The 72089-nt window shown below is 41.7% G+C and overlaps 1 protein-coding gene across 1 annotated transcript; it reads right to left on the reverse strand.

The window, feature by feature from the left end:
• Window positions 1-12594: 12594 nt before the first annotated feature.
• LOC144373672 (catenin delta-2-like) lies at window positions 12595-43622 on the reverse strand. The gene is made up of 2 exons (XM_078036702.1): window positions 43268-43622; window positions 12595-14253 (listed from the first exon to the last, which is right to left on the reverse strand). The coding sequence occupies exons 1-2, from the start codon at window positions 43427-43429 to the stop codon at window positions 14008-14010; spliced, it is 408 nt and encodes a 135-aa protein (XP_077892828.1). The 5' UTR covers window positions 43430-43622; the 3' UTR covers window positions 12595-14007.
• Between the last annotated feature and the right edge of the window lie 28467 nt (window positions 43623-72089).

Below are 72089 nucleotides of genomic sequence, written 5' to 3' on the forward strand. Positions count from 1 at the left end.
CAGCACCTAGCATCATGTCTTGAATATAGTAATCACTCAGTTAATGCTCAAGACTGAATAAACTTAGATTACTACCCAAGAAATGCTGAAAAATGAGATGCAGAATAAATTTAAATGAATCTGGGAAATTTTTCTCCCTGCATTTCCTGTGTAATGGAACTTGACACTACTCATCTAACTTATTTAAAAACAATGATGTAGTTGCTGCTCTAAATTGCTTATGTATTTTAAATCCACAGGCTCATTGCACAGTCTTGATGACACTTGATTTGAGCTTTATTTTTTTAAGGATCTAAAAACCTTTTCAAGTGAAAATTTAGAGCTAAGAAAGTAGTGCCAATGGCAGTACCCCATAAGAGGAGGGGCCTGGAGAGGGCTAACACTTTACAAGGCAGGAACCTGGTCCCCAGCTCAGACCATATACCAGAGTTATCTGGGAGACTTCTACAGACAGATGCTCGGGGCCCTTGCCAGATAGATAGATTCAGGAGGCCTGAGTCAGGTCAGGGCAGGTGTTTTTCTATATATTTCTGAAGCTGATTCCTGGTGGAGTAGTTTTCACTGAATCCCAGTGTGTGGAACCTGCTGGAGCCATACCTCTGGGACATCTGTTTGTCTATAACTATGGCTGCCCTTGGTCTGCACTATGGAAAACCACGTCCATTTGCCAACACTCCTCCTCCAGCACACATTTCTAAGAATATGATGACTGCCCTAAGACTGACATTCTGGGCTCTTAAAACAGCCTCATGGGCATAGTAACTAGGAAACGAGGAAACAGGAAGTTTGAAGGGGGGTCTATTGGTATATTAATTTGTTGAATGGTATAGGCATAGATAGATCATCAATACCACAGAACTGGTTCTCATCTCTGAGTGAACAAACAGAAAAGATGTTGGGAATTTGAAGACAGAGCAACAATGGTTTTCCATTCTGAAGGAATCACATATATCTCTAAAAATATCTTGGGACAAAAATCATGTTGCTTGAAAAACTCTTGTGGCACAAAAAGATATATGGATATTAGGGGAAGAAAATCACTCACCCATAGCCAAATAAAATCCAATAATGGGGGTAAAAGTGTCCAATTTAAAGGACAAATATTACTGAACTCACCCACTCCTATCTCATAGTAATCTATTGAGCCTTAAATAGGGTTGAAAAAAAGAGGAAATAAAATACTCCCCCCCCCCCGGAAAGTAAGGTGAACTTGGCTATAAAGTGTCTCCAATGGTCCTCTATCAATTAGATTTATGTGTCCTAGAAGCATTTGCCTCACCACTGGCTGTTCTCACTTCTAAATGTTTGACAGAGTCTCCTGACAAGACCTGCACACAGCTGAAAATTGGGAGATGAATTCAAAATCCGAGCATTTGTATGGCAGGTGTGGAATGGAGGCTACTGCTCTGCTGCATGTATGAAGTGTATGAGCAAAGAAGCAGTTCTATCTATTTCCATGTTAATAAATTCCACAGATAAATAACTCAGCACTTCATATACGGGTCCCTATAATAATTTCTGCCACACAGAAAACTGAACAGAGCCGAATGACTAGGTATGCTGTCCTGTTCACAGGGATCCATCAAGTCCCTGCAGCAATAGATTGACGGATGACTACACACACACAAATATTACTTGCCAGATGGGAATTTCAGTAGTAACATGTGACTACCAAAATAATAACACTAAGAAAATAAAACAAATAATACCCAAGGAAGTCTAGACCAGGATATGAAAATGCAGACTTCTCATCAGTTTTAAATGACTGACCCTCTCCAACCTGGCCATACTTTTTTCTGGGTATGGCTAACAGCCATGACAGTTTAGTTATTCTGCAGGCACAGGTTTAAGTGCCATACTTAGGCAAGTAGGAAGACCATCAAAACACTTCACAATACAACCTGTGGGTCATGTAAAATTACGAGAACATATGTGGTCTCAGATTATCCAGAAAGAAACAACGTTATCTTTTGTTTTCTTTATTCACAAGTAAAAATGAAGAAGAAAATTATGTAAGAAACCTGTCTTTGGTTAATGAGCCACAAAAGGCTTGTATATCAGCAGCTAGGCTTTTTTATTTAAAGATGATTAGGCTTCCTTATATCTGTTTGTGTACTCAGAAAATGAACATAATTGGACTATGACTTTAACTATCTTTTTCCCCTTTAATTTCACTGATAACCCACAGAAGGGTATCTCAGTCTTGAGCTCCAAACTAATATTTCCTGATTCCTATTTGGCCTCTGCTTTTTCCTAACACACTTTCTACACCTTCATTCCCCAATCAAACTCTAGTTCCTACCAGTCCCTCCCTGCCTCTGTTCTCTTTTTATTTATAGCAGTTTATTCCCAATCCATCCGCAAATCCAGCTGGTTCCACATTTGAAATTCTTTTCCCGATACCCCAACTGCAGCCCTGGTCCAGGATGGTACACTCTCCTTCCAGACTTCTGGAATCCACCCCTCTTAGGTCTCCCACCTTCCCTGAAGTCTAGTGTGCAAAGGACTAGCAGACAGGACTGTAATGTAAATCCAATCATGCTCTTTCCAGCTAAAACCCTTGAAGGAAAATCCAAATCCGTCCCCTACCCTCAGGCTTACAGGCACCCCTCACCCATCCTCAGCATCTTCAGCCTTCCCACTCACTTACTGGCTGTAATAACATTGACTCTGTCCCTGTTTTCACCACACACCGAGCTCTCTGTTACACCCGGTTTTCACTCTTGCTGCTCCTTGTACCCAGAAAGTTATCTTTGATGCCTTTCCGAAAGCTCCTGTCCATCACTCATGACATACCTCCTTAGAGGATTCTTTCCTGACTGCTACATTCAAAATTTCCCTCATCTTGTTACTCTGTAATCCCCTATCATATTTTATTCATATCTAAAGCAGAAAGTAAATATTGTTTGCTTGCTCGGTGTCTGTTTTCACCATCAGACCACAGTCTCCATAAAGCAGAAGAAACTTTGATGCTGATGCTCTATTGTGTTTGGAACACAGTAGGCACTCAATAAATACTGAATGAATGAGTAAATTGAATGAATAAATGAGGATGCAAATTAATTACACAGGTTGGAAGTCGATAGAAAAGGAGAAAATGATGGTAAACCCTTGAAATACCCAATTATTTTAATACAGAATCTCAGTAACTAAATTAAATAATCACTTTAAACTTTCATGGTATAAGAACTGAATTGTGGCACTTGTAGTCTGAAAGCAGGACTTCTTTATATTTAATTGATCCCTAGGAAGTTTTAAATACTGCACTTATTGTCCCAATAATGATCCTCTATATGTAGATAATAAATTATTATCTAGCATAAAATTCATCCTGTAGTCTTAATTAGCTTCAAATGTGACCCTTAAATCTCACCTGGTGCTTCCCACCATGCAGATGGCTGCAGTTCTTTGTGGTAAGCTCCCTCTGGAGATCTGCAGCTCAGCACTGGCATATGCAGAAACAGCTTGTGAAAACCAAAGCTCATTCAGGCGAGAAGCACATTTTTGCAGCATTAACTTTTGATTCTGTGCAGAAAAATCCTCAAGGTCATGGCTATAGTGCTGTCAAGGTCAGGCTATCCTGAGGTACTGGTCTCCAGAAGGAGCCTGTGTGCCCTGGAGCTTGACAAGGGAATGTTTGGTGTGGGGGTTCAGAGAAGCCTCTCTAGATCCTTGACTTCCCTGCACACTGTTACAACAAGACAAACCTGCTTGAGAACATGAGGCCTGCCCTCTCACAATGTACCTTTTCCCATTTCACAGAGCCGGGTCAGATCCCTCCCTGCTCTGAAAGGGCACATGTTCTGTGAGACAAAACCCAGGTACTGCACGTGGCTGTGACTTAGTCACAAGGAAAAGAAAATGGCTCTGATGATGGACGATCCATCACTTTTCCCAGAAGGTGAGTTTCTAATTCATTACCTTCAACAAGTTTGAAAGGGGGCGAAATCAGGTTGTCCATTAATAGAGAATTAAAAATCACTTCTGATGATGGACCCCAATGAGATTTTTGAAATCACACATATACGAAGTTCAAAGAATCAAATGGCATTGCTATAAGGAAAGGCCTTTGCTTAGGTTTGTTAATAAGTTTCTCAGTATTCAAGTCTGTAAAACCAAAGCAAAACAAAAATAAGAACAGAATGATACTGAACCCTGTTTTTTTTTTCAAACACTAAGTAATGTTCCTTTGGATACATAAATTGAGGGGTGAAGCTCTTTGATCTAAAAAATGTATTTCCAGTGAAATTCTACTCTTAAAAATTTTAATAATATTTGTGATACATATGATTTTTGGTCAATTTAATTCTGCTAACACCTACAGTAATAACTTAATTCATAAAAGTTTTAATTGAAAATCTGTTACCATTAGAAGTATTAAAAATTAAAATTTAACTTGCATATATTTTGCTTCAAGAGACAATGATAAATCAGAGACCTTAAAGCATAAGAGACATTAATCAGGGTAAAATTTGGAGGAATGTGGGAGAATACTATGTTCAAGGAGCAAAATAAACAATGTTGAATTTCTAACATTAATGAAGCATTTACTCACATATTATTAAAGAGGATGCCAGTGGATATAAAACCACTGTAATATTCAGATTTCTTAGACATATTTTAAAAGGATATATGTCAGTTTTATTTTAGAATACATCACAGGAATTATATTTGTGGTACACTTAAACATTTTTAAATGTGATGTAGTAAAGGAGTAGCAAATAGCTATACAACAGTCTTAGAAAGTTAGCAAGCAAAATATAAACTGTGGCTTCCAGCCTTTAATCATTCTGTCAATGATTTATAATTGTTCATGCTGTCAATAAACAGACACAGACCGCTTGCAGCCTAGATGGTCAGGCTACCCTTGGCCATCATTGGGGATCCTGGACAAGACCACAAAACCTTTCAAGGAGAATATCAGGAACAGGCACCAGAGCCAGGAGAGGCCAGTGACAGAAAGAAAAAATGACTTTAGAACTTCAGGCCACTTGGTGGGGCAGGGCTTGGGATGAACAGATATGTGTCCTCCCCAAGACATTTATAGAAGGGTCTGTTCTTTTCCATCCCATTCCCCTTCCTTTCTCTAAGTTAAGATCCCATCTCCTTTCAGCCCTATTATGGGGCTATTCTTAGGTACTTAGTTGATCCCACTTTTTACTGTGTTTAAAACAAGGAATCTCATGTGCCTTTGAATTTATAAAGAAACAAGCAGAGAGGAGAATCTAGTCACTGGATATCTGAGCAGAGACAAGGTAAAATATGTAGATAGGAAAGCCCTGGACCTGGGGGCTCCAGAACAAAACAGAGACTGGTTCTTAGCAGCTGCGGGTGGGAAGTGAGTCTGAGAGGCAGGTGGAGGGGGAAGAAGAGGCAGAGGTCACCAGAGATGTGCCTCCCTCCAGGCAGTTACACCCACATCCCATCCCCTTCCTTACCCCAGCCTTCTTCCTCTTGGATTCCCTAAGTCAGTTCTGGAAGTGGTCCTCTCTTCTCCTTGCTGACACAGCCAGAGCTGACCTATGGTTGTCTGATCCCTTCCCCAAGCCTAGGTCTCCCCAGCTCTGTCAGCTCCATAATCTAAAAACCACCCCACTCTGTCTTACCAAAGCCAAACAGAAATGCAGCATTCATTCTAGAAAATTGAGCATAATTCTTAAAGGAAAGTAATGAACCTAGGAAATGGCAAAATCTGGACGAGTTTCAATCACACTCTTCCTACTTAGATGGATGTGGTCTAAGGAGTGATTTGTGTTTTCTGTGTTCCTTTTTGGCAGGTCCCTGAGTTGGCTGCTTGGTTTCCCAGAGTAGCTAAGGGTCTGTCAAATTTATTTATTTTTTTCAAAGAATCAACTTTTTTGTTTTGTCAATTTTAAAAATTGTTTCTTCTGTTTCAATTTCATTGATTTCAGCTCTAATTTTAATTATTTCTTGTCTTCTTTTGTTTTTGCTGTTGATTTGTTTTTCGTTTTCTAGGGCTTTGAGTTTTGTAATGTGAACTCATTTATTTGTTGAATTTTTTTTTCTTTTAAGGAATGAACTGCATGCAATGAACTTTCCTCTTAGTACTGCCTTCATAGTGTCCCAGAGATTTCCATATGTTGTGTCTATGTTCTCATTTACCTTTAAGAATTTTTTAATCTCCTCCTTGATGTCTTCTGCAACCCATTGTTCATTCAGTAGTATATTGTCTCCAGGTGTTGGAGTAATTTTTATTTTTATTCTGTCATTGAATTCCAATTTCATTAAATTATGATCTGATAAAATGTAGGGTAGTATCTCTACTTTTTGGTATTTTGCTAAGAGTTGCTTTATGTCATATTATATGGTTTATTTTACAGAAGGATCCATGTGCTGCTGAGAAGAAAGTGTATCCACTTGATACAGGTTGAAATATTCTACATATGTCAGTTAAGTCTAAGTTATTGATTGTATTATTGAGTTTTATAGTTTCTTTATTCAACTTTTGTTTGGAAGATCTGCACTGCAATTGTGGCTATTACTGACTCTTGTCTGCCAAATGTCTCTCCAACTCTAACACCTCCAAATCCTCCACTGTGTCCTATTCCTGCCTGGATGCCATACTGGGGGTGATGGGGTGGTCTTTGATGCCAGCTTGGAAACTGAGAAGCTCTGCACTGCCTTAAACCAAAGTGGGAAGAAGACTAAGCCCGACTCACTCTGTCTCTTCCAATTTGTGCTTAATTACTATGGAGGAAATCATGTTTAATAAGTGACACATGAGGTCACTTATCTGTTTAAGATGGGCTTTGCTGCAAATTTTACTTAATTACTGAATATTCAGTATCCATTATTACTCAGAGATTGTTACTATCCAATCCATAGTAACACTGTTACATGCTTGAAGTTTGAAATGTGGATCCCAGAGAAGCTCCTAATCTGTGATTCAAATGTTTTTAACTAATTCTAGTCCCTTACCTAATGGAAAGTAGCTGAGTAATTTCTCAATTTTCCCTCTGAAGAGTCTTTAGAAATGATACTTCTTCATTCCACAAACATCCTTGCCAATCCTCATCAGCAAATTTCTCTTTCATCTTCTACTTCTTCTCCTCTAGCCTAGGCCAATAGCAGGAATCAATAGGAAGGAACCTGATTTCAGCATTATTTTTTTTGGGGGGGGGGGTAAGTGAGCTGTCCCAGAAGGTGACACATAATGATGGGTAATATCAGGCTCACTGCACAGTGGGATCACTTCTTGGGTGTCTTCATTGTTATTTCTTAGTTCAGTAGAAAAAAGCAAGTCCAAATATTTGACCTTCAAGGACACCAATTATCTTCTCTCCTATATTACATCTGAGGCAACCTCTTCACCAAAGCCCAGAGGTATCTGCATGCCACACCTGTGTTAGGAGATGGGAAGGGAACTAGATACTAGATGGAGATGCTTCTAAAACATCCTGTCTTAAAGACTCAAAAGCAACTCAAAACACATACTGCCTTGCCTCCATAAACCAAGAGCACAGTTCAAACTCATCCAGGCATAAGGCACAAGGTAGAAGAAAAAAGAAGAGAGGGAGAGGGGGAGGGGGGAGGAGGAGGAACAGGAGGAAAGGAGGGAGAGGAGGGGGAGGAGGGGGAGGAGGAGGAGAATAGTCGGCCACATTTTCAGGTTCCAAATCTATGAATTCAGTAACTAATTTAAAAAATGTCTTTAAAAATTGCATCTGTACTGAATATGCAAGGCTTTCTTTTTCTTGTCATTACTTGCAGTGCAATAGAGTAGAACAACTATTTACATAGCATATTAGGTATTAGAAGTAATCTAAGGAGGGTCTGAAGTGTAGAAGAGGATGTGCATGGGTCATATGAAAATACTATGCTGCTTTATACAAAGGACTTGAGCATCCATGGTTTTTGGTTTTGAGCAGAGAGGTCTTAGAACCAGTTCCCTGTACATGTTGGGGACAACTGTTTTTCAGAATTGATAGGAAGATTTAATTCATGGAAAGTAGCTCATGGAAACGTAATGCTAATATCACAGCACTTTAGGGGAATGGTTGGAGGCAGGGTTGTATCTCGAAGTATAAATATGCATATATCTTTCCTTTCTCCCTCCCTCCCTCTATCCCTCCCTCCTTTCTTCCTTTCCACTGACACATCTTAACCACTGACATATCTCCAGCCCATTTTAGGTTTTATTTGGAGATAGGGCCTTGCTAAATTGCTGAGGCTGTCATTGAACCCCTCATCCTTCCACCTCAGCCTCCTGAGCTGCTGGGATTACAGGCCTGTGACATGGCCCAGCTATTTTCTTCTCCTTTGCTCATTTACTGGGACATGAAGGGCATTCTTTCAATACTCAACCACATTTAAGCAGAAACACTCAAAGAAGTCATGAAAAAAAAGTGTGAGGAGGAATATCTGGGTGTGGAGTGAAAAATGAGGGGTTCTGGTTGCAGAAACGAGCTAAGACTGGAGCTGAAGAGAAGGCACTAGCCCGGAAGGCTAACCATGCTGGTCACCTGTATGACTCGAGCTGGACAGCAACTTGGACGCCTCATATCTTCACCCATGGGGGGGGGGCTGAAGCATTCCCCACAGCCTTCCCAGCCTGAGGTTGCCGTTGGTGGCTACTCACATTTAATGTTTTCGATGAGCTCATTAAGCCTGTACTCTTAATTAAATTGGTCTTTCAACATAAGGGGCTTCATTAAGTGGAAATATAAAGTTAGAATCCTCCTTAAACTGAAGAGGCTTGTGATATCTTCATCCAAGGGTGTGTTGTAAAACTTATACTAAAACAAGGGAGTAGTTGTCTTGAAATTCCTATTATATATACACAGCAATTTAAACTTTGTTCTAACTGTAGGTATTAATACCAATAGTGGTAATTCTGGCTGAAATTGGCAACTCAATTAGAATTAATTATTCATTACATGCAGTAAGATAAGGAGGAAATTTGGATCAGAATATTCCTGGAGAAAACTTTTTTTATCTTTTACTGATAAAAGAAATGAAATGTCTCAGAGAAAAATACATGTTTTAAGCTTTCACCATTAAAAACAATTCAAAATTGGAAGAAGACAATTTTTCAGAAAATGAGCAGGCTTTTTCTATCTACAATGGTTTTTACAGACTCTAAATCAGTAATTATAAACTGAGATATCTCAAAAATAAGAGCTAGTGTATCTTGGTGTCCCAGGAGATGTGAGTCCAATGTACATCAAAGTTAAGAAACGTCTTCTTCAAAAAGTACGTCGAAGTACTAATTGCAAAATAAAAAATAAAAAAAACCTTTGGTTTGCAAAATAAAAAAAAAATAGGCACCGAATTTTCTTTTTTAGAGATGTGGTGGTGGTAGTGTGTTCAAAATATGGAAGGAAGAAGGTGAAGGTAGATAGGTCTCAATTGCAAAAGAAGCTGTGCTAGATGTTATAGCTGCAATCTGATTTAAAATGATAATAAAAATCTACACATGACAAGAAAATCTTGGTTTGTGAGGCCACAATATTAAGACGTCAACTCACTACACATTGGAATGACACTTCAAAAGCATTCATTCACATTTTGGAAATTTTCAGGCTACTATATCCAATTGTTTTAATATTCTGCCACAAACAAAACCATTGTAATGTAAATGAGAAAAAGGTAATTGATGTCCATGTCTTCTATGAAAAACATGTATCAGTTTGCTTCTGCATAATGCCATTATCTTTTTCTGATGCTCATAAACCAAGTAATGAGTGTTTTAAACGTTAAAAAGTGTTTAGGGCCATTATGAAGATCTAGTTTGCTAGTCAATTTGTTACAGAAAAAAAAAGTGTGCATGCTCTTTCCATAAAGGAAAGTTATTGTTTCAGACAATGAGGTCTATAAAAAGCTGTCTTCATGCAATATTCTGGTGTTTTACCTTCACATTTCTGTTTTTGTTGGGCCATAAAAAGTTAAGGACACTAAAGAAATACCACAAAATTTTGACAATTGCTATAAAAACACAATCGTAGACTCTAGATTTCAGACAGTAATACTATCTGTGTGAAAGTCAATTCTATTGTGTATCCTGTCAATATTTTAATTATTCAAGAACTGTCTTTTGAAATAGACTTTTGAAAGTAAGGGTTTCCCTGCTTGGTTTCTGAACACTTAATTCTCAATTTTCTTGAAGTAATTTGTTAGTGTTTGATTCAATTAAATTTTTCCCAATCTTGTCCAAGAATTGTCCACCTCCCTTCCCACATTGTAAATTAATAAATTATGTAATAGATGTTGATAGTGTGATTGAATTATATATGTACCTGTGTATTTGTATTTTAATAAAAATGAGCCTACATAAGTATATATTTATTTACAACTGCACAGAATGTTCTTTAGTAGCAACTCACCCCGCTTGAGGACTAACTCATTTGTCTAGAATTATTCTGGGGGCAGAGCTTAGAATAAGACTGGCATTCCAAATTTTTTTCTGTCTTCTAAAATTTATTAGTGGCAATTTAACATGTTCTTGATGACAGAAGTCAGCACTTTGACTACCAGTTATTAGAACAACCTCTGGGAGTGTTTCTTTCTTGCATCTGCATGTTTACTTTTCCTAACTCTTCTTTTTTCTCTTTGCCATCAGGGTATCCACCCTGACTTTTTACTGTGCATCTGAATTTTCTAGTTCATGTCTATAGTGCAGACTGGGAATTCCAGTGGTATAGTTGTTAAATACATAACAACTTCTATGTCCTTGAATTCAGTTTCACCTTCTTAATAGTATTTACTCTATAAAAATTTACCAAATAAATGTCCCCTGGATGTGTGTGGTCAGTAGTCACACTGGGGCAACTGTGCTACACTAATACATAGGCTTATATTCTGGAAATAGCAAGATGCTCTTTCCAGAATACACAGAGAATGATTGTCACACATCTTTCATAATTGGTATTATATAATCCAAAGTAGGAGATAATTGGAGAATATAGAAATAGAGAACATTTTTCAAATCTGCCATTTTCTTACCCCTAACCCCTATCTACCCACACCTGTCAGCAGTTCTCATGCTGGCCTGGTTGCCCCTGAGATACAAGTATGGACTTGCACAGATAGCTCCACACTGCAGAAACTGCAGAGCAGGGCCACACTTCTAAACCTGCAGCTTGCCAGCACAGCTGAGCCCAGATTCTGCAAAAACAACTCTACCAACTTTATTCTGAATAAAAAGTGTATTTGTATCTGAATCAAAAGACCAAGTAATTGGTCTTAAATGTGACCATCTGAGGATGGCTTGGTCCTTAATGTTACTAAATTCTTACTGATAGATAGATGTTTATGAATAGATATCATCTAAAAGAAAGACATGTGGACAGGTACTGCTTGGGTTAAATGCTGAGAATAATTGTTACACATCTTTCATAATTGGCATTATATAATCTAAAATTGGGACATCTTTGCTCAGCCAAGCAGTGGGGTACAGAGACAAGTGGAAGTTAGTGTTGGCCCTTCAGGGGCTCACAGACCAGATTCTCTTCTAGAGTCAGTCTTAGCAGCTTAGCAAGGACTTGTGGTATGAAGGGATAAATGATCCATGACACTGCTCTTGACCTTCGCTGTCAGATGCAACGTGGCTCTTGGTATTCAACACATTTTTTTTCTCTTGCTGATTCTAAGATTTTCCTTTTATTACCAGTTCTGAGCAACTGAATTATAATGTACTTTGGTACAGTTTCTTCATGTTTCTTGTTTTTTGGGTTCCTTGAGCTACTTGAATCTGTAAATTTTGGTTTTCTTAAAATGTGGAAGAATTTCAACCATTATTTCCTTATATATTCTTTTCTTCTCTTCCTTCCCTTGTGGGAGGGTTCACTGCATTTCTCAAGATTACTCGATTCTCAAGATGCACTCTGCATTCTTCTTTTGGATAATCTCCCTTATTGTCTTCAAGTTCACACATTTTTTTTGTCTTTTTTTATTGGTTGTTCAAAACATTACAATGCTCTTGACATATCATATTTCATACATTAGATTCAAGTGGGTTATGAACTCCCATTTTTACCCCAAATACACATTACAGAATCACATTGGTTACATACCCACATTTTTACATAATGCCATATTAGTAACTGTTGTATTCCATTTAAATGCAACAAAATGCCGTAGTTTAAGACATGTTATTTTTAACTCTAGAAGTTTGATTTGGGTCTTTTACATATTCCTGCCAGATCCTCTTAACGTTTTGAACATAAAGAATCTGAGTTTAAAAGTCAAAGTCTTATATTCAAAATCTTCAAGTGCCCAAAGATATTTCATATTTTTTTAATTATCATAATAAGGAACTATATCTTTTTCAGGGAACAAGATAGTTGCTTAAATACAGAGCTTAGATATCACATTAGATTTGTCACCATCTGGATATCCAGGTCTTTGTACCTCAGATTAGTCTCAGCTCACAGTCCCCTTCCTTTCCATGCCTGTTGATATAGTGCCATGAGGAAGGAGTGCTGGTGGGGTCTCTTGGCCACAAATGTGACAATCCTTGGGCCATGCCATCTCATTCCCATCTCTGTATCCAGGTGGTGATGCATCTGCATGTTAAAGTGCTTGGCAGGTATGGTATTCTCTATTTGAAGATGACACATGTGAGACCCACGAGAGGTGTAATCTGCCCAAGATCACCACCCTCTGAAAAAGCAGGTCCTGGGTTTGAACTGTGGTTTGAATAAAAACTTACTGAACCATGTTGAGCTTACAGGGACATGAAATGTGAGAGCCAATTCAAAGAAGTGATTTACATTAATGACCTTCCTAGTCCTATAAGGCCACACTCTGGCCTTCTGACTGGTGGGACTCTGCTTTTGAAAGTTGTCTGCACCTATCTCTGTTTGAAAGTAGGAGACATCTTCCAGCCTGGCCTGACCTGAATTCTGTAGGTAGAAACACTAAGGATGTTTAACAGGCAGGGAGGGAAAGGAACAATCATGTTCACTTTTCAGGCTCTCAAGGAAGGGTGAGCCTGTCCACACAGCAGCAAGCAGCTCCCCAGGCACACTCAGGGACCAGGCCCATGAGCTGTGATGTCACAGCTGGAAGGAAGAGCTGGGGCTAGGGTAATGGAAACAAGGAAGAGAGAGAGAGAGAGAGAGAGAGAGAGAGAGAGAGAGAGGTGTGGCAAAAAGGCTGACATTGGACCATATGAGCACAAGGAAATGTGCAGTCACATGATAATCTGAGGCCAAGACAAGTGACATCTATGCCTCTGAGCTTCTGAAAATTCTGAAGCTATGTGTCAATGTTAACATCACTCTGAAGAGAATGTCAAAGAAAAGAGTGATTTATGAACATCCCAAATCCTGAATTTGATATTAAATGGATGGAACATGATGGCAAAATCAAAACTTTTTTTGATGTTTTTTCTCTTGGCGTTTCCCCATACATTCTATCTTCATTTCTCTAAGAGTGGTCACACATTTTTGTATTTTAATGCAACAAGGCAAATTGGTGCTTGTAACTATGATGACCACAGTCAAGAATTTTTTCCCCCTGGTGAATCTTTTCCTACCAAAAATTGGGTCTTGAGAATTTTCTGTGAAAATCAAGCAGGAATAGTGTCAGTTTATAAGGACTTGGAGAAAGGAACCTCTTAATCTCGTCAAAATCATACATTTAAAAAAATATTTTTGCCAAACGGAATTACCAATCTGTTCTCCTCTGTAAGCTCATGATTTAAAAATGCAAGGGGTCTTTTTGGGGGCTGGGATCCAGTACAAAATCTAGAATACTCATACGGGTGTTTGCAGATTAGCTCCCTTAACAGCCAATGATGGTGCTTTGAAAACGTACACATGTCACAATTGTCCCTGAAAGTCAAGCAGCTCAGCTCTCTCCATAGAATTGCAAGAATTTCACAGCCTTTTCAATGATCATATTATTCACCAGTGGTCTTCAAAGAACTCTGAAACCTTAAGAGAATTTCTTTTTTTAAGTTTTTTTCAACTTTTTAAGCCCAACAATTCAATATAATTGTTTTTTTTTTCCTAAACCTCTTTGTTCGAATTGCACCTCTTGGAACTACACTTGCATTATTTTCTCAAGACTTGCTGCAACTCCAGATTCTTTTGTATTGTAATGAACTGGCCATGCCTTCCAGCTCCCTGTGGCCAAGTTCTGCAGGGCATCTGCCGCCCCTTCCAGCGTGTCTGGGTTTGAGCACTCAGAGAGCAGTGTGAGGTAGGGTTTGACTATGGAGGGGTGCCACAGCATCTGGATCCCTTTGGGTGGTTCTGCATAGTCTTGAAGAGGTCCTACTCCATCCCACTGGTGGAAGAAAAATGAGAGAGTAAATGTCTTTAACAACTTCCTCATATTTCCATCCTCAAACATCACAAACAAAACAAAATCAGGTGTTATAGAATCCAGTGAATACTGGCGACAGGGAAGGTCAACTGTTCAGGGATCAGGAGAGCCATTCCTGCCACAGAGAGCTTAGGATGGAGTTTGTGGGGGATTGGGACATGTATAAAAGTGTTTGCAACTGGTAGCCACCCAGGATTAGCTCTCTGAGAACTACTCTGACACAACCTACACAGGAAAGAACAAGCAGAGATGGGGCAGTTTTGGATGGATGGAAGAAGGCTAAAGATCAAGGTAGTACACATTATATTTACATATATCAGCTGTTGCATCGAAAGTTATCAACAATGGAAAGCCTGCACTAATGCAAAATTATAATAATTTATGCATAACTCATGCATAACTGTGGTCAATTCTTACATAATTTGTAAAAACATATTTGCTTGATTTGTGGTACCATATTGCATCTAACAAAAAAATGACAGAATGGATGAAAGAGAGAAAATTTCTATGGTTTATTAGATGCACTGACATGAGCTATAGGCAAATCTGGATCTTACAGCAATCCTGATAGTTAAATTCGCTTTGAATTAAACATAATGAATAATGGGAGAGTGTGTAATTAAAAATTAATTACACATAATTTTAAAATTATGGCTTATATGCACAAAGAAATACCAGTCTACCACTAGAAATGAGAGTTATACAGATTACAGGCACTTCCTCATTTTGTTTTCAAAATATCTTTTGCAGTTGCACCTATTCTACTTGGCAGGTGAGGAAGCTGAGACTTAAAGAGTTTGACCAAGGTCCCGAAGCTACTTATGGAGACACTGAAATGAAATATGAGGAAAGGAGAAGCCAACAGCTTCAGCCTTAATGGAGAATATGGATAGACTAGATTTTGTTTGTTTGTGTTTTTAATGGTTTTTTTTTAGGATAAAAAGAAAATGAAATATGCCTAATGCTGAAATGTTAGTGAATATAATGCTTTCTTTGATATCTAAAAAGTTTCAAAAGAGATATTAAAAAGGATTTATCAGCATTTTAGTGTATCCCTGGAAAATGTTATTTAATTTAAATTAGGATTTTTGGCATTTGCTGATCTTACAATATGAACAAAAATTTCAGTTTCTTAGGTAATACAACTAATCAAATATTGACAGAGTTTTAATGCAAAATTTTATAAATTGCACCTTTTGTTGATCAACATGTTTCTGGCAATGTCTCTAGTGGGGGGTGGGGAGGGAGGAGGAACTCACTTTCTGCTATGGGAAATGTGGCAGGAGGCACAGTAGTATTATTTTAAACTGGAAGGATGGCCCTTATAAAAGTCAAGTTTAGACCTTGAAATGATTTTCTCCAGGTTGAGCTTTGAACATATTAGAATAAGTTTGTCAAAATTCCCTATCAGACCTCCACGGCAATGAGTGACCCTGGGTTTGGGAGGGTGGTTTTTCCAAATGTAGAAACTGAGGAATTCAGACCTGAAAGTACCTCAGCTCATGTATACCCCAGTCTGAAGTACCCTGAATACACCTCCTGATGAGATGTCTTTCTTTTGAATATCGTCATGATGGGGTGGCAGCCTCCTGACCCACAAATAGACTTAATCATGATTAGCACTAATTTCACTGGTAATCAAAAAATGTGCAGAAAATAACAGGAATGAACACTTCATTAACATTAGATGCTTTCAACATTAATTCCAGCATATTCTAGTGTCTATTTGATTCTAGTCCAGTCTGCTCCCAAATTTAAAACGTTTTTAATTAAAATGTACATGATGTTGAGACACAAGAAAGATTAATATAGTGTCACTAGACAAGGTAAAAGGACCAAGACACACACACCCACCCACCCATATGCCTATTGTCTGCAAGTGATAAGAGAGAACATATATTATCAAATGGACACAAGTGTGTGCTTGTCTCTTTTATGGGTAATGGTTTTATAAAAGCCTTTGGACCTAAGTTTCTACTTTTATTCAACTATTATAGAATTGGTAAAAATCACATTAGGTGAAACTTTGGGCTTTGCTTTGCAGGCAATGAGGTTTTCCTTTTTCACCTTTTCCTCCTAAACACAAGATCTACCACTTTTTCAACTACGGCACTCAGCTTTTTGCTGTACATTACCAGGTACCTGAAGAAGAATGATGTACTTTCCATCCACAGTAAGGAACCAGTGCAGAAATAAGGTCACAGCCTGAGTAATTCCAATAAAAAATGCATGATGGAGGTTTAAAACTATAAGGAAGTAGGAAGGGAACAGATACATTTGATCCCTCAAATCCCATCTTTTGGTTTTCTCTCTGGCTTGATCTCCCACATGCTGGCCATCTGCATCAGAAGCACTTTTTATGGAAAACGGGAGGCCTATTAAGTTGAACGTGTGGTGTAAGCTTCACAGCATAGTCTGTGAGAGTACTGTGTATTCCATCTGATTTAAATAGTACAGAGAATGATGGTGGATCAGAGGCACAAGGCATCCAGCAGCAACGGACACCTGTGCCACTTGCAACAGGTGCACCTTCCCTGGTCTGGCCACTCAGCTGAATGTATACTGTGAGCTCTCTTGCAGAGCTATGAGAGCACAGTCCTTGAGATCCCCAAGGAAATCACTGTGACCACTGGTGTTTATCATCCAAGATTATTTTCTACTCCTAATAAATGACCTGGGCAGGTATGATTTTTTTTAACCATCCTGTTTCCTCAGGAAATTTGCATTTATCCTTAGAAAATGTATCATTGTCTCTTTTTATGATGGTACCTACAGATCTCACTTAGTCATCAAATGACTTCTGGTGTCCCATTTATAAACAGATCATGATTCACATTTTTTAGACTTTTTGCACCTACATGGACACTCAGGTTATGTCTAACTTTTTTTCCTATACTTAACAATATTGATCTAAAGTTCATACTTACGGATTTTGTCAGATGGATGCTGTGGACCTGTTCTAGGAAGAAAGAATTTACAGAAATAAATCCATTCAAGTTAAAAAAAAGTAGATACATGCTTTTTCTATACTCAATGCTATCTTGTGATAAAAAGACAATACCTAGTCTTTGACCTTTAGATGGTCACAGATTAGCCAGGTAAACAGATGTGTGTGTGTGTGTGTGTGTGTGTGTGTGTGTGTGTGTGTGTGTGTGTAATGTGACTAAATATTTTGCAAGCAGCAACCAGCAATAGGAAGGATTTGGGAACCAATCACCTTTGAACTTGACTCTTCAATGTTCAATAGAAAATGAACACAGGCTGAAATGGATGGAAGGGTTATCATTCGCCTCATTCAATAGAATTTTTCCTTAAATTGTAATTCTATAAAATTGGACATTGGTAATTTTCCTTAATATTTATAGCAGAAAATTGTGAGTTGTGATTAAGAAATAAGGACACAGAAGGCATTGAATGTGTTTCCAGCAAGGAAGCATCTCATGTGAAATCAGTGCAAATTATTTTTAAAGGTAGATGGGAAGAGTGGGATAAAATCACAGACATGGGCTCAGGAGCAGTCCAGCTAAATGGTGTGTGCACACCAATCAGCACATCTGCTCAGAGGTGGGGTCAGCAGACCACTAAAGCCTTTGACAGAGGAGTGGACCTGGCAAGAAGAGGTAGAATTCTGCATCTAATGCCAGTTCTGGTACAAGACCTCTCCATTTTTCCCAGGCCCTTTTTACCACCTCCATTTTATTGGTATCCTGAGCCAGTCACTGTGACATAACATCATGGCTAGCTCCTGGTTCACTGGAGTAATCTTGTCAGTGCCCTTCACCATGGCCCGTTACCTGTGCTGGGTCCCTCTTAACATCTCTAGGTACTAGAAGGCATAGGTAGGCAGCTGTGAGTGCTGGTAAAGGATCACCGGAGGCTCTGCTGCCCCACAGGGCTCCACAGCAATAGGCAAGTGAAGGTCTATGATGCTATTATAACAATACGCAAAGGCAGGCAGAAGCAAGTATCCCTGACCAGCTTGGTGAATCCAAGTCAATCAAATGGCATTTCCAAGGCCATCTTTCTCTGACATCTTATGCAGAGGGCAGAGCTGAGAATGACAAAAGGTAATTCCTTGACCTTGAAGCCTAGTAGAGTTTGCTGGGCTGGATTTCCAGGCTGCTTTGGGGCATGACTCCACTTTTCTTTCTACTTCCTGCCTTTTTGACCTCAAATGTCTCTAACTGTTGTCCCATCCACCCCGTGTTGGAAATAGATAACCTGTTCCTTCATTTTTACAGGTCTCACATAGATGGGGATTGTTTCCTGGGAGCTTTACTTAGTGGATTTCTCATCCACACCTGATTTAGATGAATCAGATTTGGAGTTTGGAGGTGAAGATATTTAGGACTTTGAATCAAATGCTGTAATTGGATAAATATTTAGAGAGCTTGGGATGAGATAAAAATATGTGGGAATGAATGTATCTTTGAGGGCCAGAGAGGTGGTCAAAAACTGTCCTCTCAAAGATGTCTATGCCTTAATCTTTGGAATCTTTGACTAGATGGCTTTACATGGAAAAAGGGACTCCACAGATGGAATTAAAGTTTTGGACCTTAAACAGGGAGATTGTCCGAGGTTGTGTCCTTGCGCTCTAATCACATGAACCTTAAAGGCAGAAAGCATTCTCTGCTTTTTTGGCTGGAGTCACAGTGACCCCAAGTATGAGAATTTGATTCTATATTCTGGTTCTGACATAGAGAAGGCTTCATGCAAGGAAGGGAGAGAAGCAGGTTGGAGGTAAGGCCAGTAGAGTGGGCAGCAAGGAAACAGAGACCTAGATCCTGTGGCTACAAGGAATTGGATTCTGCCAACACTAGAAGTAACCAGCCATCAGAAGAAGATTCTTCTCTGGAACCATTGGCAGGGAACTCATCCTTATAAACACCTTGATATCAACTGGAAAAGCAGGTTAGTGTCTGGACTCCTGACCCACAGGCACTACGAGATGAGTGCAAGTTAAGAAGGTACTTCTAGATGGTCAAAGAGTTGTACCCAAATGCCACCACGTAAGAATCAAAATTCTTCCTGGGGCATATGTGTGAGGGGGTAGGTAGTGGCATAAGTCATCTGCCTTCAATGGTGCCAGGCTACACCTAGATGTATCCCAGAGCATGTGAAGGAGGCTCTCTGCATAAGACACACTGATATGATGTGGAAATGTTCAGCTTGAGGCCAAAGTACACCACTTTATTTTTTGCCTTATCATTGATCTCATTACCCCAAAGAATGCCACCAAATTTGGGGCATCAGCATGTCCCAGAATGCCCTTCTGTTTGCTTGATATATATTATTTCTGCCAGAAGAGGCCCCTGAAAACCTGAGTCCACAACTTCTATGAACAGGAAGTGCAGCCTGCAACTGTGTCTGCACAGAAATGAGCATGCCATGCTGGGGAAGAGAAATGGCAGAACACTAGCCCTGCTCCAGTGGCATCAGCAGAGCGGCCTCATTATTTTCAGTGAATGACCAGAACACTGTGTAATGCCCACCACAAGTGCCAGGTGCTATTAACCATTTTAGGATCAGCTGCACCTCTGCAGACTTTCACTGGGAAGCTGAACGTCCCTGAGCAGCTCTTGACCTCTCTCTCCACATTTGGGTACAGAGCTGGCACCTCATCACAGTCAAGTCAGAACAATTTCCAGGGAAAAAAGTTCCCTAATTAAAAAAAAAAAAAAGATTAGCACAGTCTTGCTGTTTGGATTACAATGCACCTTACTGTCTTTTCCCAAGGAAGGCAATTTCTTTATAAATAAGCATTATGATGTCTTGGTAATTACTGTTGAGCTTCAGGCACAGAATGCTTCAGTGTCCAAAGCCCAGCTACTGACTGGGCCTGGTGGCGAACCCCACTGCCATTCTGCACTCGGAGCTGTAGTTGCTGTATTCGTACCACACTCCCCAAGTCCCCTCATAAATGTAAACCATCAGAAAGAGACAGGTGAGCTTCTCCTTCATTGACTATTAAACACTGCCCTCTTAAAAACTGCCTGGGTCCATGCCTTCTGGAGTCAGCCATGCATGAAGTAACATTGTTCCACAGAAGCCCAGAGCGGAACCAGAGATACCTGACTTAAAAGACACCCTCTCCCTGTCAAGTGCTACCTAGGGTTTAGCTACATGATTCCAATTAAAATTGATGGTCACCACAGAATGAACTGCTCTATGAAACATCTGCTAGAAGATTCCCACTGGGCTAAATTACAAGAATATCAGAGGGGGGATAAAAGAGCAAATGTTCTGTGGCTAAAACCATTAGCTGCAAACCTAATTGTGCATGTGGTCCTTTGTGCTCCACAAACACGCACATGCTGGCCATCACTGTTGTTTCCTCACTTGGGTGCAAGCTGTCCTCATTAGGCTTTGTTTAGTTTTGTGACCAGTTCTGAAGCTGGAAATGGTACCATGTAGCTCAACTCCTGGGTGAATGCCCACCTACCCTGTTCTCCAATAATGCCCCCAAAGTTCTATTCTTCCATATTTGTGGTGGGCTCAGAATCTCAGAATCCTGTCTCACATTGGAAGACCCTCACCCTCATCCTTAGATCCAACATACCATCTTCCTGTCAAGACCACTCACCACTGCCACTGCCGCAAGTTCCTCAATGTTTTACCTGACATGGCCCAGTCACAAATGCAACAATAGCAAAAAGAAAATGTCCTGGGCCAGAAGCAAATAAAACTTAAAAATGGATAAAGCAAGTTTTCTTTCTTCTCTGCTAATCCAGATTACACACACACACACACCTACATATATATATATATATATATATATATATATATATATATATTCATTCATTCATTCATTCATTCACTGGGTACATAATATATAAATATGCTAAGAAATATTGCAAAATAGAATGCAATATTCACTTCACCAAGCAGGTGGTTTCCAGGAAAACAAGCATTGTATCCTCAGCAAATAATGAGAAATAACAATGTGATCCAATTCTTTCCATTTCAAGTTCTCCATTTTCTAAGAAGTGGAAGAACACAATTAACAAGGGATTATCGGTAATTGGCTACCTTCCTTTTAAATGTCAGATTGTGGGTTTGAAGACATTTAACATTTGGCATTATGTTCTTGATTATTAATAGCAAGTATTAAAACAAACTTCCTAACTTTCATGTTGATTCCTAACCTAATTCCCAATATGCAATCATGTCATCTTTCAATTTATTTACTTGTAGGAAAATTTAACAATGCGTACTTCAAAGACTGATTAAAGCTGAGAATACACATGATTTTTAAAGCTCACTTATCTAGCTGGTAAGCTTTCCTCGAGGCCTCTTCTTGTTTTTATGACTGCTCTGATCACTCACTGATAGCTTATGAAACACCAACAACCACCATCAGAGGACTGAAGGTATATTCAGAGGCAAAAATGTGCCAGTGGTCTGTGCCTCCTTCTCTTCTTCCATGCCCAAACCTCCCAAGGATCACTGTAGCCTGGGAACTCAAGGTTGAACTGCTGCCCTCAGCAGCTCCCTAAACTGTTTAGTACCTTGCCCAGCCCAATGTGGTGAAAGAATTGGCAGCAGCTACACATGATAGGGAATGGGGAAGAGAAGGTCCCAGCTGCTCAGGGGCTCCTGGACAGTGGCTGCAGGTGTCCATCTCTCTCTGCAGATTTGGTCTTTGTGATGGACTGAATGTTCCTGTCCTCTGTAACAAATTCTCATGTTGCAATCCTCTCAAAGTTATGGTATTAGGAGAAGGAGGAGCCTTTGAGAGTTGATTAGGTTATAAGAGTGGGGCCTTCATACTAATAAAAGAAAACTATAAGTAAACAGCAGAAAAGTCAGTAGAGGGAAGGGAATAGGAGAAAAGATAGAAGGAGGGAAAGTGGAAGTACTGGGGATGGAATTAGAGCAAATTATATTCCATGCTTTTATAATTATGTCAAAAGCAATCTTCTTGTTAAGTATAACTAGAAAGAACCAAAGGAAAAAACAAATCAATTAAGAAAAAAGTGAGGCCTTCATGAACGATCTTAGTGCCCTTAAGAAAGAAATCTCAGGTGCATGCCTATCATTCCAGTGACTCAGGAGGCTGAGGCAGGAGGACTGCAATTTTGAGACCAGCCTCAGCAACTTATCAAGACCCTGTCTCAAAATGAAAAATAAAAATGGCTTGGGATGTAGCTTAGTGACAAAGCGTCCCTGGGTTCAATCCTCAGTACCAAAAGAAAAAAATTACAAAAGGAGAGAGAGAGAGAGAGAGAGAGAGAGAGAGAGAGAGAGAGAGAGAGAGATCGATCCCAGGGGAAGTCAACTGTCTGCAACCTGGTGAAGAACTCTCATAAGAATATAATTACACTGCCACTCTGATCTCAGAGTGGTGAGAAGCAAACTCCTGTGTTTTATAAGTTCCTCGTCCCGACTAAGTCAATCTTCCTACATCTATTCCCTAGGGGAAAACACTGCTTAAAATGCTAATAAAAGCAGTCCTTGGATCAAAACAGCTTTAAGTCCTGTGTCAAAATTGAGAGAAAGTGATTAAAAATAAAACCAGTTTTCCTTTAATCGCTAAGAAAATTACCCATCTCTGTGACTTGCTACCTCATAAACTCAGAAGTTCTGAAAACTCACTTGGTGGTCTTTTACTTGATCTACAGAACATGCAATGCTAGAAAATGCTGACTTAAATAGCTTGGCTAGAGCTGATGGTATGGTTCTAGCTAGGTGAATATGACACTAGAAACAAATGGCAGTTTGGGCCAGTTATTAGTTAAAAATGATTAGTTAGATTAGTTTAGTTAAAAAACCATGGCTAACGTCTGTGGTCCACTCTTTGAGAAGAAAAAATATCTAGTGTGGAGATGGTAGGTGATGGAAGAAAATAAGAAAAATGATAAGATTAAATTTCTACTTTATGCAAGAGAAAAATACACAAAAACCTCGGTAAAAATAAGATTATTTGGTCTTTTTTAACCCAAAAGGGAGAAGAATATATATTTAATCTTGGTTATTGAGATATATGTTTAAATTTTGGAAAGAAATTTCTGAAAGCCTTATTAAAAGCAAGCTGGAGCTGGCTTCTGTAAAGAGGAGCACTAATAAGGACTTTCAACTTCATGGACCATGTTGCTACTTAGGAATAATGTTGGAAAAGAAACTCCACAGTGCAGAGTTCCTTCATCTAAAAATCAAGGCTGCTATAACACCTACATGGTTTGTCTGCACTTTTGTTCTTCATTGTGGTGGGGAGAACTCTAAAGCTGTCCCTCCAAAATTCTGGTCACTTGGTGGAATCAAATATGAACCTAGGAACTGCTGAGAAGTATATTTACAGATGGAATTAATCTTAAAATAGGGAAATAATCTTGGATTATCCCACTAGTCTTAATGTAATCACTCAACCTTTATAAGAAAAAGTGGACAGCAGAATATTCAGACTGAGGAGGAGGAGCAATGAAAGGAAGGACATCACTCAGACTTTGCAGATAAAGGAAGGGGGTCATTACCAGGGAACATGGTGGCCTCTGGAACCTAGAACAACTCCCTCCAACAGCCCCCAAGGAAATGGGGCCCTGACTCTACAACTGTATGGCACTCAATTTGGCCAATAACCTGAATGAGACTGAAAGTAGGGTTTTCCCAAACAGAACTTCATGACCAACATCTTGATTTCAGCACAGAATCCAGCCAAGCCCCCATGGACATCTGGTGTGCAGAACTCTGAGGTAATGAACTTGCATTGTTCTAAGGCATTAATATTGTAGTCATTTATCACAGCAGCAATGGACAATTATTGCATTCATGTAAGAACAACAACTACCAAATATTTGTGTATCTGTTTTCTTGGTTTTAACATTTCTGCTAAAGTATTCCAAAAATTTTATATAAACTTTGTGACTTCATGAGGGCATTTTAGATGCTCCATATAACAAGATGGATGCAGACATTGTGAAGCCTCCTGTTGCAGGATGGTAATCTAAACAAGCTCCTCCCCCAACCCTAGGTTACACCCCAGAGTGACTCTTCCTGGTTCACTGCCACCAGATGGCTTGTACTCAGAACTAGTAAAGGGTAATGGCACCACTGGGTGTACAATTTCCTTTTACTGCTCTAGAAGTACAGGGAGCAATGCTTCAAAAACCCAAGAATTATAAAGTTGCATAAAAAGGTCAAACTGCAAAGACACTGAGGAGCCACAGACCACCATTAAAAACAGATCACAAGGTGGGCATGAAGAGTCGTGTTGCACTCCCTGTCTTCTCAGCAAGAAATACATGCTGCAGTCGAAGGGCTTTTAATCTGTTATCCCACCAGCCACTCTTTTTTGTTTTGAGAAAGTGTTAAGATTTTATTGAAAAGCTGTATCCTTAAGCAGCTTGGAGGCCATCCTGAAGACAACGGAAAAACAAAAGGGAGGACTTTTGCCCTCCACCCTCTGCCCAGGCCACATTCATCCTTCAGGTCTACTGCTCTAAGTAAATGACAACAATCTGAGAATTTCAGCACAAGCTACACAGAATGACTTCATAGGAAACCACCAAGCTACTCATGCTCCATAGGAAGAATCTGGAAAGCAAAAGCTAGGAACCAGGATTTTTTTCTAATGCTCATTTTATTCCCCCTTTGACCAATCTGTTATATGTACATGGAAAGGTTTTAGAGATGTGTTGAACAAAACAGTTAAAAACAAAACAATTTATGAGGAGACAGAGTAGATTTAATTTTTACATAAGAAGGAATGCAGAGAGAGGATTCTTATTTATCATGCAAACATACTAGCTATTAGAATAGTAGACCTAATGATCAAATGATTTCACATAATCCAGTAATTTGTTAAAATTCTCCAAGAAACACACTGCACTATTTCAGTTTTAATTACAAATATTTATCATGGAATATTTATATAGAATGCTAAATATAAAATATATAGTGCTAGGTTACTACAATGGAAGAAATTTAGAATTGCAGCAGTCTTAGAACAATGGTTCTGCACATGGACACATCTCAAGGACAGTGTGGCCATGGTTAACACTCCCCATCTGCACTGGTCACTTACTGTGTGGCAAGATTAAGCCACAACTGTAACCCATCTTCCATCTGATATGTATTGTGGGGGGATTCAGCATTGGCTAATGCTAAGTTCTGAATGCTCTGTCTCCCAAAATACATGTGTTAAAAATTAACCCCCAAGGTCATGGTTTTAAGAGATGAGAGCTTTAGAGAGGTGATCAGGTTGAGGGAGCCCTCATTAATGCAGTTGATCAGTGCCCTTGTAAAAGAGGCTAAAGGAGTTTGTTTGCCCCTTCTATTATGTGAGGGTACATAAAAGCCCCATTTTTCAGGGGAGGGGTCATTTATCAGGGATTAAACTCAGGAGCACTTGACCACTGAGCCATATCCCCAGCACTATTTTGTATTTTATTTAGAGACAGGGTCTCACTGAGTTGCTTAGTTCCTTGCTGTTGCTGAGGCTGACTTTGAAGTTATGATCCTCCTGCCTCAGCCTTCTGAGCCACTGGGATTACAGGCATTGTCACTGCATCCAGCTAAAGGCCCCATTTTTGAATCAAGGTGTGAGCACTCACCAGACACTGAGTCTGCCAGCACCTTGACCTTAGACTTCTCCATCTCTAGAACTGAGGAAAAGTTACTCTTGCTTATAGATAACCCAGACTAACATATTTTGTTAGAGCACTCAGCACGAAGCCAGCCAGTCTTTTTGTTAGTTTTCTTTTAAATTCTGAGTTTCCCTTGCATTGGAGACTTTGAGTTAAAGTGGTGATGAACAGGGAAAGATCAAGAAGAGTAAAATTAACCAGTGCAAATTATATTCACAACTAGTGATCAAGTGATGCCCAAAAGGAGTAAATTTAAAAAATTAATGGGGGGAAGACAGGTGAAAGTGAAATGGGGATAAAGTGGGGCAGTGCCAACTGGAGGCTGACTTAGGGTTTCCTTAATGGTTAGGTCGTCATGTACCTAAACTCTACTTCACTCAGTAGGCCTAGGTTTGGCACACCCTCGACTCCTCCCTTTCCCACACACTCGCATCCAGTCAGTCAGTAAATCCAGTGGCTCCAACTCCAAAGCCCTTTCAGAATCTCCCAGGCCACTGCCTTGTGCTTGCATCACAATCTGCTGTCCTTTGCCTCTGGCCTCTTCCCTCAATCCCCTGCCTCCCCAGGAGGCACCACACAGCCAGTATAGTGATTCTCGAAAATGTTCACTGGCGCTTGAGTCCTCCCCATGATATTCCATTTCACTCAGAGTCAAACTCAAAGTCCTCACCAAGACTCATCTGCTCACTCAAGGCTCCCTATCACAACCCTACCTCACCACTGCTCCTCCCTGCAGATGCATAAGAATGGAGAACAGGCCTTTCCTTTTCACCAGGTCATCAGCATCTAGCTCAGTACCTGGTGTGGAGCTTGATAATAGCTGTCGAACTGCCAAGACTGTATCTATAATCAAACCTCAGGAATACTAAACTTACCCTAGATTAGTCAGGAGGGATGAAGGACAGAGAAGCTGTGAGGGATTAATCCATCTATTGTTCCATTTCTGCTTACTGACTAATAGGCATTGTCTCAATTTTATTGATGAAATGTTGCTCTAAAGTCAGAAACTTTATCAACTTTGGTATAGAAAATACACAACTCTTTTTTTTTCTTCATTCCAGCTTAGCCAAGCAGTTGCATCATGGTCTAAAGGAAGTTATGATTTGGAAAAGACTATAAATAGCATACAGGCCCCAAGATGTTCAGCACTTGCCTTGTATTTCCTTGCTTGATGTCTTTCCATGTGCAAGAATAAGATTAATCCTGATAAACTTAACAGGGTAGCTCTCCAGGCCTTGGTTTACTATTTCCACATAGTTGTAGATAAACACTGAGAAATAAATCAGGAAAAGATAAGTGAACAGTGGGTCTAGGATGCCTCTTCCCTCAATCCCCTTCCTCCTCTGACTTTGGCACAGGAGAAAGAATGCTTTTGAAAAGGGAAGCAGGTGGTGATGATAAGTCAGGCATGTTAAAGACAGACCCTTAGCAAACACAATGATGATGTTTGCTAGCAAGGAAGTCCTTATCTACATATGGAAATGCTTTATTGGAAATGGTCCCAATATCCACGACAACCTATGGAACATACCACCAAAGTTAGCTGTCTATCCAGATATGAAACGGAAGCTATTTAATAACCAAAAGAACCATCTATTGCCACAATAATCAAATTACTTCTAATCTTGCAGCTTAAAACAACACAAATTCATCAGATTACGTTATGGTTTAGATGTGAGGTGTCCCCCAAAAACTCATGTGTGAGACAATGCAAGAAAGTTCAGAGGAGAAATGATTGGGTTATGAGAACCTTAACACAATCAGTGCATTCATTCCCTATGGGATTGACTGAGTGGTAACTGAAGGCAGGCAGGGTATGGCGGGAGTAGGTGGGCACTGGGAGCGTGCCTTTGGGGGTATATGTTTTGTACCCAGCAAGTGGAGTCTCTCTCTCTGCTTCCTGATAGTCATGTGAGCTGCTTCCCTCCACTATACTCTTCCACCATGATGTTTTGCCTCACCTAGAGCCCCAAGGAACAGAGCTGGCTATCAATGGACTGAGACTTCTGAAACTGTGAGCCCCAAAATAAACTCTTCCTTCTCTACAATTGTTGTGGTTGTGATTTTAGTCACAGTAGCAAAGAGCTGACTAAAAGAAGCCCATCATAAGTCTGTCTCCAGGGCTAAGGTCAAGGTATCAATAGGACAGATACTTTCCTACCTCTAGGGGATAATGCATTTCCTTGAGTATTCAACATATTGAGAAAATTCAGTTCTTGGAGGTCATAGGACTGAAATCCCCAATTCTTTTCTGGGTGTCAGCTGAGGACTTTCCAAATTTCTATGGGCTGCCTATATTCCTTGGCTTGTGTCTGGCTTCCTCCACCTTCAAAGCCACCCATGGTATGCCCAAGCTTTAATTCTTAAGATTTCTCTGACTCCAACCAGAGGAAGTTCTCTGCTTCTGGGGTCTCATGCACATGCTTAGATTGGGCTCATGCCGAATTTTTGTGACAGTATCCCATCTCAAGGTCCCTTATTCTTACTTACATCTTCAAAATTGCTTTTGTCAGGCAAGGCAACATATTTGCAGGTTGCTGAGATTCGGTGGGGTGGTTCCCCTCTGACACAGGCTCCACTGTACCAGTGGTGGAATGCCCTCCATTCTTCAAGGTCACATGTTTAACCCAGTCAGTGAAGTCCTGACACAGAAGGAGAACCCGGGAGGATCAATGGCAGTGCAAGCCTCTCACTGCCTCTTTGCACCTTGGGACTACCTGCATCCTGATGTTATTAGTGAGGCTTGAGAACGTGAAGGTTGGCGTGAGTCTCACAATATTCTAAACCTTTATTCTAATAATTGTTTGCAAACAACACACTGAAGTTGTTTTCATTCATTATATGGGCTAATAAATTAAAGTTCAAGCTTGCTTGTGAATCTACAAATGATTCCCAAGAACTAAGTATGGAGGGACATCTGTGTCTATGTTTGCCAGCACTTCAAAGTTCCTACTATGATGACACACTCATCTGGAGAAGGAAAGGAGGAGAGCCCATTCATTCCCAGCTACAGAAGAATTACTGATGCTCCTTGGGGTAAACAATGGGAAATCGAGATGGAAATAAAGACCCTGTCCAAAATTCATGCAGTGTATAGGATAATCTGCCTTTACCTAGTGTTGGGAGAGTATCTATATAGTTAAATTGATGCATATTGGATTTACCAAAAACAAACAAACAAAAACTCCAAAACAAAACGCCCCAAACCACAAACACATACATTTTCTGGAATGTACACATAAACAGTTAACTGATTTACATCTGGGTTAAGAAAGTAAGGGAAGGAAGGCAGGCTTATTTGATTCCTTTCATATTGTTTGGTTGCTTTAAAAGCACATACATGCAAGACAATTATTTTTTTCATTTTGTGAAGTGTTGGTGGATATAATAGTAGAAAATGTCAGAGTAATTAACAATAATTGCATGTTAGTATGATTAACTGTACCTCATTCCTGAGTGGTCAGAGTTCCCTCTTGAGAGTTTCTGGTGAATAAAAGGGCTAAAGCTAGAAGGTAGGGGCTCTAATTTTTGGAAGTCAACTTCCAGGCCCAGTCAGATTCTAACAAAGGACTAAGTCAGTCTCCTCCAGAAAGCGTGAACACTCAATGTGACAGGCCACACACCACGCCTCCTGGTAGGCCTTAAAGGGACATGCTTTTTGTTCTTATTTGAAATAATTATGTTTTGCAGTAAGCTTCGTTTGCTCCCACTGTCTGACCCAAATCTGTGCACAAAAGAGAGGTACAAGAGCATTAAATTCCAACCTGGTGACAACACTCATTTGGCAGAATCCTTGTTTATATAAATTAGCCTGCAATTAGCAATTACATTGCAGGTCTCAATTAAGGTCAGGCTAAATGCAGCCACAGGAAGAACAATGCTCTGGACATGAAAGTCCAGATAGGACTATTATGAAGAATTATGGAGGATGATTAATCAGCTTGCCTGTTCCTGGATATGGCCATTCTCACATAAAAATCTTTGTGCAAACATAGCTACTTTCTGGTAACAAGTTACCTTAAGAGAAAAGTAATTAGCTGTAGGGATTTTTTAACTCCCATCAGTGCATCCATAGCACATCTTCCTTGCTGGTTTAGAGCCTGTTAATGGGGAATAATGATGTGTCTGTACCTCTATGGAACAATAATGCAGGATGTGGGGTTAATCTGAACTTCTGGCACATCTTTCCTTTCACTTAGCAGACTGAAAAACTGAAAAATGAATTTATGACACAGAGAAACACATTGTCCTGACAGCCCAGTGTTGAGGGCTGTCAACTCGTTTGCACACATTATTACTAAATGTTGCTTCTTTGCTTAAAGCTTTCCCAGGCAAGAATAGGCAGACTGGGCATGCAACCCAGGCAGGGCTGTCCTCCCTTTGGCTCTTCTAATGCAGGAAAACTTTTAAATTGGTATTTCCAGAGATTCCAGTCAGTTCAGAACAAGAACTCTAGATAAGAATGGAGGAATAAGGATCCCTACGTTCAGGAGCTTCCTGTTTCCAGAATGAGCAGCTTTGTATGAGATGGTGATGAGTTCATCAAATAAACACATCCTGGGCTCATCATGCCAGGCAGGAACCCAGTGTAGGAGCCCCAGCTCACCCCAAGGCACCTCTGCTTCCTGTGAAATCCCCATCCTCCATCAGCAGTCATGTTCTAAGACCCCACATCTTTCTTCTCCTCCTCACAGGTGCAAAGGCTGATTGAGAGAAACACAGAACCCGAGGGACGTAGGGAACCAGACTTGCTGATCAGCCTTTGCCCTGCAGGGATCCATCAAAGGCCCACTGTAAATCCTGAGGACAGCACTAAGCCCACATGAGGAAGTCATTAACCCTGAAAGGAGGCCCATGAAGACAGAAGACTGGAGACTTTCTACTCTTTTATTCCAAATATTCTGCACCAACTAAGGAACAATGAAAGTTTAATGCAAAATATTCTTTGTTAATTAAGGGTCTACCAGACTCAAGAAAAAGACCATGAAGGGGCAAAGAATGATCCTGTTTCTAGAATGAGCAGCTTTGTGGAAAAAATTAGGGTTATATATTGTTATCCTTTAGGACAAGATGCTGAAGTGGGAATAGAATAATAAAAATAAATAAACAACTCATGGGCACCAGGAAACGAGCTGGGAAAGCTAGAAAACCCAGCCTTGTGCACATGCTCGGGCTGGAGACAAAGTCAAAAGTACCCATGACTAAATACAGTGCAGCTATACAATAACGTAGATCCGAATTTCTTATTGAGCTGCCTCTTAGATCAAGAAAAAAGGATGTTAGCAAGGCTTTACCTGCAGCTCACTCTGAAATTATGATAATGGCCACAACAGGGATCTTTAGGGTATTGATTTGTGATATTTTCAGTGGGAAATGCAGCTATGCTTCACAGAAAGCATTCATTCTGTACACAGCTGCTGGAGTTACTTGCAGAAATGACACTTATATCATGTCATGCTACCTGTGTAAGGACGTAGAATAACTTCTGGCTGTTAGATAAATCCAAGCCACCTTGAGAAGCTGGCTTGAATTCCAGAAAATAAGAGCAGGGCAGCTCTTCAGTGAGAGCAAAACATGCAGAAGTTAGATATAGTGTGGGGAGACCTTTATTGAATGGTCAGTCAAGTGGTTGGATGGAACCTTCTCCAGCTGAGGTGAACATATCTGGGCTTGAAGAACTCAGTCCTGCTCACACATACTGCTTTGTCTTGTATCTGAGCCATGGAAGGTAATGGCCTGTGTACAGAAACACAGGTCACTGTCTGGGTTGTTTGTTCCCATGTGGGGGCACTATTTTGGGACAGGCCGTGTCTCTTCTCTGAGTTATTTATTCATTTTTCTACCTGTGCTGTGTCCACAGGTGACTACTTTGTTTTATAGGTGTCTCTCCATTTCTTCCTGGGGTGATGTGTTCCTTCCCTGGGGATGCCAGTATGAAGCATCACAAAATCCATGGCTGAAAGCAACAGAAATGTATTCCCTTAGAGTTCTGGAGTCTAGAACTCCAGAATCAAGATGTTGGTGGGGTCATCTTGCCTCTGAAGGCCCTTTGGGAGGATCCCATCCCTTTTCCTAGTTTATGGAAGCCTTCAGCAATCCCTGACCTCCTTGGCTTTCCACTCCATCCCACAAGCCTCTGCTTCTCTCTTCACTTCTCCCTTCCTCCTGTTCACCTCGCTGTGTGGTTCTTCTCTTCTTACAAGGACAAGTACAACCTGATATTAACTATGTCTCCAAAGGCCCTATTTCCAAATAAGGTCACAAGCTGAGATTAGGGGTGGACATGAATTTTGGTGGGACATTTTCAGCTCACCACGCAGACCTCAGCTGACATGAACTTGTCCAGAGGCAGAACCTATCTGACCTCACTCATCAGTGTTCAGACGGGGTGGTAAATATGTGTTTTCAGTTGAAGATGATGGTGCCCGCCAAAGGTTAACAGATATATCTGATTACACTGTGTGCAACAAGATAGTCATGGGTACAAAACTAAATCCATTTCAAGATCTGCACAGCCTGACAGGCTATCTGAAGTCCTTTCACCAGAAGAGTTCTTAATCATAAAATGAAGAAAAGATCAGCAATATCCTTCATATGCATGTCTTCATTTTTTTTAACTATTTGATACATTTATTTTGAACCATATTTTTATTTTTATTTTGGCAGGGTGGGTACCAGAGACAGTCAAACACTGAGACACATCTCCAGGACTAATTTGTATTTTATTTAGAGACAGGGTCTCATTGAGCTGCTTAGTGCCTCACTGTTACTGAGGCTGGCTTTGAACTTGCAAATCCCTTTTCAGATAATTTCAATGAGGAAAATTAGGAACAGTTCTCCCAAAAGTTCAGGTTGCACACTGGTTGGTGACCCTGTCTACATAGGTAATAACTGGTCACTATAACTAATACCACTTCAGACAGTTCATGTGGAAGAATACAACCTGGCCTCCTGGGAAGATGACTCTGGTGTTTTGGCTTTGCTTTTTATTCTCCTGTCTTCAGCTTTTCCATAAAACAGGATGGAAGGAGGCAGATTTTCCAAAGTATTTCTCAAAAATCCTCCCAGAAGCATTCTTCCTCATCATTTCCTGCTTTGTCTGCAAGTCTCCTCACTGTTCTGGTAAGAAGTATAAGGCAGTACTAGGCTTTCACTGCAGAAGAGGACAAAACAGCAGAAAGGGGAGTGGGGCACGTGGGTACAGTCTTCCTGTATAGAATCATTTTAACTATCCATTGTCAGATTCTCACATGTGTTATTTTCACTTGTATTTGTTTTAGTCCTCAAAGAGATTATGAATGGACTCTTCCCCCACCCCAGAGCCTATTGAATGCTTTAAGTGTAGTATGAACTTGGCAAGATTGTGTTGAGTTAAATAGATTTGAATGTTTTGAAGGAATCTTTTCCTATAATTTAAAAAATTACCTTTCAAAATTGAGGCAGCTGCCCATTTTCCTACCACAAAAATGAAACACGTCAGTCACCAAAAGCAAAATGCATTTTGATATTTGCCTGTGTGTCATCTTTTGAGGGTTAGCTTCAGGAGGTTGGTAGGTCTGTGCTCCAAGGGAAAGGCTGGGAGTGCTGAATTTTCCATGGTGGAGTGTGGTGGTCATATCCAAAACTATGTGGAGACTGACTCTGAGGCAACAGAAATTACTGAGCCAACCTTTTTCTTACCAGGCATTACCTACCCCAGGTTTGCCCAGAACAAGGGGAAATGGCCATTTAGGGAGTAACCTCTTTACCAACATGGACTATGACTCTCCAGTAATCTTCCCACCCCTGAGACAAAAGTAGTTAAGATGCTCAATCACCAAGCTGCCTCACTTCTTGACCCTGTCCTGACTCACATCTTGGAGTCATTGAATAGAAGACAGAATCTTCTAAGGGTCACTTCTCCATGTTTCTTTCTGAAATGCTTCTGTGTGGCTGTTGAGCCACCAGAAATCTAGGTAAACTTACTCTCACCACAGGTGACAGCCTGGTGAGCTTCAATTGGTGGACATTAGCATCATGATCTTGTTTCTAATGTTATTTGCCTCAGGTCCCAATATCTACTTTAAAATTCAGAACTTTTTTCAGCATCACAGATTACTCTGAACAGGTCTCTACATCCAGCTGACATTTTGCAAGAGAGATGGAAGAAAGAGAAAGGAAGGTGTGTACAATATTCTAAATATGAATTAGCAAAATCCAGATGTGAGGACCTCCATGGGTCCCAGGGCCTGTCACTATAACAAAGAGACCAAGGAAAAGACACACAGGGTGGGGAACCTGCAAACCAAGAACTGCACAAAGACATACCAAGTGGTGCATGGGGTGTCTGTCTTAGCCCTTGAGCTTGTGTGCCCTGGGGCTGGTTATTTCTGGAGGGAGGAGGGACTAGGGCTAGGATGCAGCCATGTGGGATGCTGACAAGGTGCCGTTCTCGACTTGGTTCTAGGGTGTTCCACATAATTTTTCACTAAGTTACACCTTTTTCTCTGTGGTCCCCTCCCCTGCTTTGTACTTGCATTGCCTTCCATTACTGTGACAAATATATGAGGTAATCAGCTTAGAAAGACAAAGATATATTCTGGCTGACTTTTGCAGGCTTCACTCCATGGTTGGTTGCCCTGTTGTTCTTGGACCTGGGGTGAAACCACATATCACCCTGGCAGTGCATGGTGGCAAGTGACTCACTTAATGGTGGCTGGGAAGCAGAGAGTGGGAAATTAAGAGACCGGGGTTCCTCAGTCCCCTGAAAGGAGGTCCTTAACAGGAAGCTCCCCACTAGCCTCCCCCTTAAAGATCCCACTTCCTCCCAATAGCACCTGTGGCTGTGATCAAAGCTTTCTCACCTGGGCCTGTAGGGATCATTCCAGATTCAAACTTTAGTAGTGGCAGTGCTTCATTTAAAAAGGAAAATATTGGAAGTATACCCTCCACTGGTCTTTTCCTACAGATAGAAATCTAGAGGTGGAGAAGCCAGGAGCCCACTGGGGTCATCCCAGCCATCAGGAGAGGCCACAGCTTGACCAGGGAGGCCAGAGCAATGGAGGCATGGAGTGGAGGCCAGGTTCTGGATGCACTGGAAGTAAGAACCAGCACAGCTGCTGACTACTGAATGGAGCATAAAGAAAGAGATGGCACCGGGGTGGAGCTCAGGGGCACAGTACTTGCCTGGCATGTGTGAGGCCCTGGATTCTATCCCATGCAGAACAAGAGAATTTTTTTGAAGAAATAAATAGGAGACACAAGGTCAGGCCTCTGTTTCTCCTTCCTTTGTTGCACAACTAGACAATACAAAACTCTTTCAGCCTAGAATGTTATTGGTCACCACTGGGGAAAAACAGCAAAATGCAGGGAGATGTCAGAGAAATCTGCTTTGCAGCAATAACAGTCCCAGTTCCCCTGGCCTTCATTCTTGTCCCTGACAGGGGACTCTAACTTTGTTTCTGTTATCCCATTAGCTGAGGATGCCTGGCCAGTGCCCAGCAGGCAGCATTTACTTGGTCCAGGGAAACTGTCAGTCTAGACCCCAGAAGAGTCCTGGTTCCCCTGTGTCCCCAGACCACACACTGGGAAGGTGCTCTTGGAAGGAAGGCTGTCTGCAGCTTCAGTTGTTACAGGGTGGGGACTGGGGAGTCTGTAGCCACCTGCCCTGGGATTGAGGGAACTGATCCCAGTGACAAATGCAGATGCCTCCTCCCCCAACTCACATGGTTAGTTGATTGGTGAGACCAGAAATCTGCTGCTTTGGGAAAAGAGGGAAAGCGAAATCGTTTCTGTTTTAAGAAACTGCTGATTCCCAGTTATCTTATTTGTTAAGAAAAGGGGATTTACTTTTCCATGTACTTCTGCATTTAAATCTACATTCAGAGCCAAGGAAAAGAGTAGCTCAGATAGGGATCTACACCTTGCCTTGACCTTTATCCCAAAAGACTTGCCCCTGAAGTAGAAAATCTCCTGTCTTCAGCAGCAGTTGTCTTGGTTTTCCCAGCTCCAAGTAACATAATGTATGCACTCAATTAAAGTTAATTTTGCATGAGTCAATGAAGACTAATCCAATAATATTTCTGAAGCATCCTTAGTATCAATATGTAGCCTGTGCTTCATGATGCTTTCCTTACACAATCTCTCTTACTTGCAGGTCACCTGGCAGAATTCCTTATCTTTATTCACCAGATCCACATTTTAGAGTTGTAGTTAGTTTTTGCATTCACTCACACAACCATTTATAGTGTAACCACTATTTATTTGCCAACCACTGTTTCATAGCAGCTTATGATACATCAATAAACAAAAAAAATAGTCACCTGCCTTGTGGGTGCCATTCTGATGAAGAAGAGAAGCAGAAAAAAAATAATAAATACAATAAATAATCCAGTAATTCAGAAAAAGTAGATCTATGGGGCTTCAGAGTATCACAAGGGATCTGATACAGGGAGAGGGACTGACTGTGTCATCCTAACATCTTATCATAGGAACACAATTTCCATAACCTGTCTTATATGTCTGCTGAAGAGCAACCTTGACTTTAATTTCATTTAACAGTGTGCCAATATATTAGATGAGAATACCAAAAGCCTAGAGAAAACACAGAAGTATTACTGAGCCTATGGAAAATGAAATAAAAATGAGAGTGCCTAGGATTCTCAGAAGTTATTTATTCATAAATAACGTTTTAATCATGTTTTGTTTACAAAACTTCAGAGAATATGGAAAATATTTTAAATTTGTCGCTAACTGATATATAAAATGTAAAAATTCTATGTATTTAGAGAGGACCTTGTGATGATTTGATACACCAAATAAGGTACAATGTTTATATCAGGTTAAAGACACCTACCTCCTTAAACATTTCCCCTTTTTATATGGTGAAAACATCTGGGCTCTTTTCTTCCACCTTGTTGAAATATACCATATCTAAATGTTATCAATACTCACCACTTTACTGTGCAATAGCATTCCACAAAATGTTTGCTATTGGTTTTCATTTATTTATTTATTTGTCAATGAGCCTTAATTTTATTTATTAAATATTTAAATGTGGTTCTGAGATTTGAACCCAGTATTTAAAGGAGCTAGGCAAGTGCTCTGCCACAGAGCTAGAATTGCAGCCATGTTTGCTACTGTTCAGCTTTACTTAATTCTTCAGCACCAGGGACTGAACCCCGGGGCCTTTTGCACTGGGCAAGGGCTTCACCATAGAGCTACACTCACAACCCAGCAGAAAGCATTTCTGGAAGGAGTGAGAGGATGGACTGAATCCTCTCCTGAAAGGAACAAAATTGGGCTACTTCAATTATTTTTTTCTACTTGGTCTCATGGCTTTTCAATTACAAAAGCCATGCATACTCTTTGTAAAAAAAACAAAGATCCACACTGCATAGAGGTTTATCAATTAAGTCTAAATTCCTCAGAGAACTGAGAAGAGTTCTCTTATTTTGACTTTCCTAAAATATAAGTATGTTAATATATACCTATATTTGTTTCAAAAATATGGAAATGCGTATCTCCTTAACAGATATTCAATTCAGCACAATGGCCTATGGTCAGAGAAATGAAGGAGGTTCTCATTCTTTATTTTTTGTTTGTATGTTGACATTGAGGACTTTACATGTGTATACTTAAAGTCTGATTAAAATGAGAGATATGCAGTGATATTTTATAAACTAACCAGTGCACACTATGATAGTTAACACCCAGTAAGCTGAATAGTAAGTACTAGTTTTACCCTCCAAACTCATGAAAGAGTAGAGTTTGAAACCTAGTTTGAATATCCAACTAATTACCTGGGGATTGCCATTAGGAAAAATTCAGACTTCCTTCCTCCATCAATATGTCAAGAAGAAAGCACTTTTTCCTGATTCTACCCACCAGGGCATTGGTCTAATGCATCTTCCATGGCATCTCACACAATGGTCCAACCCAACCCCAGCCAGGCTCTCCACCATCCCCAAGTCTTCACCTGTGGTGTCCTCATGCAGGCCAATGTCAAAAGCCAGCTTATCAGAGACCACCAGATGCAGAGGCAGCACAGATACTAAGAACACAGAATCAGAAGTGATTGCTCAATATTTACAGTCATGGTGGAGTCCTGTTCTGACAACTGATTTGATATGTCTCTCTCTCTCTGCTGCTTAGCGGTTTTCTAAAAATCTGGATCCCTCTGAACAAAGCCCAGGTCTTTATTGGCTGAGGCAGAACAGCCCTAGCACAGCATTCATTAGGAGCAATATTTAAAGGAAATGTGTAATTTTTCCCTCATAAAAGACTAAGGAAATGTGCTGTGTCACAACAAGACAAATAACTGAATATGTGTTTCTACATCTCTCACTTCATGTGATATATTCATGATCCCCAGCTAGAACACAGTGTGATTGACAGTGAGAACTGGATCCCAAGCAGAAATTTAAAAACTATTCAATTTTATGTTCTACTTCTGTTTTTCCCTTCATTTTTTTAACTCTCCGAAATCCATCCAGAATTACTTGGTTTTAGTGTGCAGGATGTTGTTTTACTAAAATGAAGTTTGATTGTGCATGTGTTTCCTTAGGAGGAATTGGTTTCTCTCCAGACTATCATTGCCTCCAACCCCTAGGTTTTCCTAACCATATGGTCATGAAGTTTTGGGTCATTTTTCAGACCAACTCTCAGCACCTTGCTAAGTGCCATAAGGAAGAGGACACAAAATGAATGTGGTATGAGCTTGCAGTACACCATCATCTGCAAAAAGCACACTCACAGTCAGTAATAACAGGACCATGTGAAGAGGACTCAGAGAGTGTTCTGGGGATTAGGAAAGGCCAGGCCCCTCTCCAGGAGCTCTGAACAATTAAGGCAAAGTCTAGAACATTCCCATCATGGAACAGGGCCTTCCAGCTAAATGGCAGCCAGTGAGTATGTGAAGGCAGGAGATGAACTGATTGGGGGGAAGTCAGCACCATAGGGATATGTCATCTATGTGAGCTGGAGACTCAGAATTTGCCACTGACTATGAAGCACTGGCTCTCATGGTTATAGGAGAGGCTTCAAGGGTCTCCAAACCTGTACTGAGTAAGCACAGAACTGTGTGTCTGACCTGGAGACAGGCAACCCACAGGGATCCCTGAAGTTCACAGGTTTCAGATATAAACTGTGTTAAATGTCTGTTTTTCTCACGTGGGGGCAGGCCCCAAATTCCTTAATAAGACACCTAAAGCAAAAGAATAAAAAAATGTGATGAATTCAACCTAAAAAGTTTTTTTATCAGCAAGAGAAATAATATGTGAGGAGAATAGGGAGCCTACATCCTGGAAACAAATTTTTACCCCTCACATTGGATAGAGCTCTAATCTCTAGAGTATAGGAAGAACTCAAACATTTAAACAACAACAAAAAATAAATTAACCAATCAACAAATGGGACAAGGACCTGAAAAGATACTTCTGAGAAGAGGATATACAATCAATTAACAAATACATGAAAAATGCTCACCATCTCTAGCAAATAGAGAAATGCAAATCAAAACTACTCTAAGATACCATCTCATTTCAATAAGAATAACAGCCATTATGAAGTCAAGCAACAATAAGTGCTGGGGAGGATGTGGGAAAAAAGGTACACTCATGCATTGCTGGTGGAACTGCAAATTGGTGCAGCCAATTTGGAAAGCAGTATGGAGATTCCTTGGAAAGCTGGGAATGGAAACACCATTTGACCAAGCTATTCCCCTTAAAAGACCCAAAAAGAGAATACTACAGGGACACAGCCACAATGTTTATAGCAGCACAATTCACAGTAGCTAGACTGTGGAACCAAACTAGATGCCCTTCAATAGATGAATGGATAAAAAAATGTGGCATTTATACACAATGGAATATTACTCAGCACTAAAAATAACAATATCATGGCATTTACAGGGAAATAGTTGGCATTAGAGCAGATTATGCTAAGTGAAGTTAGCCAATCCCTAAAAAACAAATGCCGAATGTCTTCTCTGATATAAGGGATGTGACTCAAAATGGGATAGGGAGGAAGAGCATTGAGAAGAAGGTTACCACTAAATAGGAAAGAGAGGTGGAAGGGAAAAAGAGGGAGAAGGGGAATTGCACGGAAGATAGAAGGAGACCCTCATCATTATACAGAATACATGTATGATGTTGCGAGGAGAAAAAAAAATGGAAGTATATCACATTAGATGGGGTAGAGAGATTTCAGGGGAGGGGAGAAGGGGGGATAGGAAGAGCAGCAGAATAAAATAGACATTATTGCTGTATGTACATATAGGTGAGTGTATGATCAATGTGAGTCTGCAACCTGTACAATCAGAAAAATGAGAAATTATACCCCATTTGATTCAAATGTACGAATTGTCAAGAGAATTGTACTGTCATGTGTAACTAATAAAACAATGTCTGTTTTTATTACAGAAAAAGTAACAACTTTATATTGCTCTGAATTCCCAGACAAAAACAAGGTGGTGCCTGATGAAATCGTCTGTGAATTTCCTCAACAATATTACAGTCCTCAGCACTGCAGTTATTAACAGACATACTGTCTTCTAAGTTTCACAGTAACATTGAGGTAGATATAGATGCTATGATTATCCTACAAACTTCATTGAGTGCCATGGCAAGGACTTGGCCTATTCACTCTGTACTCCACACCTAGTGTAGTGCCTAGCACACAGACGTTGATCAAGCAAAGTGGTTAAAGGACCCAAAGAAATTTTCAGACACAATTAAGTTTATAAAAACCAGAAAAGTATCCCAGGTTGTGTGGTGGCAAAAGTGTGCCTGAATCTAGAAGTCAGCACCACCATGCAGAGTAGACTCAACTCTTAAGACACCATTAACACCGAAATGCAACAAGTAACCTCAGCTTAGCCACCACCCAGTGTGCAGGAGATAGTAGCTGGCTCAACAGACACCAGTGACCAGATAGCTGTCAGGTCCATAGTGAACTGGGATTCTTTTTCAGTTTTAACTAATTTGTGCTTGGGGATAAATTTTAATGGAATTCATATTAAAATCCCAAAGACAATTCTTCACAGAACTAGAAAAAGCAACCATGAAATTCATGTGAAAATAAGAGATTCAGAATAGCCAAAGCAATACTTAGCAAGAAGAGTGAAGTAAGACACACCATAATAGTATAGCTTAAACTGTACTACAGAGCCACGGTAACAAAAAACAGCATTGCATTGGCACCAAAACACCAGAGACCAATGAACAGTACAGAACAGAAGACACAGAGACAAACTCACAAAATACCGTTATATCATACTAGACAAAGGCACTAAAAACATACATTAAATTTAAAGAGTCTATTCAACAAGTGGTGCAGGGAAAATTGTAAAGCCACATAAAACAAAAAAGAAAGTAAAGCCCTCTCTCTCACTCTTGACAAAACTCAATTGAAAATGAATCAAAATTTAGGCACTAGAACAGACTACCTGTGCCTAATAGAAGAAAAAGTAGGCCCACATCTTGACTATGACAGCCTAAGACCTGACTTCCTTAAGGAGACTCCTACATTCCAAGAAGTAAATTCAATAATTAATAAACAGGATAGATTCAAACTAAAAAGTATATTCTCAGCAAAGGACACAATCAATAATGTGAAAAGAGAGCCTACAGAATGGGAGAAAATCTTCCCCACATGCACCTCAGAGCATTAATCCCTAGGATATATGCAGAACTCACAAAACTTAACACCAAAAAAACAAATAACCAAATCAATAAACGGGCTAAGGAACTGAACAGACACTTCACAGAAGAAGCAACAAATACATGAAAAAAAATGTTCAACGTTTAGCCATCAGAGGAAAGCAAATCAAAACTACTCAAAGATTTCATCTCACCCCAGTCACAAACATGATTATCCAGAATGCAATCATCAAGTAACAATAAATGTTGGCGACAATGTGGGTGCATGCACACATTGCTTCTGGGACTGCAAATTGGTGCAACTATTATGGAAAGTAGCATGGAGGTACCTCAGAAAACATGGAATGGAACTAATATCTGACACAGCTATCCCTTTCCTCATTTTATACACAAACGACTTAAAATCAACATATTACAATGACACAGCCACCTTAAGTTTACAGCAGCTCAACTCATAACAGCTAAACTATGGAACTAACTTTGGTGCCTTTCAACAGATAAATGAATAAAGAAAATGTGGTGTGTATGAGTATAGATATACATTATGTGTGTGTTTCTGTGTGTGTGTATATATATACACACAAGAAAAACCCAATTTTACACATATATATGATCGAATACAACTCAGCCTTAAAGAATGAAATTATGACATTTGCTGGTAAATGCATGCAGCTTATCATGCTAAATGATAAGCCCATCCCAAAAAACAAAAGGTTGAAAGTTTTCCCTGATATGCTTATGCTAATCAGTGTATGAGAAGGTGGGGGAGTAGGAAAGTATACAGTTGCTTTAGATTGCATAGAGGAGTGAAGAGAGGGGAAGGAGTATATTGGGTAGAATGGATAGTAGAATGAATCATCATTCAAAGTACATATACAAATACATGACTAGTATGATGCTACATCCCGTACAACCAGAAACATGAGAAATCATACTATATTTATGTATGATATGTCAAAGTGGAACACCTTTTTTAAAAAGTTGATTAAAGAAAACATATGGATTTGCAAAAAAATACATGACTATAGTATCTGCCCATAAATTGATTCACCTGGAGACAATCATGCTAATGAAGATAAACCAGTTTACAAAAAACAATGGACAAAGGTTTTTTTCTGATATGTGGAAGCTAACTCACAACAGGAGCAGTGATAGGAACAGAAGTACAGTAGATTAGACGATGGGGAATGGAGGGAAAGGAAAGGACATAAGCAAAGGAAAGACAGTGAATCCCACCTCCATGAACATCCTAAGAATGCAACTCTAAAAAGGTAAAGTATAATTATACAAATAGGGACTATATCAAAATGAGTTTTTTGTGGCTCAGTGGTAGAGCACTTGCCTAGTATGTGTGAGGAACCGGGTTTAATTCTCAGTACTGCATATAAACAAAATAAAATAAACAGTCCATTAACAACTTAAAAAAAATTTTTAAAACGGATTTTATAATTTAAACAACCAATAAGTGAAAATTAATAAAATGAAACATTTCCTCGGTTCCTTTAAACATTTTAATAACACTCAAATCAACATCAAATGAATGGAAAGAAAAAAGGGCTTTTAAGAGTGGGTATACTCTCTCCCACTTTTCTGCCAAATGATGACTCAACTATTGGGACAGACTTTTTCTGGCTTCTTACCTCCAGAACTGTGGGAAATAATTTTTTATTCTTTATAAATCTCATAATTTTTACTATTAGAAATTAAAATTAACAAATTTCAATATTAGACTAATTTTCTAAAATATAACAATACCTTTGAAACCGGAGTTCGAAGACGAAGCTCCATGGCTTCTGCTGGCAGGTAGGCGCTGCCCGCGAGGGGCAGGGAGGCCTCGGCAGCAGAGAGGAGTCCTAGCTCTTCATGGCGGGCCATTCCACGCAGGGCTGCAGCAGACCCCAGCAGATCCTCAACCATTTCTTCTTTCGGCAGCCTCTACGAAGTCGAGGAACCATCTCCGGGAAACAAAGCAGGCTGGAACTTCCTCGGGACTCCGGCGAGGCGAGGCTCCGGCTAGGCGAGGCAAAGCGAGACTCCGGTGAGGCGAAGCGAGGCTCCAGCGAGGCCCCGGCGAGGCGAGGCCCTGGCGAAGCAAGGCTCTGGTGAGGCTCTGGCTCCGGCCCCGGCTCCGGCGAGCCCCGGCCCCGGCCCCGGCGGGCCCCGGCCCCGGCCAAGCGAGGCCCAGGCCAAGCGAGGCTCCGGCGAAGCGAGGCTCCGGCGAAGCGAGGCTCCGGCGAAGCGAGGCTCAGGCTCCGGCGAGACGAGGCGAGGCTCCGGCGAGGCTCCGGCGAGGCTCCGGCGAGGCTCCGGCGAGGCTCCGGCGAGACGAGGCGAGGCTCCGGCGAGACGAGGCGAGGCTCCGGCGAGACGAGGCGAGGCTCCGGCGAGACTCGAGGGCAGCAACCTGGAAGGCCTCACAGCTTCTCTTCCCAGAACAACCTCCAAGGGGTTTATATAGCACTTGGTCCAATGCTATTGGTCCAAACTTATGCTAATTAGGACTTGAAGGAAGTACCAATGCTATTGGTCCAAACTTATGCTAATTAGGACTTGAAAAAAGTACCAATGCTATTGGTCCAAAGTTATGCTAATTGGGTTGGACACATACTAATGCCATTGGTCAGTCTCTTTTTAATATTCATAGTAGATTCATTCATAGAATCAGCCCCAAATTCCCACGCTGACAATGAATGAATGGCCTGGGAAGCGATCAATGGCAAAGCCGCAAAGTGCTTGCCTCTCATTCCCAAAGCCATGGGTTTGATCCCTGTTCCAAAAAGAAAAACGAAAAAAAATTACAGATAAATCTACATCAGCAAAAAGGAAATAAACAAACTATCAATACATAAATCTTATTCAAAAACATACCTGCTCTGAATTCTGCAGATCTCTGTCAAGTGTCACTTACCCTTTACCTCTTCAAAGCAATTTTTCCCAAAACTTGAGAGTCATGGACCATGTCTTAGTTATGTCTCTTTCGCACCTATGCCAGAGGAGACGTGGATGTGTGGGATGTAACCCTGCTGAGGATCAAGGTCTGATTTGGGGCCAGCTTGGGAAGCATTACTGGTGATATCAAATAATAGTTATTTATTAAAATTCAAATTCATGCATGAAAAAAGTGATATAGAACAAAAAGATGGTATGATTAAAGGTCAACAAGAAGCAAATAGGGCTGAGGTTGTGACTCAGTGATAGAACCTTTGTCTCCCACGTGTGAGGCACTGGGTTTGACTCTCAGTACCTTCTATGAACAAATGAATAAAATAAAGGTCCAGAGATACCCACCGGAGCTCAGGCCCTTCCCAGATGCACTGGAGCTGCAGTGGGATGCTCAGGCCCAGCCCAGAATGCTTCTACTCACCTGCAGACACCAACCAGAGCTCATGTACAGTCCAGATCTGCCCCCGCTGACCTGGGCAGGAGGCCAGACACAGGGTAGGCCAGTGTCCATCCCTCAACTGGGAGACCTGCACCGAGCTCAAGTCTGGCCCAGGACCACGTCCCTACACTGGCAGACACCTGTTGGAACTCAGGCTCTGCCCAGATCAGCCTCACAAACCTGCATGGAGCCCAGGAAAGGGTAGGTCCAGGTCCATCCTAACACTGGCTGACCCTCCCCAGAGCTGAGCCTTGGGCCATGACTGCCTCTGCCCACCAGCAGACCACTGCAGGAGCTCTGATCCAGTCCAGAGTCATCGTGAGGACCTGTGCAGGAGACGGGGCCCAGGGTAGCCCTAGTCCATCCACTCATCTTGAGACTGGCACCAAAGTTCAGGTTCTGCTCAGGACTGCCTCCACCCTCCAGCAGCTACCTCCAGAGCTCAGGTTTGGACCAGGACAGACTGCCCACCAACAAACCCTCACTGGTGGCCAATCCTGGCCCATTTCAGCCTCGACGACCTGAGTGGTAGCTGAAGCCCAGAATAGGCCCTGGTCCATCCCACCACCAGCAGACACCTGCTGTATCTCAGGCACCCACCAGATTAGCCTTGTAGATGGGCACAGAAGCCCAGGAATAGGGTAGCCCTGGGAGCATATGTCCAACGCCACACCACCACCAGAGCTCAGACTCGGCTTGGGACTGACTCTGCCACAGGCAGAACCCTGCCAGAGCATATACAAGTCCCAGATCAGCCTCCCCTTGCACAGGAGCCCAGGCAAGGGGAGGCCCTGTTGCAACCCACCACCTGCAGAACCCCACCAGAGCTCCAGCTCTGCCCAGATCCAACTCAAAGATCTGGCAGGACAAAACCCGAGTCCAGGGTTGCCCTGTCCTTCCAGTCATCAAGAGGCTTGCAGTGGAATTCAGGCTCTGCCCAGGACCTACTCTACCCACTGACAGACAGCTGCAGAACTTCAGCCCCAACCAAGATCAGCCTCACTGACAGGCACGGGAGCCTAGTCCAAGGTAGACCTGGTACCAGCTGAAATAAGCAGGCCCCAAGAAGAGCTCAGGCCAGACACGGGACCACCTCTGATCAACAAGTGGAGCTCAAATTCGGCCAAGATTGGCCCCGCTGACCTGCTTGAAGGCAGAGGCAAAGATAGGCCCAATGTCATCTCGCCACATGCAAAACCCCACCAGACCTCCAGCTCTACCCAAATCCAACTCCATGATATGGCAGGAGATGAAGTCCTAGCCCAGGGTAGCCCAAGGCAATCCAGTAACCATGAGACTAGCAGTCTCTGCCCAAAGGCCTACCCAACCAAAAGACATTTTGGCAGCCACCCAGATCAGCCTTGCTGACAGGTGCAGGAACCTGGCCCAAGGTAGGCCTGGACCCAACTGCCACAAGCAGGCTGTGAGCAGAGCTCAGGCCAGAAACAAGACAGTCTCTTCCCAAAGGCCCACCTCTGCCAGAGCTCATCTGTGCCCCAATCCACCTTGCTGATCCACTGAGAAGTCCTGACAGGGTAGATCCTGTTCCCTCCTGCCAACAGCTGACACCCTGCTGTATCTCAGCATCCAACCAGTTAACCCTTGCAGATGTGCACAGGAGCCCTGGCACGGGGTAACACTGGGAACATGTGGCCACCACCAGACCTTCACCTCTGCTCAGGCTTGGCCCAGGACCGACTCTGCCCACAGGCAAGACACTCTCCAGAGCTCATTCCCAGCCCAGGTCTAGCTGGAGCATCTGCACCAGAGCCAGGGAAAGGTTAGGAATGTTCCATTCCTCTACTGTCTGAGCCCTGCTGGAGCTCAGGCTTGGCCCAGGACCACCACCACCCTCATGCAGTCCCCTGCTGCTCATAAATAGCCCATATTTTCCTTGCTGACCTGCACAAGAGCCCAGGCAAGGGGAGGCTGAGCTCCATCCTGACAGCTGCAGACCACCACCAGAGCTCCAGCTCTGGCCAGATCCAACTCGACAACATGGTAGGAGACAGAGGCAGAGCCTAGGGTAGCCCAAGTCCATCAAGTCACCTTCAGACTGGTACCTGAGCTCAGGCTCCTCCCAGAAATGACTGTCCACTGTCAGACAGTCACCAAAGTTCAGCCCCAGTCCAGATCTCTCTCTGACAGGCAAGCAAACCTGCCCCAAGTTAGGCCTTGGACCAATGCCACAAGCAGGCCCCAAGCAGCCCTAAGGCCAGACACAGGACCGTCTCTGCCCACAGGCAGAGCTCAAACATGCCCAAGATTGGCCTTGTTGACCTGCGCAGGATCCTGTGCAAGGGGAGGCCCAGTTCCATCCCACCACCTGCAGAATCCTACCAGAGCTCCAGCTCTAACCAGATCCAACTCAGTGTCCTGGCAGGAGACAAAGCCAGAGCCCAGGGTAGCCCAAGTCGATCCAGTCATCATGAGACTGGCACCAAAGTTCAGGCTCTGCTCATGAATGACTCTACCCACTGATAATCAGTCACCCAAGTTCAACCCCACCCAGATCAGCAGTGCTGACAGGTGTGGGAGCCTGGTCCAAGCTAGGCCTGGGATCAACTGCCACAAGTAGGCCCCTGGTAGAGCTCAGGCCACAAGTTCTACAGCCTCACCCCACAGGCAGACACATTCTGGACTCTGGTTCTTCTCCGATCAGCCTAGTCCACCTACTTGGGAGCCTACACATGGATAGACACAGTGCCATCCCACCAGTGTGTGATCCCTGCTGGAGCTTAGACTCAGCCCAATACCAACTCTATCTATGGTCAGATGCACACCAGACTCAGGCCGGGGCCAGGACTGCCTCTGCTCATTTGCTGACTCCTGCTGGAGCTTGGGCTCAGCCCACATTATCCTAGTACACCTGTAGGAGTCCAGTAGTAGGCCTGAGTTCATTTCTCCACTGCCAGATAGCAGGTGGAGCTTAGGCTTGGCTCAGGATTGCCTCTCCAACCTGCACGGAAACCTTGGCAAGTGTAGGACTGGTTCCATCCCACCACCTGCACACCTCACCTGGACCTCAAGCTCTGCCCAGGAGCCAGGCCCCAGGGAAAGCCCTGGTTCTACCTGCCACCACCTGACATCGGTGGTTCTTAGGCTCAGCCCAGGACTTCCTCCACTCATTGCCAGACATCTTTGGGAGCTCAGGATCACCCCAGATCTGTGAGGATGACCTGCAGTGGAAGCCTGGGCACAGAATGGCCACAGGTCCATTCCCCCACCAGCCAACCACTGCAGGAGCTTATGCCTAGATCTGATCTGCCTGGCCAAACTCTCCTGAGCTCATGCTCAGGGTAAGCCTAGGACCATCCCACCACTGGATGACGTCTTCTGGAGCTCAGGCTCTGTCCAGATCAGCCTATTGCAACCACATGGGTGTCCTTACCTAGGGTAGGCCTGAGGCCAGCAGACACTCACCAGATTTGAGGCTCATCCCAGGACTATCTCAGTCCATTGGCAGACACTTCCAGAACTCAGGCAGGGCCCAGGACTGTATGCACCCATCAGCAGACTCCCAATGGAGCTCAGGTAAGGCCAGATCCTCCTCATGGATCTGCATGGCTGCCAGAACCCTAATTAGGTATGGATCAATCCCACTAGGGGAAAGCCCCCAGGAGCTGATGAATAAATAAATAGCCAAAACAATAAATAAATAAAGGAAGGAAGGAAAAAGAAAGAAAACTAGTTCATTCATATTTTTGATTTTATTCACATTTACTTTCAGTAGGACATCATGGATTGACTCTATTCTTCAATGCAAGAGACTTACTTATATTACCTAAGCCTGATTTGGGTGACCCAAATGTTATCCATGCAAAAATTAAACATAATTGTAAAATATTGAAGATTTCTTCCCTGACTTTCACCAATATCAATCATATTCACCAGAATACCCCATCTGAAAAATTTGATTTCACATCTGAAATTTGGAAATAGAACCAGAATTCCCAAGCTGGCAAAGGGCTCTCTACATGAGGCAAAATTGTTCCCAGTTGGTAGAAAACAGTATTTTGATGATGTTCCTTTGGGTTTCCGAACAACTCACTAGAGGTTAATCATATACGAAGCTCGTAAAATTCAAGAAAAAGAAACAAACACCTTAATAAAAATGGGAAAAGACAAATGTAGGCTGTTAATAAAATATCACATACCATACACTTGAGATGGCATTTCATGTCAATATAGTAATCCAAAGAATATATAAAGTACATTTGTGTGTGTGCATATCACATAAAAAGAATAAAGAGAATGAGAAAACCTAATGTTGACAGTGTTGGAAAATGGAATTGTCATGCTCTGATAATTGCAATGAAAAATTGTCATAACCCTTCTGCAGAGAAGTTTAAAATATATATCAAAATTTGAAGTGCACACTTTCCTTTAACCCAAGAATTCCAACTCAAATAACTTATGTATAGTTATTATGGCAAATTTTTAAATTTTACCATGAAATTGATCATTGTAATCAAGGTCCCCATTGGCTAGGGATCAGACCTTAGGTCCCTGGGGAAAGTCATTGGGCACCATTGCATTGCTCACACCCATGCCTTTCCTGGGGGTTGCTTACAATCATAAACAGCCCTCCTTCCAGAGATGTCTCTCTCAGCTCTTGGGCCATAGTTTCACTGGATTGGTAACATTTTTCCCATTAAACTCTAGGACATTCTTATATATTTTGGAAATTCAGACTCAAGTGTTTCCTCACATCTACAGGTTGTCTCCTGCGCTGATTTTTGTCCCCTTCTGTAGTATGGGCAGATGTTTTCCATTATCTATTCTTGCTTTTGTTGTCTGTGCTACAGATGTTGTATCAAGAAAGATAGAAAGAAAGAAAGAAAGAGAGAGAGAGAGAGAGAGAGAGAGAGAGAAAGAGAGAGAGAGAGAGACAGGATGGAAGGAAGGAAAGAAGGAAGTAAAAAAGAAAAAAGAAAGAAATCATTGCCAAGACTAATGAGAATGACTGGGCAATGAAGGGTTTTTTTCTCCTGTTTTTTTCTAGGAAATTTGTAGCCATAGGTCTCACACAGGTCCACCTTGCCGACCTGCACAGGAGATGGTGCCCAGGGTAACACAGGGTCCATTCCTCCACCAACTGACCCCTGCTGGATCTAAGGTTCTGCCTAGATCTACATTGCCAACATGCCCAAGAGCCAGGGGACAGGGTAGCCCGGGTCCATAAAACCTCTGTGAGACCTCCACCAGAGCTCAGGTTTGGTCTGGACAACCTGCACCCACCAGCCAACCATGCTGGAGCTCAGGAATGCCTTTGCCCACTGGAACTCTCTCCAGAACTCAGGCATGGCCCAGGATCTCCTCTGGCCACAGACAGACACCAGCTGGGGCTCAGTACTGGCCCACATCAGCTTCTATGACCTGAACGGGAGCAGGAGCACAGGGTAAGCCCTGGTCTTCACACTACCTGCAGACCCCAACAGGAGCTCAGTCTCTGCCCAGATTGACCATGCAGATTTGCAAGGGAGCCTCAGCACAGGTTAGGCCCAAGTTCATCCTGCCAACAGGATACACTGCCTGGAGCTTAGCATCCACCCAGGATCGCCTCTGCCAACAGGAAGACATGTTCTGGAGCTCATACACAGCCCAGGTCCTCCTCAACGACCTGTGCAGGAGCAAGAGTTCAGGGTAGGCCCAGGGTTATCCCACCACCTGCAGAACCCCGCAGGAGCTCTTGCTCCTCCAAGATCTGCCTTGCTGACATGCATGGGAGCCCATTGCACAGGATAGCTCTGGATTTATCCCGCCACCAGGAGATCCCCTACAGGAGCTCAGGACTGGCCCAAATCTTCTTTGCCAACCTGCATGGCTGCCAGGGCTCAGATAAAGTGCAAGTCAATCCCTCCACCAGGACAGTCCCCAGGAGCTCAACAAGAAACAAATAGCCCAGATATATAGATAGATAGATAGATAGATAGATAGATAGATAGATAGATAGATGAATCTAGATTATGCATATTCCTGATTTTTTGCATTTCCTGTCAGTAGGACTTCATGGATTGACTCTATTCATTAATTCAAGAGATTTATAGAACCTAATCCTGAATTGGGTGGGCCAAATGTTGTCCATGTAAAAATAAATCATGATTGTGAAATATTGAAATTATCTTCTCTGACTTGTCAACAATATCAACCATATTCACCAGAATATCTTATCTGAAATACTTGATTTCACTCTGGAAACTTATAAGAAGAACCAGAATTTCCAAGCTGGCAAAGAGCTCTATACATGAGGCAAAACTGTTGACAGTTGCTTGAAAACAGTATTTTGGTGATGTTCATGTGGGTGTCTGCACAGCTAACTCACCAGAGGTTAATCATACACTGAGCTCCTATAATTCAAGAAAAAGTAACAAACAGCCTATTAAAAATGGGAAAAGACAAATGTAGGTCATTTATAAAATATGACATACTATAAACTTGAGATGACATTTCATGTTAATATAGCTGTCCAAAAATATATAAAGTATGTGTATGTTCCTACCTAATAAAAGAATAAAGAGAATGAGAAAAATCTGATATTGACAGGGTTGGAAAATGGAATTTTCATGCTCTGATAATTGCAATGCAAAATTGTCAGAGAAGTTTTAGAACATATACCAAAATTTGAAGTGCATGCTTACCTTTTGGCCAAGAATTTCAATTTAAGTAACATATTTATTGTCATTGTGGTAATTCTTAAATTGATCATTGTAACCAAGGTCCAAACCAGCTGGGAATCAGAACTCGGGTTCCTGGGGAAAATCACTGGACACCATTTCTCTGCTCACACCCATACCTTTCCCAGGGAGGTTGTTTAGGTTAATAAAGACAGGTCCCTTTGCAGAAATGTCTCTTCCAGTCCTTAGCCATGATTTCATTGGATTGGTAACTTTTTTGGCTATTAAACCCTAGGACATTCTTATATATTTTTGAAATCCACAATGTGAAAGCATTTCCTCCCTACTGAAGGTTGTTTTCTGCCCTGACTTTGTTTGTCCCTTTCTGCAGTATGGGAAGATGTTGTCCAATATCTATTCTTTTTTTTTAAAGAGAGAGTGAGAGAGTGAGAGAGGAGAGAGAGAGAGATAATTTTTAATATTTATTTTTTAGTTCTCGGCGGACACAACATCTTTGTTGGTATGTGGTGCTGAGGATCGAACCTGGGCCGCACCCATGCCAGGCGAGCGTGCTACCGCTTGAGCCACATCCCCAGCCCAATATCTATTCTTGTTTTGTTGTCTGTGCTATAAATGTTGTAACAAAAAACAAAACAAAAAAGAAACAAAAAAGAAATCATTGCTGAGACTAATGAGAATGACTAGACAATGAAGGGTTGTTTTCTCCTGTTTTTTTTTTCTAGGAAGTTTACAGCCATAGATCTCACATTTAAGCCTTCCACTCACTTTAAAGTTATTTGCATGTGGCATAAGATAAGCATCTTGTTTCATCTTTTGGCATGCAGGCATATTATTTCTCACTAAATTTTTTTATGGAATTGTTATGGTTTTATATCCATAAGATCACTATATGCAAATAGAGACATTTTTTACTTCTTTTCTGATTGGGGTGTATTTTCTTTCTTTTTCATTCCTAGCTACTCTGGTTAGGGCTTCTAGTACTCTGCTGAACAGAAGTGGTGAGCTTGGGCATTCTTGCCTTGTTCCTGATCATACATAAACAGCTCCCACCGCCACTGAGGATTATATTATGAGATTTTCATATATAGCCTTTATGGGGTTGAGTTAACTTCTGGCTCTTTCTAGTTTATTGTGTATATTTGTTATGAAGGTGTTGAATTTGATAACCATGTGATCTTCATCCTTGTTTCAGTTGATTTGGTGTGTGACAGATGACTGTTATGAGGTGCTCAGGGAAATGAAAATCAGAACCTCAATTAGACATCACACTACATGCTACAGCTCTGTGTTTTCTTATCAAAAACCCACAAAAGACATCAAGTGCTAGTGGAGACTAGGGGGATTGGAACCCCTCTATTGGTGGGAGTGAAACATGGTGTGGCTGCTATGGAAACTAGTATGGCAGTTCCTCAAAAAAATTGAACTAGAACTCTCAGGAACTGGCCACACCATTTCTGTGTATTTATTTAAAAAAAACTTAAATTGAGTTTTGAAAAAGGTATTAGCACTTCCACCTTCATTCTAGCATTAGTCACAGGAGTTGAGATGTGGAAACAATTCTAGATGTCTATCAAAAGATGTATAGGTTTACAGATTATGGCTGATCACACATGAAGCTTCAAATAAAGAAATAATACCTTCAGTCCAGGACAACACAAGGGAGTCACAGATGACCAAAAGAAGTGGGCCAGTTCCACAACAAACACTGTGGGACTCCACACACATGATGTCTGTAAGATGGTCCAACTCATATACACAGAGAGTAGAAGGGGAGTTGCCAAAGGTGGGGCATAAGGACATGTTAATCACCAGAGATAAAATTTCAGGGATGCAGAGGATGCAAATCTAGAGAGCTGGGCTTGTATATATCCAGGCCGCACTGTTGTGACCTGGAAGTTAGTGAAGGAGGCTGCTTCCCTCTTCAATATTCTTACCAAATTCTAACAATAAATAAATAAATTGAAGTACATTCACTTCCACAGAGGCCTTGGAATATTTTCTAAAAAGAACCCACTATCTCCTTCAGAAATTAAGTTCCTTCGTGTATCCATTGGTGTCTACATACTTTCCCCAAATTTAACAAAGATGTTTGGTTATAAAAGATTGTTTTTACAAAAGTCACACTATGCATAATTGTAACTGGGACACACATCAGGCTGGGCAAAGCTTTCAACAATGAGAAGATACCCAAGTCTGAGTATTCAGAGTTCAAGGGCTACAGGGAGGGCAAAGATCTGTTTGTGACCTTCCTGCCACACACACCATTGAGGCCATTATGTTCCCAGCCAGGGGAACCAAGGCATGGGACACATAGGAATCTAATTTGGCCTGATTGGCTCAAGTGTCCATATGCAGAGGTTTCTAGAATTTTCTTAATTATTTTCAGTCAGAACCAACATGGACCTGGGATTGGTTATGGCCAGATCCACCCCATCTATCAAGGCATAGGATGTGTCATCATTGTTGGTCACCCAGAATCCAGCAGATCCTCAAGCACAATGTCTCCCATGTGGAGCCACCATGAACAATGGCAGATGTGCATGCCTTTACCATTTTGCATGTTGTTTCCTCCCTGTTTGCTGCTTTTGTGAAAGCAGGGATTGAGTTCAATTCATCTCAAAATCTAAGAGCCTAGAAAATGACCAGCCTGTAAGTGTGGATAAATAGCATTTTTGTTGATTTCTTCCTGAGCAAGACTTCATCAAAGCTCATTCTGAAGAGAAAATATTGTAACATTGGGATGTGCTTGGCTGCAGTTATAGAACATCCAACAAACGGTGTTAGGATTTACAAGATATCTTTTTGTCCTTTATGAAAAGACTCCTGAAGCCCTGAGTTCCTAGGGATGGGGTGGCATCAGTGTGATATCACTGTAGATTCAGGGTCTTTCAGCATTCTGCTCTTGTCTTCATCTCTTGCCTGCATCCTCACGGTCACAACATGGATGCCAAGCTCTCACTCTTCAGTTCCTAGATGGGAGAGTGAGGCCTCCTTAACTCAGCTCAACATGCAGACTGGTCTCAGTAACTTCACCAGTGGAGACCAATCACCTTTCCCATCTGAAAGCACCCCTCATTCACCTGCCACCCTGTTACTATCTACCACAACTCCTGATTATGTCCTTCACCACATAAATCTATCCCAATGTGAAGTTAATCTTTTCAATGTGAAAGAGGTTACTAACCCAAAGGGATCCTCTGTGAAAGTGAGTCTTCAGCCTGTGACCTTTTCATGGAGAGGTGGGTGATCAGAGAGGCCATTGTGCCATATCTTCACAGGCAGAAGTGGAAGGCTGGTGGAAACCAGGCCATACCAGTCCACAAAGTGAAACTATCATCATGAACAAATTTTAACACAGATCTTTGATCCAATTTTAGAAATTCTGAAGTTTGACCATGTTTAGTCCACATACCTGTGCATGGTGGCAATCAGCTGGAGCAGAGTAGCAGATCTGTGTGCTCTCCAGTTTGCCACAGTCCCCACCTGCCTGCTGCCCTGTGTGCCATCTCATCCCATGCTCATTCATGTTCCTGGTCTGGCCCTGAAGGTGACTGGGCTTATGTTCCTATTTTGGTGTACAAAGAATGTTTTTCAAATTAATTTTCCTTTACTCTTTTGATCTGGGCATAGTGAGTAGATATAGTTTTCTGATGGGAGCTATGAGGTTAGAGAGGTAGAAACATCCCCAAGGTCAAACAGGTCACTCCCCATCTGCAGGGGTCCTAAGCATGTACTTAAGTTTCCTGAAATTGCAGGCTCCTTCCACCATGTGCAGAGAGACAAGAGTCAGAGCCCAGGTGGAAGACTATTTGGTTTTGAAAAAGGGGCCCAGTGGAAAGGAGCAAGGGACTCACAGGGAAAGATCATGGTCAAAGACAACCAGGAGCAACCAAGGTCAAAGCCAACTTTACCCAACTTCAACAATTCCAAGCAGCTTCTGCTCCAGCTCCTAACACAACTGATCACTGTTTGTGGCAGTATGTGGGGCCCAGAAAAGTACAGAAACAAGACACATGAAAAGAGAGTGACAGAGACAGAGAGAAGTGTGCAAAGGAAGACAGGCTGAAAGGGACAGAAAAAGAGACTGAAGGTGGGAGGGAAGAGAACACCAAAGAGCAGGGGGAGAGAGATGGAGGTTGGCATGGGACAGAGTTAAAGAGCTTCAGAGAGCTGGGTGAAATTATGCTATTGGGACCGATACTCCAAGACAAGAAGCTGCTTCCATCTCCCAGGAACTCATGGACCTTTTTCCTGAGTTCCCAACCGCTGACTCACAGGACTGAGAGTTTTGTGCACATTGGATACCACAGGCCTATGTCTTCCAAGGGTCCCGTCTGCCCATCCCATCTTTGGCCTCATCTCCAAGGCTGTCAGGGATTCCCTTGCTGGATAGAACAGAAATCCCTTTCTCCTGCACTCTCCCATGGGTAGAGGGAATTCCATGGGAGGTGCTCCCCACAACCCGCGACCATTACACAGGCTCTGGGTCCTGCATTGTGGATTCAGAGCAGATGCTCTGCCTAGGAAATGCAAGGGAACATATGTGCATCTGTGGTCTCCATGGAGAATTGTGAGCAGGGCAACCTCCTGGGTACCTGGGCAGTAAAGCCTTTTTTCTCCTTTTGTAGTAGGGCCTGAAATCAGGGAAACTCAACCATTGAACCACATGCCTAGCCCTGTTTCATATTTTATTTAGAGACAGCTTCTCATTGAGTTTCTCAGCACCTTGCCTTTGCCTAGGGTGGATTTGTACTTGCTATCCTCCTGCCTCAGCCTCCTGAGCCACTGGAATTATAGGTGTGTGCAACAACAACCAGCTAAGATTTTGTCTTTGCCAAGTCACTTGTTGAATGCAAACACTATAAGTAAATCTGCAGGTGTCCTGAGGGAAAGAAGCTGCCCTCCTGGCCCCATGGAGCCTAATGGGCCAGAACACCCTTTTGGAGCCCTTGATGAAATCTCTGGGAACATTAGGCACAGGATTTGGTTGACTGAGGCTCAGCTCCCGCTGCTGTTTTTAAAATAGGCGAACACCAGCTAGGGTTCTACTATGAAGGCACCACATTTTCCCTGAAGAAAGGAAACAGTCCTGGGTGGCTTGGACAAGAATCAGATAGCATGTTAGGGAGGCAGAGGCAGGAGACTAGGCTGTGGGAGCTTGTTTGTTTATCCAGGAAAACCCAGAGCCTTGCTATGAATCAGCAGTGAACTTCCCACACTGCCTCTCCTCTCACAGCATTCACTGGGCCCTCAGCATGTTATCAAGTAAACAATATGCTTCCAGCCTGGGAGACAAGCCTGTACACTGAGTTCAAGATTCGAAAGGGTATGTGCCATTGGAGCATGCAGAGAGCAAAGATAAAGGCATGGGGAGCTGAAGACAAGGATGACCAAATTACAGCACAGGGAAGAGTGGCCCAGGAGGGAACAATCAGGGCAAAGGTTCAGATTCTACCTTATGAAGAGTCTAAGGCCTTCAGGATGGTTCCCAACCTCTCAGGATGCTTCTTGGCTTCCAGAAGTTAGAGGACAGCATGAGGTGACCTTGTAACATCTGCTTCCTCTTCCAGAAGCAGGGTGGGTGAGGGGTGCAGAGAACTCCTAAAGGCCCCCCTTGAGATAACTTGTCCACAGCCTGATGACTAGGATCTTTGTGCTTTCAAGCCACAGAGCAGAAGGCTCCATGAAGGTCACTTAGGCCAGTATTTTTCACACATGGGCATCCACCTCTTCCCACAGTTTGTGGTGCTGCTTCCTCCCAGGGCACATCACCTACATTCTCAGCCTTAGGCCTCCTCTCTAGTTAACCTGATCATGACCTTGTTGCCAGTTCTTTTGTTCTGATAGTTAATAAAATAAATGCTGTTGGACAACTCCATGAAACATTCCTGTTTTAGTCAAATCTTTGTTGTTGTGACCAAAATATAGGGCAAGAACAACTTAGAGGAGCAAAAGTTAATTTTGTCTCATGTTTTCAGAAGTTCAGTCTATGGTTAGCCAACTCCATTGCTCTAGGACTTAGGAGAGGCAGAATGTCATGGTGGAAAGATGTGATGGAGGAAAGCCACTCTGGACATGGCAAAAAGGGACATGCATGTCCCTCCATGCACCAGGGACAAAATATGATTGCCAAAGGCACACTCGCATTAACCCACTTCCTCCAGCCACACCATAGCTGCCCAGAGTTAAGGCCCAGTTAATCCATATCAGTGGATTAATTAGTCCACAACTCATAATGCAATCACTTTCCTCTGACAATTCTTGCATTGCTTCACACATGTCCTTTGGGGGAACACCTCATACATAAACTATAACAGTGTCCAGAATGGACCCTTGAAAAACTCTGCCCTGGACCAGTCCCTGAGTTTATGCACAACTGAGGCCCAGAAACAGGAAAGGATTTACACAAACCACATGATTAGTGAGCCACACACTGTCCCAACTTCCCTCTGTCCTCTGGGCTGTATCATTCCATAGGTACTTGACCCTGAGGGTATCCAGTCTTTGTTCTTCAATTCCTCTGTGAAGCTGTCTCCTCCCCTTCATCTCTCCTCTCTGTCCCTCTCTTCCTATAGTCCCCCTCTTCATCCCCCTACCTCTGCCTTGTTCACAGCTTTAAAGTCAAATTGGTTTGGAAGCTTGGTTCTTTCTTATTTCAAACCACTTCCCAGGTCAAAGAACAGCAATCTCACCTTCTGCTTATGAAGGGGAAGAAGATCCTACCTGCTCGTGAATGGTTTTAAGCAGCTCATCATGTCAGAAGCCAGGAACTTCACATCCCTCAGAGCCCAAGGCAGGCTGTGTAGGCACTTAAGGACTCTGCAGTTACTCACTAAGGGAACAGGTATATATCAGACCTTATTCAAGTCCCTAGAGAAGAAGTTTGAAGATAACAAACTCGTGTTTGGGTGAGCTGGGATTCCCCTGGAGCAAAAGGATAATTCACAAACAAGCAAATGAAGGCATCACTTACAGCAAAATGAATAGACAAATACTCTTCACAGCTGTTCATGAATGGATTTCTTGTCATGCTTCAGGTCTGGTTTCCCTCTGCTTTCTCCCCGCAGCCCTCCTCAGCTCCTGAACCTGTGATGCTGCATGCTCTGGCCAGTCACTGAGAGCTGCCCTGCATGGGTCACCAGCACCTCAGATTCTCCATGGATGAAAACATATGTTTATGTTCAGAAAGAAGCACACTGTGTATGTGTTTCCTGCACTGCTGAGAAGCCAGTGTGTCCTGTGCATGCTGCTGATGGGATATGTGTGTGGTGAAGTGTGTGGTGAAGGGCATTGATTTGGGAGTTGAAATTATGTTTTCTTCTCCAGGATAAAGTAGTGATTGAGTGGCACCTTTGTGTGCCTATGCTTCTTGTATGTGTTATGCACGCATTGAAGATGAACATATGTATGCGTTGAAGGGTGTGTATGTGTGGTTTTCTTTTTTTTTTTTTTTGCTATGCATGTGTACAAGTCTATGTGAGCAAGAGAGTGTGATTGTGTTGACATTTTTGTAATTAAAGAGGGTTCAGGCTTCTTCTGGCCACACACACCCAGTGTGCCCCCCACATGGGACCAAGAATGCAGAGCCCCCAGGTCTGGGGGTCCACAAGCCTTCACATCTCTTTGCCTTCTTGGTTCGACATCACTGGTGATCTCCTCCTCCTCTTTCACCATAAGATTCCCTAAACCAAAAGAAAAAAAGGAACCAAGTCCATTCCATGCACATCCATCTTCTGCCTCTGCCTTAGTGATGCATGCTCACATGACACTCTGGCAAATCTACTACTATAGCCCTAGTCCCTGCATCCAGCATGGTGTGTGAACATCTTCCTTGCACTCCCCAGGCCTGGATAAACCCCCTGATTCATCCCCTTAACCAGCAGCCTACTAAAAACTAACACAATTTATGTATTATAGGCATAGGGCATCATGCCCAACACATACGTATCATTTTGGAAAAAAAAAAAGTCAGGGATTTAGCATCAAGAGTAATCTTCACACAGTGAATTGTAAACTCAAAGATGGCAACTGGGAACAGAGTGACAGAACTCAAAAGAGTGATAAGGAAAGACTTGCATAGATAAAACACTTGATAACGTCACAAAGGTCACATTTCTATTTTTTGGAGAAAGACATATGATTCCGTAAAAGTTAGTGGGAACATTGTGAAGATGCTTAATGATGTAGTTAACAACATGAAATCCAATCCCTATCTCAATATTTCCATCCAAAAAAACTCCAGATGCTCTGATACACTAAATGTATAAATCATCAAAGTCCAGGAACAAAATAAATGAATGTTTACACAATGGAGGAGGATTTCTAAACCTCAATGTGGAAAGCAAGAAGGCAAAGTTGGTTACTAATGCGAGTTTTGTATGTATATGGAGGTGTAGTGTGTGTGGACATGTACAAACATACACCAGCACACATTGCTCTTGTACTTTGGTGGTGTTAAAATAAATCTTTGAAATAATCCAATTCATACAGACAGGAAGTAGAACGGTGCTTACTGGGATGAGTTACAGGGAAAAGTGGCAAGAGAGTATTTAATGAGGACAGGTTGAATTTGTGAGTAGAAAAGTTCTGGGGATGGACAAATGATAGTGATGGCTGTATCTTAATGACATTCTCTTTGGTGCCATAGAACCATACTCCTTTTTAAAAAGTTAACATGTTAAATGTCTCATATCGTGAACATGTACAACTGCAACTGTGTTAATTTTGTTTTCAAAATACCAGGTACAATCTTTTTCTAAAGATTTTTTTTTCTTAGCTGTTGTTAGATCTTTATTTTATTTATTTATCAAAAGTACTCAGAAAGGAAGACAGGGCCTTGGACCTGCCAGGCAAATGTGCTTCAGCTGAGCTCCAGTCCCAGCCCAAGTGGTAACTTACTAAAAAATAGAGTCTGAGATATAATCACACAGGAATATGTTTACAGATATGTAAAAGTATTTTTAAGAAATAAAACACCAGAGGGGATAGGGTTGTAGCTCAGTGGTAGAGTGCTTGGCTAGCATAGGAGGGGCTCTGGGTCTGATCCTCAGCACCACATCAAAATAAATAAATAAAATAAAGGCATTGGGTCCAAATACATCCCCCACTGTCCCCCACCCCCCAAAAAAACCTTTAAAAATATATAAAAATCATATAAAATGATTACAATGGACCACATCAGGGTATAATAAAAAACTTTGCCACAGTCACAATGAATGACTTGTTTAAACTGAAATTCTTGGGCTAAAGATAGGCATGCACTTTAAATTTTGGCATATTTTCTGAAACTTCTCTACAGAAGTGTTATGGCAACTTTGCATTTCAGTTCTCAGAAGTTGACAATCCATTTTCCAACACTGTTGAGATTCGATTTTCTCCCTCTCTTTATTCTTTGTATTTGACAGGCAAAAACACAAATGTACTTTGTGTTTCCTTTGGATTACTAGATTGTGACGTGGAAAGACCTCTGGATCTTTGGTATGTCATCTTAAAAACAGTCAATATTGGGTTTTCCTAGTTTTCTCAGTTATTTGTTTCTCCTCATTGACTTGTATGAGCTAGGTATGTGATGAAGCTCTGGTGAGCTGTGCAGACACCCCAAGGAACATCACCAAAATACTGTTTTCTAGCAACTGGCAACAGTTTTGCCTCTTGCATGGAGCCCTTTGGCAGAGTGAGAATTCTGGTTCTTCTTATCCATTTGCAATGTAAGCCAAGAGTTTTCCAAGGCTCCAGCGGGTGTCTGTCCGTGGGCAGAAGTGGTCCTGGGTAGAGCATGGACTCAGGCTGGGTTCCAATGTGGCAGGATGAACCCAGGCCTATACTGGGCCCTGGCTGCATTACAGGTTGGCAAGGCGGATCTTGGCCAAGCCTGAGCTCCTGCAGAGGTGGGCCGGTGGCGGTAGGGACCTGTGGTATCCTGTGCCAGGTTCGTTGTGGAAGATCTGGAAGGGATCCTGAGCTCCTGAGGTTGTCTGGTGATGAGTGGAGGTAGTCCTGGGCCGATCATAAGGACCTACAGACTTCAGCAGGTGGCAGGTAGAACCTGGGCCTTCCCTGGGGCCCAGCTCTTGGGCAGAGTTTCAGTTGCAGCAGGGGTCGGACGGTGGCTGGATGGAAGGTGGTGTACCCTGGGCATGGTTGCCAGGCAGGTTGGCGAGGCCTTCCTGAGCCAAGCAGAAGCTACAGCGGCAATCTGGCGGGGGCAGGATGAACTCTGACCTACCCTGTGCCCAGGCTCCCTTGCAATTCTGGCAAAGTGAATCTGGCTGGAGTCTCAGCTCTGGCAGGGGTCAGCAGGTGGCTGCATGGATCAAGGCCCCTCTAGAACTCCCACGCAGGTGGAAGAGGCTGATCAGGGCAGAGCGGTGAGCTGCAGAAGAGGTCAGCCAGTGGTGGGATGGACCCGGGCTTACCCTGAGAACCAGCTCCCTGCAGTTCAGCTGGGCGGATCAGGCCTGGGCCTGACCTGTGCAAGGGTCTGCAGGTGGCCGGATGGAACTTGGCTTACCCTTGCCCAGGCTCCTGAGCAGCTGGCTTGGCTGATCTGGCAGGAGCCTGAGCTCCGGAAGGTATCCCCTGTGGGCAGAGGTGGTCGTGGGTCTGGCTTGATATCATAGTGGGAAAACCAAGTAGAAGCCTCTGAAGCTGCCCTTACCTACCCCAGTCATGTCAGGAAATTAAAAACAGGATCATATCCCAAAGGGAATGGCAGATCCCCATTACACTTTCATGTAATTCATCTCCAGAAAAGCCACATGGATCTTGGAGGATGACCAGAGACTTGCACAAACTCACTTAACACTGGTTCTCTTTGCAACTGCTTTGCCAGATAGAAGGGCTGGAATTGCCTCAGGTGTATTGATTGCTGTTCTGATCTGATAAATGCATTCTTTTCAATCTCTATCAGATAGGGAGATTAGAAATAGTTCTCTTTCATTAGGAACAGATAACAATTGCATTACAATCTTATTCCAGGGCTGTGTGGACCTGAGAAGCAAGAAGTGGAAAGTATTTTAGAGGCCTCAGTAAATGCATGCTTAACAGATGAATCTGCCTATGCAGATTCAATGACTCATACCCTGTTTTCACAGGGAACACAGATAACATCCCATTAAACAATAAGGTGTAGCTGCCACTCAGTTAATTCACCTTCTTCATTACAAGTAGACAAAAAAGGAGTATTATGACATAGGAATTGACTCTGACCAGCCGTCAGTAGGAATGCTTTTACAGAGAGAGCAGGGAAGACTGTTTGCACCCAGGTAATCCACTTGGGTGTCTCTCAAAGGGAAATCAATAAGTACAACAGTCACAGCCTAGTTTTGCAGCCACCAAGTAAACTATTTGGACCAGATAAGGAGAAGGGTGGGCTAGAATGGGTAGGAAAAGAGGAAGACAATGAGGATCAGAGTAGCTGCTGGGGTGAGGGCTATAGTTTATTTCATTCACCTTCATCTTATAAGTTTCCCCAAAAAGAGAGCCCATCAAAATCTGACAGATCTATTCCAAGAATTTATTACAGGAAGCAAGTCAACTGCAGATTTATCATCCCTTCAAGCCCAATGACTCATTTTCTCAACCAGAAAGGTTGATGGCTATCAGCCATCAGCTGAATCCCTCTGCAAGCATTGCCCTCTGTTCAAGAGTTTCTTTACTCAAGATCATTCCCTTTCCTGGAGTTAGTGACTGACCAATGATGGGGTCAATCTTGTCTCAATTCAGATGACTCCACGGCCACCATGTGAGTAATGAAGCCTTTCTTCTGACTGCATCACAGTTCACATTCTCCCTCCACCCAATAATGCTACCTTCACTTTACAAAATTATTGATCCCAGGAGGACTTCCCAGTAGCCTTTTTTTATGCGAATCTCCACCTCATACTCTGGGTCCCAAGGAATTAAAAATGCAAAACACGCATTATTTCATTTCATCCTTGCCATAATTTTTCCACTATTTTACAGAGGAAAGTCAAGCCTCAAGAGCTTCCATAAACTTTCACATTCCCTGATTCTAGAACCTGTGCACTTAGAACCAACTGCAGCAAACTACAATCCCTGTACTAGAATTAGGCAACCCCACCCCAACCCCGGGATGAGAGTACATCAAGTACAGACACTAACTTGCAGAATGTATCTTGCCATTATGTGTTCCCTTGGACCTACCCACATGTTTCAGAGGAAGAAGCCTCTGAACTCTCCCCATTTTATTGCTGTGTGCTTCAGAGTTTGGCTACCATGAGTTCCCAACTGAGTTTCATGCTACTGTGCTTGTGGCACTGTGGAGAAGAGTCTCCCTGACATGAGCAGCTACCACCCCCAGTCCTAAAGGTCCCATGTTCCAAGGTCATTGAAGTGATTCAAATATACAGTGATCTTTGTTTTATGAATCTAGTGGTTTAATAAGAGGCTTTTGACCAGAAAGTTACATAACTGTAAAGATCACCAAGTCTGTATCATGTCTCACTTCCCTCCCTTGAGTAAGGCTAGGTCACTTAGTCTCCTGCAAGTTCCAAGGGAAATGCTCTAAAGGAATGTGGCTTAAGCAGTCTCCACTATGGCAAAACGACATACTGTCTTCAGCTGTTGCAGATAACATAGAAGCCCTTCATCTTTTCTAACAACTTCATTCTCATTTATTCTCTGAGCAATCTCTTAGTGGCTGGACTCCCACTGACTTCTGCACACACATAACATGGATAAGTAACCAGGGAGGGCAGTGAAGCATGTTTAGTCATTTTGCATAAGAACTTCCCTTGTAGACCTTCCATATGTAACTTGCCTGGCAACTCCCTTTTCTACCACTGAGGCACCAATGCAGAACAAAGGAGGAGTGCTCTCAGCCCCTCCACTGGAGACTCCTGAGACAATAGTGCCCCCACCAGGTGCTACTGTCCCCTACCCTTACACACACATCTTCCAATGCCTTCTAGACTTACTTCCCCTTAAACCCAACAATGGTTCTTCTGCTTCAGAAGGTATGGCTCCTTCTCATGAGACATAGCAAACTCAGTCCTGCCCTTGTTGTCCTCCTGTGTAATTTATTTATTAACCTTTTCTCCATAGCAGGTGCTTCTTTGACCTTCTTCAATAATCCAAACTCACTGTTTCCTCCCCAAGAAACCCTCCCTGAAGAGCCACCTGGGTCATGCCCTGATACAGGCTATTGGGCTATAATCACCAGCCTTCAATGGAATCTGGTACAGTTTTAGAGGCAGAATACTATTTCTAAGCTCAAACTCTACTATTTACTGAAATGTGATCCCAGGGAAGTCCCTTAATTTCACCAAGCTCAACTGTTCTCATTTATAAAGTGGGGACAGTGGAGCCTACCCAACACACCCATGGAGAAAGCTAGTGAAGTAATGTGGTAGAAAGTGACCTTTAAGTTTTAAAGTGCTATACAGATGTTAATTATCATTATTGTATGGTTCCTCTCCAATGAGCTCACTGAGGACACATCTTTTACTTTATTTCTCCCTGGGTCACACATACAGTGCCAGTAACACTGTAGGCTAATATTAGACACAGAATTAAAAATGAATAAACAAAAACCATTGATCTACCAGAATTAAGATAAAATCTCAAATATATTAAATCTACTGTAGACATGATTCCACAATCTAGAATATCCTCTATTGGGAAACATCCTGAAAAAGTCTGAAAGTCCATTTATAGCACAACCTTGACAACCTACACTGAGCAAAGAAAAAGCATCAAAATATATTTCATCTCCTAATACGGAGCCAACACTGCCAACAGGGGACAAGTTAGACTCTGGAACCCTTGTTCCTTTGCCCAAAGCTACCTTTAAATAACCAGCTTTTAAAAAAGTCTCATTTAAGAAACCCTTTTTAACCCATGGTATGATCAGTTCCTCTTCAATATCTGATGCAACCCTTAGTGTTTTCCATTGCTTTCTAGCTGTGTCAGATTTCCCTAGAAGACAGAAATGAAAGTGATGACTAAGAGGATCACACTTAAATTTTAAATGTTTGACTTAAACATTGATTCCCCCACCCACCCCTCCCATCCCTGTCTTCATGCCCTCCGACAGGAAACTACCATATTTACACAGCATAAAATCTTCAGCTTGCACCATTGCATGTAAGCTTGTAATCTTTCAACACAAATTTAGTTGGAACTACACAAGGCAGAATCTGCTCGGAGTTCAGATTTTGTTCTACTTCGCTGACAACCTTCTAAAGATATAGAAAAGGGTTACGTGCCAGAAGTATACCTCTTGTGATCTACTTCCACTCTATTAGAAATATTAGGCAGGTACCTATCTTCTCTGCATTGACCATTTTCTATATCCCAATCTTGCCCCAAGTTAAACTATTCAAATCACCAACTCTGGAGTAAAGAAAAGCGTCGGAAATAAGTTAAATTGCAAGAGGGGAAAATAACAATAACGTGGAGTCTTTCTTTAAAACACCTCAATGTACCCTCATATTTCCCCCATGTAAACAGGATGATATTTCTCAATTGGGTGGTTTTGTTGTTGTTGTGTTTTTGTTTTTTGTTTTTGCAAATGGTCTAAACTTCAGTAATATAGGCAACATTTTGTTGGATATCTAAAAAAATTAAATGGTTATGGTGATGGATTGATGCAAATCATTTTCCAGACAATTTGTTCTAGATATGAATACTCTGAAACCAAAATCTGTTGGAGTTCAGCAGATCTTATAATTCTGCTTGCAATTAAAAGGCAGATTCCCTATAGATCCATTTCTATCAATATTTCACTAAATCTGCCAAGCTAGCAAAAGGTGGATTATTGGAAAAACTGAAGTGTCACTGAGGGATCTTTTGCTTCCAGGAATGTAGTTTAGAGCATTCCTATATGAACATTATGGTTGTTGAGCGCCAGGCACTAGAACTATAAAACTAAGCAAAACCATTGCTAAACAAAAGAAGTTCATGGTCTTAGATTGACTCATTAGCATGTCATTTTAATACAAATCAGGTAATGACATAGAGAGGCAGAGGGTGGCATAGGTTTCTAGGGTAAGTGTTGTCTGGCCAAGTCTTAAAGGCAAGCAGGAACTGGACAGGAAAAGGGAAGAAAAAAGGTATCTGTCAAGGACAGCAGCATGAATGAAGAATCCAGAAGAGCAGGAGAATGGTCAGTGCAGAGAATCAGCAAGTATTTTTTCCATGGACTCCCTCCCCACCCGACCCCCAACCCTGTGGTCCATTGGGCAGGAGAGGTTCTGAGCAGTGTTCATCATCTTCCAGAATGCTCCTTGCATGCTTTACCTTGGCACTCTGGGGTTCTTTCAAACAAAGGACTTCAGACCCCACTGCATGGGGGAACCATATCAAGGCTGAGAAAATTGCCACTGCTTCTAGAATTCCCTCTCTCCCGAGAAGCCTCCTGCTCTGTGCAGGGGCAAGGTGCCTTCTCTCTCAGGTGCTTCCTTCTCCCAGAAAGCTGCTCACTCTCCCAGAAAGTGGCCTCTGACTGCTGGCCTGCTGCCCTGCAAATCTTCCAGACAGCCCATGTGCCTCAGTCCTGACAGAGGACACTGTGGAGGCTGTGCCAGGAACCCTGCTATGTGGTTTCTTTCTACTTTAGGCAGAAAGAGGAAAGTAAATCTTCAAACAGCCTTTTCAACACTGAAACTGCTAACAGCAGACTGCTGGAGAGGGGAAGAAAGCAGTGGAAGAACAGGGTAGAGGGAAGCTGATATTTTTTACACATCCTTTAGTAGTTGCGAATGGTGTACTGTTCATATGGATCACTTATTCAAGAAGTGTAGTTCTTGAGAAAATTACTATAGAAAGAAAAGTAATGTCATGGAACCCCAGAGTTTTCAGTATTTTTCACAATGAAATAACAAGGCCCCTCTTTGTACTGGGTTGGCTTAATTAAAACCAAACTTACAGGTAAGAAGTCAGTTCATGTGGTAGTTAAGAAGATAGATCTCAGACACTAAACATACTATAAGACCATAAGTTTCTTTACCTCTCTGTACCTCAGTTTATAAATCTGTAAAATTAGAAAAATTACAATATCCTGAGATTACATAATCTAAAGTATATGAAGCACTTAGTGTCTGTCATCTAGTAAATCACTAATCATCATCATCCTTATTGGTTGCTAGTCACCTCTACCACTTTTTGCTATATTGTTTAGTAAGAAGAAAAGTTTCAGGTAAGCGAAGTTTGCCTCGGAGAAGGACAGCACTTAAATTCAATAAGAAAAAATGAAATTGGATGTTGTTCAAATAGTAAAATTTTAGTTATAGGATGAGTAAGTTCTGATGATCTAATGCATAGCATGGTAATTTTAATTAATAATGGTGTATTATATGCCGCTTTGCTAAGAGAATGGATCTTAAGTGTACACACATACACACACAATAAGTATGTGAGGTGATAGATGTATTAATTGTGATAACTGCTTCACAATGTATATGCATATTGCATTATCACAATACATACTTTGAATATATGTAATTTATGTTTGTCGATTATTCCTTAATAAATCTGAAAAAAATGAAATTTAAGGGCTGTTTTCAGCTTTCTGGAGAAACATTTTCTTTCTCATAAACTTACTATGATACACAGGACAGAGTACAGGAGGTGATTCAGGGACCCAGATTCAAGCTTGGGTGGACACACCACCAAGGACTCTTTAAATTCTTCTCAAGAGTGTCATGGGCCCAAGTAAGCTAGTGTATGTGAAAGGGTTGCATACCTGCTAAAACCCTGCAAGTTTAAGGTAAACATATTCCCAAAGTGGTATACATAATCAACGAACAATTACGTAGAACAGCTAAGTTAACTAGAGCAAGTGATAACCATCCAGAAGTTTCTACAGTGCTGTGAGAAAAGTTTTTCTTTCTGGTAAAACCCAGCAGTGGTAAAATCAACTGCTGAGAGAATTGTCCCCTCCAGGAATGCTCTCTTGGTGATCTTGCTGGCACCCCTTTTCCACCACTGCCTGGGTAGAAGAGCCCTGAGACTGGGATTCCCTTTCTCTTGCACATCTGTGCGCTGGATGCACTTATCTAGAAATATCTTGTGCCCTTCAAATTCAAGGCATGAAAACATACCCCAGCTTTTTTTTAGTTCAACCCACAACAACTTTTAATCAGTTCAAAGAAATCTCAGGGATTCAAGTTTGTCCGTTTTGTGACATCAAAATAACAAACTTAATCTCTAGACTTAAGTTTCCTTACCAGAAAATTAAATATCAAATTCTAAGGGTCATATGAGCTTGGCACAAATGTAAACAGAGTTTCCACTGTTTCCTATCTCTGTCCATTTTCTGGTTAGTTTCCATGAACGTCCACCCACTAGACCCATGCTAAAATCCACCTCATCTCAGCTCTCTTGTGAGAGTTCTCAGGTGCAAAAGGCTGCTTTCCTCTCCTCCCTGGCCTACCTATCTAGGCATGGCCCTCACACAGTCACTGTTATAAATTTTCTTAGTGAAGAGACAAAGGAAAGAACACATAGATTAACTTGTTCATTCACTCAACGAATATTTACTGGATATCTATTACATATATTAGATGTGTCTCATTAAGAACCAAATCCACCTGTTAGGTGGAGGTAGAGGTTGCTGGGGAGACTTTCCTAAGGAAGCAAAGGTTGGTTGAGATCTGAAGGGAGAGTAAGAGGTAACTGGATGGAAGGGAACAGTTGAGAGAACTGGCCTAGGGCCCTGCAATGGGAAAGAAAGAAGGAGAGAGAGAGAGAGAGAGAGAGAGAGAGAGAGAGAGAGAGAGAGAGAGAGAGAGAGAGAGAGAGAGACCAATGAAAGGACAACATGGTCTTTCTCCTCCTTCCTGGCACTCTGCCTCTCATTGGGTTTCTTTCTCAATTAGCACATCTCCATTGCCAGACACATGTGGTTATATTGGCTCAATCTATAAAACACGTGTGAAACCTGGACACCTACAACTGTGGTTAGAAAAGGACTTTGTGGTATTTATACAAACACATCCTTGGTTCTCATGGCATGGGAAGCAATCAGTATCCAAATGGAGACATTCTACTTCAGAGGAGCCATTTCTTTCAGCTTTTCACAAACTCATTCCCAATTTTTCTAATTAATACCTTCCACTTTAGCCCTCTCCATCCTCAAAGTAATTGCAACATGTTCCCAAATGGGTTATAGCACTCTAATTTGTTTTTTAGTAAAATCTAGTAAATAAAATATGGTAGAATTTAAGGATGCCCTTCTTTCATATGGTAAAAATCCTCAAGGGAGATAAGTTTACTAAGTACAAAGAAGAAAAAGTTTTGGCATTCCTGAGAAGGGAGGAGGGAGGGGGGAAAAACACCCTGTAAATGTCACTACTGACTAATTTTATCTATGTTTGGAAGGCCCTGGGGGGTTTTAGGGCTTTCCATAGAGATTAAAAAGTGACATTCTTATGAAAAAGAAATGCACAGCCTTTGCCCCCTGGAGCATTCACCCCCCACATCCATAATTCAGGTGAATAGGAATTTCAGTAGCCAGAGCACAAAGCTTCCCACAGCAAGCAACCCTACCCGCTGTCAGTTTCAACAGGTCAGTGGCATCTCTAAAGAAACCTTGAATCAAACATGTCCATGTCTGATAGCTTTTCCCAAGCCACTGTGGGCTTATGACAGTGCCTATTAGAACTGACTCTCCTGAACCCATACTATTATTTCCATTTATGCTTGACTTAGGACAGTGGACCTGGCAGGTCAGATGCCCAAATGCATTCCGATAAGCCTGCCCTGAAAGCTCTTTCAGATCATTGGGACTCCAAGAAAGCTTTTTTGTTTGTTTAAAAAAAATGTTTTAAAAGGCATTTGTATTATTCTGGTATTCACTAGAGGAATGGACCTGAGCAGCAAGGAAATATGACCTGTTCTGGTTTTAAAATTCTACACTGTTTTGTAAAGACTTATACTTGCAAATTTGTTTTTGTTTTTTTCACATACCAACTTGAGGACATTAAATTAAAAATAAATTTTTATAATAGTGGTTCATTATATGAGTCTCTTTACTGTTGTGAGTGCTTGAAATGTTCCTATATGGTTTTTCATGACAAAAGCAAAAATAAATAAGCACATCATTCCACATGCTTCAGGGTCCTTGCCCCTCTTTTCCCCTTCACCCAAGACTTCTGTATCTAGGGAACATATGACAGTTGAGCTTTCAGCTCTAAATCTGTCCTGAATCACCACTCATTTTTCTCAGTTGCTTAGAAGCAAGCTTGATATTTTGTTCTTACATCCCAAAAATACTTATAAAAAGGAACTCTTGTTCTCAGTATGTTAGAAATTATAGGTTCATTTCTTCTGAGAAGGAAGTTACATATTAATAGGCATTCTGATGTTATTTTTACCCTTTATTTTAAAGGTAAAGTTTCCAAGGACATTAAAAATTGCAATAGTGTGCTGGGAGTAAATTTTACTCCTACATCTAAGAAACAAATTCACAAAAGATGACATCATAGTAGTTATATTTTGCAATATGACAATTGAGGATTTCACAACCGCCTTAAGTTTCAATCACAACACAGATAAGTAAAACATTAAAGATGAATTCTTTAAATGTCATTGACACAATTTTTTTAAAAAAAATCCATTGAACATTTACAAAGTTAATAATAATGCACTTAGTATGCTTATGGAAATCATGTGGAGTGAAAATATACTAGCTTCTTAGGAACTGTTATAAAAACTCCACATTCTATCTATGCTGCTTCTGGGTCAGCAGGGGTATTCTACACCCAAATGAAAACCATCCTCTTAGTAGATGTTTTCCAGTACACTCAAATCCAGGACAAGTGTACTTTTCCTTCCCTCCTGCCCTGTAGATGATGACTGAGGTACACACAGAGGAGGAAACATAGAGAGCTGAGGACTTCATGCCAACTTTGACTCAAGTGCTATCCCACACTAATCCAAAGCTCATCAAACCATCTTCCTGGGCTCTTGATGAGAACAGAAAGCTAATTTTTCATACTGCATCAAACATCCATGGATTATTTAAAAAACAAAACACTTAGAATCTACTTGAATATATGGGACATTTTGAACTAACAGGACATTAGCCAGTCTTTGTGAAAACCGCCTTTATGCTTTAATTTGATTTATAGGACAATTTTTAAAGTAGTCCTTATTACTTTTGAAATCATGGTGTACCTTTAGGATAGGCTGACAAAGGATTGTTTTATGATATTTCTTGCTTAGTGACTAGGTAAAAAAGACTTTCAATGAACCATTCGTTAAGTTCTAAAATGTCCAAATGTAATTAGGAAACCATTTGTTCCATTCCTTTTTAAACATTTCTATAAATTCTATTCTGACTCAAGTATAATGAAATTAGCTTTTGCTGGGTCTGACTTGTTAGCCTAACCACTGGCCACTCTTTTTATTTTATTTTTCCCAATGCTGGGGTTCAAACTCACAGCTTCACACTTGCTAGGCAAGTGCCAAACTGTTGAACTACATTCTCAGCCCCACTGCGTCTTAATCAGGTGATACCTGTTAGCACAGGAGTTGCATACAGCCTTCAAGAAGGACAAACTGCACTGCCCAGACTTTCTCAAGGACCTCTGCT

The sequence above is a fragment of the Ictidomys tridecemlineatus genome, unplaced genomic scaffold (genome assembly GCF_052094955.1).
Source record: "Ictidomys tridecemlineatus isolate mIctTri1 unplaced genomic scaffold, mIctTri1.hap1 Scaffold_46, whole genome shotgun sequence".
NCBI classification, from domain to species: domain Eukaryota; kingdom Metazoa; phylum Chordata; class Mammalia; order Rodentia; family Sciuridae; genus Ictidomys; species Ictidomys tridecemlineatus.

What these genes read in the sequence shown, in the direction of transcription:
- LOC144373672 (XM_078036702.1), bottom strand. Translation starts at nt 43,429, where the DNA reads ATGGTTGAGGATCTGCTGGGGTCTGCTGCAGCCCTGCGTGGAATGGCC. An exon ending in TTCGAACTCCGGTTTCAAAG is followed by an intron (nt 14,254 to 43,267) that starts GTATTGTTATAT and finishes TTCTTCCACCAG; the next exon opens with TGGGATGGAGTAGGACCTCT.